Source organism: Gordionus sp. m RMFG-2023, chromosome 5, assembly GCF_954871325.1.
Source record: "Gordionus sp. m RMFG-2023 chromosome 5, tfGorSpeb1-WG-v2, whole genome shotgun sequence".
NCBI lineage: Eukaryota > Metazoa > Nematomorpha > Gordioida > Chordodea > Parachordodidae > Gordionus > Gordionus sp. m RMFG-2023.
In genome coordinates, this window is record NC_088779.1 from 3,080,985 (window position 1) to 3,139,907 (window position 58,923).

Consider the following 58,923-nt stretch of genomic DNA (forward strand, 5'->3'; position numbering starts at 1 on the left):
AAGAAAGAAAGAAAGAAAGGAAGAAAGAAAGAATGAATGAAAGAAAGAAAGAAAGAAAAATTAATTATTCCTTGCATAGCGGGTATTAATGACGAATAGTAGTAGTAGGGACTATGTTATTTTGTAGGAACAAAATTGAATTAATCAAACAAAAATATAATTATTCCTTTTTTTATATAACTAATATATGTATAAAAATGATATATGTATATATATTTTAATTAATATAATTACTAAATTTATATTATTTCTATTATAAATGATTTTAATATAAACCGAATATTTTTTGTAGTTTTTAACCGGTCAACATTGACCTTTAATTTATATATGTGATAAAGCAGATGAATTAATTATCGATGTTCATAGATTGCAAGCGCAAACGCAGGAATTTGGTCTGAAGGGGGGTGGGATAAATTTTTTTAAGAAATATTATTGTTTTTTAAAAATATCAAGCATAAATTTATTAGAACTAATAACTCTTTCTAATACACAATTTTAAATTATTTCAATTAAAAAATATTAAACGGATATAACTGGCGGTATAGAAAAACTATAAAATAAATGTGAATTATAAAATATAAAGTGAATATAACCACTATACGAATCACTTAAATGAGCCAAAATAGAAATTTGAATTTTTTGAGTCCTTTAAAATTTATATAAACATAAAAAATTTAAATGTTGAAAATATAAATTAATACACAAAAAGTTTCTTAGGAATAATTGTATTTTGTATGTTATATATTTACATATAAAATCCAATCTTCGTTGGGATTGAGCTAATTTTTCAATTATCTCATCCTTACTTGTCGTCAAATGCCTGTGAATATTCAAAAGATCCAAATCTTTCAACCTACTTTCAAGAAGTTGTCCTTCTTGGTATGTTTTTCAGATTCCTGCAAGCCCGGTCCCCGGGCCAGACCGTATTTTAATTTTTTAAATATGTCCGGGCCGGGTTGTATATTTTAAATCAGCCTATATTTGAAATCGTTATTATTAACTATCAAAATCAAAAAGAAATATAATATATTTTTAAAAAAAGCCGGGCTGGCCTGAAATTTTTTTTTAAAAAAAACCCAAACCGTGCCGTAAAAATTTTTTAAAATAAATCCGGGCCTATGCTCTGCAAAAGCTACCTCTGCAGGACTCTGTTATTCTTCTTAAAAAAGAGAATGCTCTCTCACTAGTTTACTAATGGAATGGGAAGAGTTGCATATATATATATAAACCCTTATAATATATTGGGAATATAATTTAAATGTGTTTATAATGCAAAACATCCATAGCACTTGGGACTATATCAACCATAGTTAATTTTATAAACATAGTTATTCAGTTAATAAGGCATCATAAGATACTTTAACATCTTCATGATAAAAATCTAACAAATATTTTTTTTTCTATCACCATCTGAAAAAAAAGCTTTTGTGGAAGTAATATCTGCAGATTGGTAAGTGATGCATGATGAATTAAAAACGATTCATTTATTTGGGTTTTAAATATATATATGAGAGGGCAATTTGTTTTATGATACTCTTCTACTGATCCTATATTAATGTTTTAACGATGAGCTTACTTTGCTGCAAGTCTAGGGAGACAAATAGTAAACACGTATAGCTCTCCTTTTGACTCAACAATAACAAATAAAATTGAATTATTTCATCAACATTAGCCCTAATTTCCTTGAGTTCTAATAAAATGCTCTCCGCTATTCTCATCTTCTTAATCAAGTCAATGCCATGTTTTTGAAAAGTATTACATAAAATAGTTGTATAAATAAATAATACATTAAAAATTTGAAATAAGCATGGAATCCACAAATTTTCTAAGAAATTTCTTTCAGGCCATTGTGATATTTCAATAATAGCAAATAGTCGGCTCTTCTAATTCCATAAAAGCTGTTACTGCTTGATGGCGGACTCTATCTTGTTGGACAAGCTTGCAATTTCTTTCTCCCTGTTGGACAAGGAGTTTGAGAAATAATTATTATTTGACTAGAAATTTGAAAATGGTAAATAAATATTACGCCACTAAAAAATTTATTGCTAGAGAAAGCCTAAGTATACTTATATTAGTGCGAAAGAATGAGAAAACTTAATAAGGGATTGTTTGCAGAGGTTTTTTATATTTGCTTATTTTATTTTATTTTAATTTATTGCTAGAGTAAGCCTAAGTAGGTGTTGCTACATATATTAGTGCGGAAGAATGGGAAAACTTAATAATGGATTTTGCTCGTAGTAAGTAACAAATGATAACATTTATTGTATAAATTATTTTATGATAAAATTAATTTAAAGACTAAAAAAACGATTGGTTTTTGTTATTTTTAACAAATTTTACTTTATTTTTCCACATAATTCCAAACCCGAAACCTCTAAACGCTTTCTAAGAGCGAAGGAATAATCACAATTTTTAGGAATGTAAAAAAAAAATATAATACCTTATATCCCAGCGTAAAAATAAAATAAAAATATTTTAAAAAAAATAGATTATAAAATTAACCCATGTTTTAAATTTATAAGTTAAGAAAAATTACGTTTTAATCACAAATTCCCTTTAAATACCAAATAATATGAGGATATAAAACTTTAATATTCAAGGAACAGTTACGTAGACTTGATGGTTGGTGTTATATTTATTATTTTTTGGATCCAATGAGCATACCGATATCGATATTCTATATTCGATCTTTAGTTTCACATTCTGAAAAATGTGAGATGTCTCTTCCTAAATATTATATTTAAAAAAAAAAAATTAATATGGTATAAGAAATTGTTTGTTCTTGCCAAAAAAAATAAATAGGTTTTATAGAAATTTTAGGAGTATAATTTTGACAACTTGAAGAGCAATGTAAAAGAAAATATTCCAAGATTTTGAGAGTATTATTACGAATATTATTCTGATTATTATACCTCTTGTATACTATTTAGTCTCAAAATTTTAATAAAAAAAATATAAATTTTGCTGTTTACTATCATAGCTTTTTTTGAAAAATTTCCTGGATAGGTGGATTCCATTGAAACGCAAAATAAAGTATTTCCCGTGCTATTTTCCCTGTCGACAGTTGAATTCCAAAATACTTGAATAGCTAATCCATCATCTAATCTAATCATCAGTACCTTATATATCGTTGCATCAAGGGAGAAATCACCTTCAAAATGATGCGTATGTTATTAATTATTTATAAACACAATTCCATCTAAAAAAGTACTGCAAAAGTATTATATATTAAAGGTCAGCGGGCTAAATTATCGGGGTAGGGTAAAATACCTAATTCTAAATTTTTCACGGGTACTTTTTCAACCCCTCTACCACGACCGTGTTATTTATATATGTTATAAAACATATGAATTGATTATCGATGCTTATAGATTGGATAATTACATGCTTTAGCAATTTGTAAAAAAATGTGATTTAGAGATAGGATAATTTTATTTTTTGGATTTAATTAATGCGTACCAATCTTGATATATCCGTATGATTTTAGATCTATAATTTAGAAAAAAAATTGTAATAAAATATAATATATATTAAAAAATATTTCTTTGAAGAAAGGAATAATAGTTTTTGAAAATTTTCAGGATCTTTATCAATAGGTTTCCTTAAAAGTTTTAAAATTTTATTAAAACATGTTTCATTTTATACTAAAAAATTTTATTTTATTTAATTCAATTCAATTTAATTTATTTTATTTTATTTTATTTTATCCATAATACAAAACCAAAACAATGAACATCTTCTAGGACTTGTTTACATGAATAAATGTCACATTAAAGGTAAATATTAATTATTCAGAGACTGCAGGCCCCGCCTTAAGCCCATCTACAAGAGCCCGGCCTAATTCTTTTGAATTATAACTTAGCCCGACCTAAAAAGAAAATTTTGGCTCATAATTCTTGGAAAAACAAAATCTCGCTCTATGATTGATTGCCTATTTTAGCGTGTCTCCTGCTATTTTTTTTAGAGTAATAGCGGTGCCTCTCGCCACAAAGTTTAGGATTGAACCATTGAAGTTCATGATATTCTATAATTAATTTCGATAACGATGTTCAATTTTGCTCTATTAGATATTTTGTCACAATTTTTTTAAATTCCTTGATTTCTTAGGTCTAGAAGACAATTCAACACCTATGATAATTTTTTGAAATAAAAAGTATAAAATTAAAATTCTATTAATTGCAGATCGCGAACAGGAAAATCATATGACAAATTTTTTTTAAAACATATTTTCCTCGAGCTATCATTATCATTCACAGATGCGTAATGACAAGTTCAATGTAGGCCCTTTTTGAGAAAATAGAAATACTGTTTCTAAATTTCGAAAATAAAAATTGATAGCTCGTCTATTAGGCCCGATGTATAGTTTGAAAGTTTGACATAATGCTTTTTCCAAATTTTTTCAAAACATCATCAATTAAATTTCTATTAGTTCTAGATTTGCTTTCGAGCATAATTAATAATATACTAAACTATCTGAATGTTTTCTTTTGAGTCACATTATTGTTATCATCATCTGTAGCGTACGGATCAGTGCTATCAATATATTATTGTTGATATATTTAGCCATTTTCTTTGACGAACAATTATAAAATTACAAGCAAATGTGGCCAATCAGAAGAATAATTATAAAATTATTTTTTTTAAAAAACTTAGGACGCCAGCTAAGCCGCCGTGATTTTCGTAAATGGAGACGTTTTCGGTGTGATCAAAATATCCCGACATACGGGTCTAGATAATACTTAGAGGAAAAATATTAGTTCCGTTACAATTAGTTTTAAATTTACTATTTTAGCAGAGACCTGTCAAGATTATTTAATACATAATTCCAGATTTGAAAAGATAATAATACATATCTTAAACCCGACTCTGACCTTACTCGATCCTACTTAGATTTATTTGAATAATGTAAACAAATTATTTTATTAATACTTACCAATTTCGATACGTGCTATTGATTCATCTTGATCTAATATAAAAAAATAAAATTATTTTAAAAAAATCATAATAAATTTTTTTTAAATGAATTTTATCGTGGAATTCATTAATATAATGTGAACATCAATAAAAAAGAAAAATAATGAAAATTTAACTCATCAAATAGTTTTCATTAAGCTGTGTATAAGACATCAAAAATATTTAATTCGAATACTTTTGACTATTTTATCGAAAAACACATAATAAATCCCCCTTTTTTTTACATAGAAAAATAAAAAATTTCTAAATTCTTCAAATATTTATAGTTAGTGTTTTTTAAGGTTTTAAAATTTCTAAAAATGTTTTGCAAGCAAAGTTATAACAACAAATTTAAATGATTCTAGTATTGATAAAGAATCAAAACAATTAGGCCATGTATACATAAATAAAGTTATTGATTGCATCTTTCAAAGGGCGTTTTATTTATCTTTATTTTTTTAGGTGTATATTTATTTTGTGCGAAAATACTATTTCAAAATTTCTAAAGAAAAAAATTCATAATTCCTCTATTAGGCTCGATATATAAATTGAAGGTTTGAGATAATGCTTTACAATATATATTCAAAACATAATTAATTAGATTTCTATTAGCTCTACATATTTGAGCACAATTAATATATAACACTATCTGGTTGGGACATTTAATTTTAACGTTTTCTTTCCAGTCACATTATAGTTATTATCATCTAATTGCCAATTTCAAAACGGTGTCAAAATTTAGCATACCCTATGTTCGGTATATTGTTGTGGTATTTTCTTTGACGACATTATACAATTAGAGTAATGTAACCAATTAGAAGAAAAATTATTTTTAGAAAATTTAGGCGCCGGATTACGCCACCGTTATGAGTATTGGCGGGGAGCTGGCGTGATTCTTAAAAGGCGACCTGTTGGCATCTGATGCACTGGTCTTAGATATACTAGAGGATATATTAGTCCGAAACGAATTAGTTTTAAAAATATTATTTTAGATGAGACCTACCAAGATTATTTAATACATAGACCAAGATTGGGAAAAAATATTATTCATATGCCCGATCTGAGACTTTTCTCGGTTCTGCCATGATTTATTTTGGGATGAAGTAAAAAAATAAAAAAGATTTCAATAATATTTACCATCTTAAACTGTAAATTTATATCAAAAAATAGTTGTTTGAAAAATTATAATCATAATAAAATATAATCCATAATAAAAATTTTTTAAATGAATTTTAAACATGAAATTCATTCAAATTTGTGAACATCAATAAAAAAAAATAAGGAAAATTTAACTCATCAAACAGTTTTCATTAATCTGTGTATAAGACATCAAAAATAAAAAACATATATCTGAATTCTTCAAACATTTAAAGTTTAGGTTATTTTTAAGGTTTTAAAATTTCTGAAAATGTTTTTTAAGCAACGTTATATCAACAAATTTAGCTTATTCTAATATTAATAAAGAATCAAAACAATTAGCCTTGTTTTTACATAAATACAGTTATTGGCTTCTTTTGAGAGACATTTTATTCTTTTTTATTTTTAATTAATGTTATGTTTTTTAGGTGTATTTTGTGAAAATAGGAATACTGTTTCTAAATTTCTAAAGAAAAAAATTGAAAATTTTATCTATTATTAGGCTCGATATATAAATTGAAGGTTTGAGATAATGCTTTACAAATTTATTCAAAACATTATTAATAAGATTTCTATTCGCTCTAGATATGTTTTCGAACATAATTAATATATTATTCTGGTTGAGACATTTAATTTATTGTTATTCTCATCCGATATCACTAATTTGAAAATGGGTATAGGGGTATTGGATCAGTGCTATCAAGATCTAGCACATCCGATATTCGATATATTTTTTGACACGACATTATACAATTACAAAAGTTATGTGACCAATTAGAAGAAAAATAATTTTTAAAAAGATTCAGGCGCAGGCTTATTCCGCCGTTATGAGTATCGGCGGATAACCGGCGTGATTAATAAACGGCGACGTGTTCGGTGTGATCAATCTGCAGCCGATGCATTGATCTTAGATATATTAGAGGATATATTAGAAACCAATTAATTTTAAAAATATTAATTTAGCAGAGACTTGCCAATATGAATTAGGTAAAATTAAAAAAATTATTAATACTTACCAGTTTTGGCATCAAAACTTGTTTCTTGAACTGTAATTTATATTTGATTTGTTTTGAAAAATCAGAATAAAATATAATTTTCATAATAAATAATTTTTTTAATAAATTTTATCATGAAATTCATTAAAATTAATAAGGAAAATTTAAATCATCAAATAGTTTTCATTTATTGCTGTGTGACAGACATCAAAAATATTTCACTATTTTATCGAAAAACTCAAAATAAATCCCTTTTGTTTTACATAGAAAAATAAAAAAAAATATGGCCAAAACATATTTCTGAATTCTTCAGAAATTTATAGTTAAATTCTTAAGATAATTTCTGAAAAAAAAGGTTCTGATGGCGACGCTATACCCAAAAAAAAGATTTATTTCATTTTTTAGTAATAATATAAAATCAAAATAGTAAATATCTTTTAGGTCTCTTTTATTTAGATTAACAAAGTTATTGCTTCTTTCGATGGGGAATATTATTTACTTTCATTGTTTTTTAAATATACTATTTTTCTTGGGATAAATTAAATTAAAAAGGGATTGGTTGTTTCTAAGATGCCCCGCGAAAAAAAATCAATGAGCAAAAAAAAAAAAATTCAGGTTAAGTTTCATGGATATGATAAACTTTAAACTCAATAAGGAGCATTTATTAAGACAATATCCCCCTCCCCTTTTCTATTTATTTTTTATCGTTCTCATAGTTTCATATTTTCTCACTGAAAATATCTTCCTTCCAAATTATATATAAGATATATCGTCGGTTTCTAGAATTAGAGTGCACCATTGAGTCAGAAGTGGATAATAACTTATTTATATAAATAAAAAGTAGATTTTAAAAAAGAAATATTAAATTTTGCCGAAGTTATTGTCAAAATTTATCCATAACTTTTTCCTTATACATTTTATTATAAACTTTAATGTTGATTTTCTCATTTTAAACAATTGCGCAAGTGGAGCATTCCAATTCTAGACGTACGATATTTGCTTATTATCTTATAAAAAATACATTTTTACATTTATCTCTGAAATATCCCCTTATATAAGATAAGGCTATATCTGGGGTAAAAGGCCCTGGGTACAATTAAGGGCTTAATTAAAATATTAGATATCAGTATTATTTATCACCATAATATAAAAAAAATATAAATAAGTTCGAAAGAGTTAATTACAATTATATTATAGGGGTTTAACTTGCGTTATTCTAAGAACTAGTGTTGTTAAACACGGCTGGATTTGAGCAGATTTTTAAAAACGGCTAACTCAATATTTTAGCCAGAAAAATATTTTATAAGCCTCGAGAATTCGTTAAATAGAAATGTTCAAAGGTTTTGTGTCACCTACGAGCAAATTCTTAAGGCATTCATAATAATTTTCCCTAATAAAATATTGAGTTTACCGTTTTCAAAAATGGGGCTCAAAATGAACACTACCAAGAATTAACAATATCTAAGCGAATTGAAAGCATAAGTAATATTTACATTTGAATGTGCGACTTGAGGAAATGTGATTTATTGTATCGTTTTTGTATTTGGTGTCTATATTTAGGTAATATATAGAATCGCTTTCCAAATTTTTAAATTCAAATTCGTATTTTTCTTGTTTCTATTTTTAAATGAATAAATAATATATATAGAATGTATTACTAATTATCGTTTGTGATTAACAATTATCGTTTGTATAAGAGATTCATATTGTGTATAATTTTTATATTTAATAAAAAAATTATTAAGAAATAACTGTTACGGAATTGTAGTTGGCAATTTGGGTTTGGGCAATATTTTCGCCAATTCTCTTAAAGATACACTTGAAAGATTCTATGGTATGCTGCGAATTAGGAGGTAAGAATCTTACCATAACATCATAAATCCCTTCGATGCCATCTTTACTTAATAATTTGATTGTTAAATGTCTTGGACCATGAATTGAATCCCTTTGGAATACTATACAATTTTATTTAAAAAAGTAAATCGTGCCTAAATATTTCTATAAAATCAAAAAATTTTGTTATATAGAGCGCATTTCTATTGTTAACTAGTCCGATCAAAGAAATCAATATATATAAAATGGTTAAAACAAAATACAATTTTAAATTCATATACAATATCATTTTAAGGTTGTTTTTTTTAGTGTAATGAGCCGTTTAATAACACTAAATTCATGAATTATTAATATAAGACTTCTTTTTTTTACTTATTATTTCACGTCCATTGTCCAGATCCTTGACATCGCCTATCAAAACAGAGGAGTATAGATTGTAGAATCAATTTGATAGCATAAAATCAAATCGTAAATAAATTGAAAAAAATAAATAAAATTTAAAAATTGAATGAATGATATATAATCTCAAAAAAAACATTTTTTTCTAGTGATTTACTTAGACGTAAATATCATCAGAATTATGTTAATTTTATTTTACAGATATGCGCTATAGAAATATTAACGAATTTTAAAATATACTTTCTTTTATATGGGCATGATAAAAAGTTGATTATGCACAGTAAAATTTAAGTCAGAAATAAATTTTCGAAAATATTTATTTGTTTGATTTATAACAGAGATCGGTAGATGTCATCTATTATATGACTAAGCCCGGTTTAAATTTTGATTTCATTTTTAAGTTCCGGCAATGAATTTTAAATTTTTTTTTATCATTTTTGAATCATTTTGGTTGTAATTATACAAATTGTTTTCAAAGTAAGAAATTAATATAAGTGCTCAATGATGGATATTAAATGTTTCATTATATTTCAATAATTTTTTCATAGGCCGTTTCGATCAAGTTTGTGTAGTATTTCGAATTTATATTTGTGGAAAAGAGAAAGAATAAATAATCGATAATCATAGATTGCTTAAAATCATATTAATAATGTGAAAAAAAAATGCGATTTCGATATAGAATATTGAAAAAAAATTTGATTTCGTTAATGCATACCTTTTTTGACACAATGTGGTGATTTCTGATCTGTAATTATAAAATATATAATTTGAATGAATATCATTATTTGAAATTCAATAAACTTCGCGAATAACAAATTATAGGGAAAAATTTAAATCATCATATAGTTTGCATTAGGATCTGTCCAAGACAACAAAAAATTTAATTCAAAAATACGAAAAGATTTTATAATCAAATAAAATATAAAAAAAATTCTATTTCCGAAATTTCCCACTTTAAAAGATAAAACTTGGGTAGGGCCTGGTAAGGTTAATATAATATTAGATATCGGAATTTATCATCAAAATATAAATATAAACAAATCAAAAGGTTGTTCTTAATATAGAGTATTTATTTATGTTTAGGGATAAAATAAGAAAAATGGCATAACCAATAATACAATCTGTTTTTCACAACTAAATAAATGAATATATAAGAACATATATTAATTACATTTGAATTTTTGCATAAGAGAAAACTTTGTAACATTTTCGTGTTGAAATAAAACTTTTATGAAATATGTTAAATTTTGTTGTAAATTTTCTATTGTAAATCGATGATGTTGTTCCTATTTTATTTTAAAGAAGAAAAAAATATATATAAATAGATATATAAATAATCATCACATTTTATAAGTTTCTTAGATAATTCTATATTTTTTTAAAAAAAAAGAAAAAAGAAATAACCTTTTTGGAGATGTATTTGATAGAAGATTTTCTAATGGCTGAGTTAATTTCACCCTTATTTTTATACAATATATATCTGATAGAATATTTAGGGATCAACGATTCACGAGGTAAGAATCTTCCACTTAAATTATACGTGCCGTTGTTATTACTTTCCACTAACTCGAGTGCAAAATTTTTTATAACACTAATTGAATGGTTTCCCATTTTACAGTAGATATCATTAGGCGGTAATACTATATTTTATTTAGATAGATTAGGCGTAAATAATTTAAAAAAATAAAAACATATAATATTGTCACTTTACAGTTTGTTAACTATTTCCAATCAAAGAAATCAATTACACGAAATCGTAATAAATTCATAAACAATCTCGATTACGTTATTTATCAAGCATATAATAAATTATTAAAATGTATTTAATTATAAATCAAAATAAACTCTTATATTATTTCGACTAAATTAATTATATTAAATTTTGAAATAATTTATTATAAATATAAGACTTCTTTTTTTTACTCATTAAACTTCCATTGTTCTGATCCATCGTAGCAGAGCATATCAAGCCTAGGAATAGAAGATTTGTAGAAGGTAATTTTTTTGATAAAATAGTCGAAAAATTTACATCGTATATAAATTGAAAAAAAATTAAAAGAAAAAAGATATAATATTATATAATATAAAAAAAAAAATCTTTTCTAGTAATTGCATAATTTTTATTTAGATAGAGAGTTAAAAAAATAATTATAGATATGCCCAGGGCCGTAGTCACATGACCTCCCCCCAAAAAAAAAATTTCTTGGTCCACGAACATAGTCGGCCTTTTTAAAAATAAACATGTCCTTTCCTTTATATTTGTCAATCACTAATTTTCATTATCTATTTAAGATTCTTTTCTTTCCATTTTAAAAATCCTTTAATGTTTTAAAGTTCAATTCCAATCCCAGGTGACCTTGGCTAGTATGAACCAAAAAAAATATCAAATTAACCAATTACGTGATAAAAGAAGATATTCATGGAAGGTTAAGATCATATCAAAAAATCATAGAGGTCAAGACTGGTTGGAGTACAATGTAGAAGGTGATGCTGCTCTTTGTCTTTGATGTATGAAATACAATTTTAGCCCAAGTGACGAATTTGAATGGAAGGGATTAAAAATTGGAAAAATGCGTTAGCTGCAAAGAAGGGACTGCTAGAAAACTAATTTAAATAATTCACGATATGGCATGATAAAAATCTTACTATAGTTAAGATACTGATAATAATTATATTAAGCCAGCAAATTAACCTTAATCGTTATTACATTAAATCACTATTTGATTTGATGCTATTTCTTAGCATACAGTACCTACCTTCTTGCTGAGCTAGTTCAATAAACAATGATGCTGCAAAAGAATGAAAATATAATTTATTCTTCTGGACTTTTTATAGAAATTTTTTCATACACCATCCAAAAAGAGAATTTAATAAAAATTAATAAATTAATTTCTAAAATTGCACAATATACTTCACCCTAAATTTAAAACGAAGTCATATCTTCAGATATGGTGCTGGAATATATCTCAAAAAAAATATAACAAAAGGAATGACTTAAAACTGATAAGATAAAAGATGCATCAGATTGTGAAAACTATCAGGGGTACGTAAAACGCTTACAAATCTTTAAGATTATTTAGTCTATACCAAATTGCAATTTTATTGTAAAACGGACTTCAATTGGAATTCTTTAAAAATAATTATCGATTAATTTGTAGATCGTTTTTTAGATAGTTTTGCACAAGATGATCATAATCTACTATCATATTTTAATACATTGCCCCCCCCCTCCCCCGATCCTGATTTTATATCAAATAAAGTAGCTACTTGGATATCATTATAAAATTTAAATATGGAAATGTAACACCATGAAATGAAAATAGCATAAGGATTACTAGCTGCAGAAGTTGATAATTTTGAAAAATTCATTTTGCATTTAAAGAATCGTATAAATGCTATCAGTAGCCATCGTCATTGGGTTCACCAGCTTCTTGTGAGGCCTCATTCTCTACACCAAAGAGAGTTTTGTCGAGCACTAGAGAATCGATTGTAAATAAGATTTTTAAAAAAATAGCAGAAACCTTTAAAGGTGGCTTATTGCACGACCCAAATAGGGTTGGAAAAAAAAATCCCACTCTCAAACCCGTCCTGTATTATTATCTCGGCTCTGCCGGGATTTATATTTGATTATTTTTCCGGCCAAAATCTTTGAAATCTTTTTATTTGGAATCATTATGATTGTTTTTTTTTTTTAATTATTTTTAAAGGAGAAAAATTAAAAAAAATATATGAGAAGTAAAAGAATTATTGAACGTTTAATCATATGATTGATTCAACTGATTCATTGATATTATAATTTTGATTTGCTTTTAATATGAGCCTGGTCTAATGTTGCTAAAAAGTTCTATTTGGGTCGAGTTTTGGGTCCAATTAAGATTCCGCCAAAATAATATTAGGTATGTCTTGATATTTGGAAAATAGAAATACAAACAATTCTGCTATCCATATGTAAAATCTCCAGGCTTACTGCATAATATTATTTTGGCTATTGCCTGATTGGGCCGTTTTTAAAAATCGATTCGGGCTTTGTCCCCGAATATTAGACACAACCCACACAAAACACTTTTATTCTTCAAGTTATCAGCTGACCAAAAGGATTATACTATAAACTCCCTACGAAGATAAATGATCATCGCGGCAGAAAATGTAGATCTTTTATTCCTAAGTTCAACATCATGAGCATGCTCAGACCCCCCTTACCATCATATATCAGAAGAGGAATTAATAAAAAATATTGATATTATAGATTTAGAGATCATAGATTAAGAAATCGAATTTCCATTTCCATCATAAATATTTTAAACTTCTAAAAGATGTTGATCCAAATGATCAAACAAATTTAAGGGCAAAATTTCTTTTGTGTTTAAATAAAACTATTTAATTTACAAAAGTGAGCCGCTTCAATCTAAAAAAGCATCTAGAAGTAAAAAAATCTTTCTTCTAAATACAAATTAATTTTGAAGATTTTTTTGGATTCCACGAAATTTATCATCAGGAGGATAATATATTGGACACTATTTTTGATAAATTCCCTGAAATAAAAAATATCTTTATGTAAAACAATTACCCTGCTTCCCTCTAGTGCTCCTGTGTGCCTATTTAGTTTGCAAAACAGGTCTTAGGGGGGAGGTGGATGTTCGTTAGATTCTAATTTAGAAAATTTATTACTTTTAAAAGCTAATAAAAGGTTATAAATATTTTGACAGATCATTTAATATAAATAAAACTTTTTGATAAAAAAAAAATATGATTTTGTTTCGTATAACCTTCTAAAAAAAATGAAAATCAAAAGAGCGGTTTTGGAGTGGCACTCCATTACTTGGAGCGGGAGCTAGCTCCTTTTAAAAATGTGGTAGCGGGAGTGGGATAGTAGCGGGAGCGGGAGCTAGCTATTTTTAAAAAGGAGCGTTAACAACTCTGCTTAATCGTATTAGCAATGTAAAAAATATATGATATTTTTCATTGATACATACCCTTTGCGATACAATTTGGTTCCATTTCATCTGTAATAGATTGTAAAAATAATTTATAATAAAATATAATTTTACACTTTTTTTTAAATTAATTTTATCATTCGAAAAAATTCATTAGAATTCGTGAATAACAAATTAATAAAAAAAAATATAGGAAAAATTTAAATTCATCAAATAGTTTTTGTTAGGCTCCGTCCTATCTCCAAAACAACAAAAAAATTTAATTCGAAAAACTTTCAAAATTATATTATTGAAAACACGATAAGATTTTATCATCAAAATTAAAAATAAATTTCTATTTCTCAAATTTTCCTCTTATAAAGCTATTTTCTTTGATAAGGTTTGGTAAAGTAATATTAGATATCAGTATTTATCATCAAAATACAAATATAAACAAGTCGAAATGTTGTTATAGTATAGAATATTTATTTATGTTTAGAATCAAAATATGAACTGGCATATCCAAAGAATACATTCTATTTTACACAGACAAACAAATGAATAGATAACTGTATATATATATATTTATTAATTACATTTGAATGTTTGCACAACAGAAAACTGATTAATTATAACATTTTCGTGTTGGAATGAAACTTCTATGGAATATGTTGCAAATTTCACCAAATTATCAATTAGAAAATGGTACTGCTTTTTTATTTAAAGGAAAATTAGGTACATATATATATATTGATAATCATCATTTTATAAATTTTACAGATTATAACCTTTTCGGATTTGATAGATATATTTCTAAGAACAGATGTACGTTCTAAATCCACATATTTATACAGTGTATAAAAATATTTGATTGAATCTTCATGGTTCATCGATTCATGAGGTAAGAATCTACCTCTTATCTTATACAAGTGGGTGTTATTACTTTTCACTAACTCGAGTGCAAAATTTTTTAGGCCATAAATTGAATCCTTTCCAATTTTACAATACATTTCATTAGGTGGTGATACTATATTTATTTAGAAATAGATTAAGCGTAAATAATAATTATAAAATAAAAATATATAATATTACCCCTCTCATATTTTTAACTAGTCCTATCATAGAAAATCAATTATATAAAACTGTTAAAAAAATAAATTAAATCCTGTTCAATCACATCAACTATATTTTTTCAGCATATAAATTAAATTGATAAAGTAAAATGTCACCGTTTATTTTTATAAAATCAAATAAAATTTTTATATTATTCTTTATAATAAATTGTTGTATCAAAATTTCTAATAACAATATATTAATATAAGACTATTTTTTTTCTTACTCATTAAACTTTCATTCTTCAGATCCATCATAGAAAAGCATATCGAGCTTAGGAATAGTAGATTGTAGAAGTAATTTTTTGATAACATGGTCGAAAATATTTAAAATCGTAATATGAATTGAAAAAATTTTTAATATATATAATCTTAAAAAAAATATATATATTTTATAAGTTATTATTTTGGCCCAATGTTTTTTAGAAATCGAGGTTAAAAATTTTTTTATATATATTATATGCTTTAATAACTAAGATGAAAAAATTACAAAATATTTACTTTTGGATGTACTTAATAAAATGTTGAGTACGCGATTGTTTGTTAAAAAAAAAAGTAATATTTGATTTTCTTCGATTTATAAGCAGAAACCTGTAGAAGTTGAGTATTATACAACACATAATTGCAGCATATACAAAATAAGGTTAAACTGCATACTCCTATCCTATTAACTAATACAAAAATGAAGGTTTTCGGTATTCTTTTTCTAGGTTTTTTTAATGGGATTTATTTTTGATCATTTTATTCGGCCCGGCCCGGAATTTATGAAAATCATTTTGAAAAATTATTTATTAAAAAGAAGAGAAAATTTTCTTAAAATTAATTGATGAAGCATAGTTTGGCTTCGGCATTAGCCACCATTTGTCTCCCAGTATATATAAATACATAAAAGTAAACTAATTTTAACCCACATCTTTGAGAAGGCAGGTTCTGATCATTTATTTTTGAATCTGCTGAAACCAACATTTTAAACATATTTTGCATATTTAAATAAGCTGAATGACTCGAATTCCTTGGATATGTTGAAAGTCATAAATTTAAAAATAAACGCGAGCTTATTTAAAAATGATATTTAAAATTAACTCAAGCTTATTTAAAAATGAAATTCTAATACAGAACACTGAACCATAAGATCAATCATGCAAAAACATTGTAATATATTTCTTAATAGATTATATAAAAATTTTTGGGGGGAGATTTTTGCGATCCCATATAAAAAAAAATATATCTTCGTAAAAAGACATTGGTCAATAAAATTGATATAATTTTTCAGAGTTGATCTAATTTTAAATCAATCAAGCCCTAAATAAGGGCTTATTTGTTTGTATATTTGTCAGAATATTATTTACATGATCCCCCTTTTACCTTTTTGACTTTGTTTTTCTTGTTTTATTCAGTTTACAATGAAATAAACTCGAGAAGGGATTTAGGAAAACTCCTCATAATATTTGATAAAAAATATTTTTCTATTTCATTTCATTAATATTATTGAAAAAATTATAAATATAAACAAAAGATTTTATAAAAATTTATAATTTTTTTTTATTGTATAATCGCTTGATGTTTTTGAGTACGTTTACCTTTAGTTAAAAATTAAGAATTTTTTTAACTAATAGGATGTTGTTACGACTTAAATTTGTTTATCATGCGTGTTTTAGTTTTAGTTTTTATTATTTTATTATTTTATTTTAAATTGTTTATTAAAAATTTCTGTCTAAATATTTAAAGCCTAACCCTAATTAAAACAATATAAAATTAAATCACTATAAAATGACCATCGAAAATAAATATATAATTTCATAATTGGTGTTCCCAATAAGGAACCATAATTCTATCAAAAAATTTCTATTCAAATTTTTTTTGACCATATATATATATATATATAAATATATAGGCTTCGTTTTATAAAATTTATGATGATTAGGAAAAGGATTTAAAATTGTCTTCATAATTGTTAACTAAAAAAAAAATCTTAATTTGTAGTTATTTAATTTTTTATTAACTAAATAATTCTCATTTTTTTAAATGTTTTTAAGATTATTAAACAAAAATTAATAATAATTATAGAACAACGCAGGTTAGCAAATATAAATTGCTATATTTCAAGTGTAGATACATTCAATATCAAAACCTATCCAAACAAAAAACCTATTACTAACTTCAAGAAATTCACTCAAAAGGGTCAGCCGTTGGGTCCATATTATATTTTTAAGGAAAACTAATGCATAATTATCTTTAAAAATATGTGAAACCCTAGACCCATCCGTTAAAAATAAAAATTTTGCGTAAGTTGCCTAACCAAAATACTTTTTGCCCTGTCTTTGGACATGTCGACTTCCATTCAAGTTAATTCTCGATAATTTATTCCAAGAATAAATTGTCATCAATCGTGATTTATTAATTTGTAAAATACAAAAATCTCATACTAAAAATAAGAAATAAATTTTTCTTTATAAAGCCTGTTTCAATAAATAATAAAAACTTAAGGAAACCCTAATTATAAATTCCTGAAGAATTCAGAAATATGTTAAGCCAAAGATTTATTTCGTTTTTATTTCGATAAAATAAGTGAAAAGTTGTCGAATTTAATTTTTTTTTTATGATGTCTTACACATAACTTAATGAAAACTATTTGATTGCGTTAAATTTTTCCCATTTGATGTTCACAAATCTTGACAAAAATTACATGATAAAATTTCATTTATAATACGAAATGATTATTAGTGAATAGGATATAAAATAAAATTTTCTACTAAAAAAAAATACTAAGAGGGAAAAAGGATATGTTTTTCAAAGAAAACACTTAAATTTATTATGGGAAATTATATTTTATTATATAATTTTTTATAAACAATTTTTTTTTCTAATATTAATTCAGCATCCGTAATCGCCCAGAGGCATCAAAATTGGTTTACATAAATGCTGGCAGAACCGAAAAATAGGATTTAAGAATAACATTTTTTTCAAATCTGGTCTATATACGTATTAAATAATCTTTGGCAGGTTCTCTGCTAAAAATAATGTTTTTAAAATGATTCGGAACTAATTATATCCTCAAAGTATATCTCTAGACCTGTGCTTTAACTTGCTACCGTTATTTTAGATCACACCGAAAACTTCGCCGTTTAAGGAAAACGTGCCGGCTTCCTTCCGATATTCATAACGGCTAAGCCGTCGCCTAAATTTAAAAAAAAAAAATTTTTAAATAATTTTTCTTCTGATTTGTCACATTACTGTTATAATTTGTAAAAATGTAGTTCAAAGGAAATAACTAATATATCGAGCATCGGATTTGCTAGATAACTTGATAGCACTGATCTAATACTCTGAACCCCAATTGGCAATTCTATCGAAAAATAATTTAGGCAAATTAGGAAAAGAGAAAGCTCTAACTCGAAAGAATTTCTAATTTTTGTCAATATTTAATTGTTTAAATAAATCTTGTCTCACAAAATGGTATAATTGTTTTGAAAAGGATTATTCGTAATTAGTAAATTTTACTCATGACCTTATCGGCAGTTACATGGAGGCAGTAGGAACAAGTTATTCATATAAAATCGATAAATTTGGGGAGGATTAGAAAAATTGAAAATAGACTCTAAGGTTAAAAAAACGAACAGCTTTTCCGATCTGAATCAAAAATTTCAAGATCGCCAAATCATCAGAAGAAGATGCTCAAAGATATTATTATAACATATTCTAATAAAAATATATTCAAAATTCTCAGAATTTGATAAGTTCTTTAGATTCTATAACCCTGTAATAATTACATCCCAAAATTGATATCTAAATAAAATAGTAGGAGAAAAAAATGTTTGAGCAAATTGCCGAAAAAAAATATCTTAAGGGGGGGGGGCACAAAAAATATTACTAAATATGGAAAAAATTAATACTCCACCATTATCCTAAAGAAACAGAAATATTCTCAAAATATATAATATGCGATGAATTACATCTAACTCACTTAAAGATATTTGTATTTTATTATATTCGGGTTTTTGAGCTGTATTTTTAGGTACAGCTTTAAGAAAAAATTATTCTAACTAAATTATCTCACTAATTCCATACTTATTAACTCCGGATATCAAGATATAATATATTGTCACCTCTCATGCCTTAGTTATAAATTTTTTTTTCTCCTCTATTATACCTATTTAGGTCGGTGAGTTTTGGTAATTGATTAATCCCATTAATATACTCTCGTCTCCTGACATAGCATTCTCTTGAATAAATAGTGCATCTTTTTGACTTCAATACTTCTACTAACAAGTGCTATAACAGAATCTGGTCGCGTAACTGTTTGGGTCCTTTACCTTCCCTCATATCGCTATTCATCGTACACCTTTCTCTTTCTACAAATTTAGCAATCTTAAGTCTACCATCAATTGATATATATAAGCACAGTTAAATATAGTCCTAATAAGCGATCAAATAATTTAATATTAGTGTTATATATATTTCGTAACGACCTTTTTGACTTTCTTTTTGTTAAATTCGTACTTTTCTTTTTGTATATGTATAAACGTTAAATTAACTTTAAATGTTATTTTCGTAAAGTAACCTTAAAACAAATCTTAAATTGTATATATGTAAATATTATGAAAGTAATAATATATATATATTATTAAAAATTGTAAAAAAAGTAGATTAATAAAATATTTGAAATCAATTTTATCCGTTGCCTTCCGTGAAAATAACCCTTAGATTTGTTTGGTTACCCCTTATTGGTTGTTATAAATTTTGATACTCATTAAATTTTGAATGATTTTGTTTTATATGGTGTAGGGATTTTAATATACTCAATGATTATATCAATATAAAGTTTTTTATATCCATTAAATATAACCATTTCTGCCGTCTAGTGCCCCGGAAAACTCTGGTGCCTTAATAATAATGAAAATTTTGACTATGTTCTATTATTAAAACTCAACAATTATTTATAGTAATTTGAATTATATATTTTATACATATGAGGTATTCAAAATCTAACAATCAACATTTTAATTGCATATTTGTATATATATATATAAATGTGATATCAGCTTATTAAAAATTTTTTTTATCTCACTTAGAAATTTTAAATATAACGATACAATTCTAATTTAATTATTATATAGTGTACACCCCTATATAATATATAATAAAAATTGTATCTAGTATCTAGACTAGATGCATACTTTAGACAATATATCTGCTATCGATATACATTTTTAGATGATATATCTATATCTAGCTCTATTTAAAATGTTTCTTTTAACAACTCTGTTATTTGCTAATAAGATCTTGTTACCATTCCTTTATATTGTTAAGAACAGGACTCTCTAACTTCCTCTAGCCCTTTGCCCAAACCCAATTATTTCATTTTTACGATTAATTTCTAACAAAATTTAGGTTATGTTCATTGATTTTTTTCGTTGTTCCTAATACATTTTAAGAGACATATGTTTAAACTTGATCCCCATAATCTTTATGCAAACTTACTTTTTCGAGGAAAACACTTTTAGACAAAAATAGCCAATGAATTTATTATCCCAAACTAAATAAGTTTGGCAAGAATAATAATTAAAATTTTAAATTTAAAAGTCGATTATCTCTTGTTCTGTACTATAACATACCTGGAGCGCTTCTATATTTAATTTAATTCTTATGTCACGACTATGGGTTTTAATATTATAAACTTATTCTATTTAATTAAAAGGGGGGGGTGCCATTATCCTGGCTTATTTGTGCAAAATATTTTACATCATATGGTTTTATATCTTTACAGATGTTTACTCCCGATCATTGACATATAATAAAACACCTAGACTGAGGATGCATTCATTAAAAGTGTACATCGAATGAAAAACAGCTGGGGACGCCATTTTGGTTACCCATTCTTTTTTAAAATAACTTATTTTCGAATAACATCAATCTGGATCATAAAATTGGGATAATTATATATTTGTTGTTTTTAATTTTTAAAAAAAATTTAGAAAATATATAGAAGTTTTTTAAGATGAGAATAATTACTATATGGGTTACCAAAATGGCGGTATCAGCTGATTTGCATTCAACGACGCTTTCGAATGTGCATTATTATGAACGCATCGTCAGTCTGTGTAATTATATGTCATTACTCATTACTTCCGATCCAAAACATGACCCATCATAAATGGTCAATTTATTCAAGTTTGATTTTGACATATATTATATTATATGTGTATATTATTTCTTTTAAATATAACCCAAAAATAATATTAATTTTTTAGAACATTCTAATGATATAAATTAAAAAAATTATATATAAAAAAATAAATATAAATTTTTAAATTATTTGATTTATTTTTTATTTAGAAAAAAAATAGGATTTAAATTTCCAAATAATAACTCCATGAATTTCATTTTTTTTCTCATACCGCTAAGAAATACTTGAAGAATGTATTTTGATCTCTCTTTATACCTGATATTGACCTCCGTAACTTTAGCATCCATCAAGCAAAAAGTCCGTAATTCCCTTATCAAGAAGCTAGAGAATCAAGAGAAGAACACAAGCTTAGATAGTAAAAAAAAAAATTAAATTCTTAATAATATATTATATATCCTTTGTATATATGATTTTACACCGGTAACGTCTGTTATTTTTGAATTCAAATATTTTTTCAAAAATTTTGCAAAAAAGATACAAAAATAATACATATTTTTTTCCGGCAATGTGTTATTTTTACAACTATAAATCACTTTTGTTGAGAGCGTTTTTTTTAAATAATTAAAAATCTGATTTTACCCTTAATATATTCCATTATGTTTAGAAAATGTGTCTTATGAATTGTAGACAATTTTGTTGTTAACCTTTGCGTCATTCATAATTAAAAAATATATGGAATATCTTAATATAAATTGTATTAAGATTGTCAGTTTCATAGAAAAATTGTCTGAAATTCGTAGGATAGGTATTCCAAACATGACGGCATACAATTCCGGTAAAATCAGATTTTTAAATTTTAAAAAAAAAACGCTAAAAAAAATGATTATAAAGTTGAAAAAATTATACATTGCCGGAAAAAAAACACATTGACGCCAACATATATATTATGTAGGGGATGACAGGGGAAATGGCCAGGGACAGATAAAAAGTTTAAAAAGGACTGCTTAATTTTTGATATGAATGTGTATCCCAAACCTTACTCTAAAAAAAAATGAAGATAAAATCAAAGCCCATATTTCTAAAAAAAAAAGATAAATTTGATAGCTAGATCATTTTTTTTGAATAGAAGTGGATTTTTAGGCAACCTATTCCTGGGTCTATCCCAGAAATCAGAACTTCGAGCCAAACTACAATGATGCCCAGAGAAGTGATTCTTCTTAATCTGGTTAATGAAACTCTATTAGATGGAAAATAGACGCACTAACTCATACTTAGGAATCGATTATCCACTGGGTAATCTTATTAATATTTTTTATTACAAATTAGACAAAGCCGTTGTACCAAAAAATCGTTGTCTAAATCTCATTAGTGTCATTTACGATAATAAAAGCTTCCAAAATTTAATAGTTCTGGAAGGTTCCGAGGTAAGTTTCGAATGCTTGGTCGAAGATGATTCGAATGAAATTGATTGGCGCGTGGACGGAAAATTAAAGTTAACTACCGCAGGGAAAATCTGGAATGAAACTATAGGAAAAAGGGCCCAATCGCATACATATTCCTGTCACGTCAAGGGCTGCGTTATCGATAAATCTCGATTTATTAAGATTGTTGCCCTAGGTTATATTGAAAATTTAAATAATATATAGAGAAAACTGACGTACCGTTTTTCGATAAATCGACTACAATCCCTCTGTTATTTTTAAAAAATATTTCTCGATACCTATTATGTATATAAAAATACTTTATTAAAAATTTTATGAATATAATCATATTTTTGAAATTTTATCTCTTAGTAAAAGTAAAAAAAAAATTTTGCACACCAAAACCCAGTAGCGAGGTTAGGTAAACCAACTTCAAAGGATTTCCTAAACTATTGATTTTTTTTATAATTAGTTACTATGAATTGGAATGTATTTATTTATTTATTAATAAATGATACGTATAGAATACATATACCGTTCAAAAATAGGTTTGAACTATGTTATATGTCCAGTTTTATCAATGTTGTATAGATTGTCATACACTCTAATTTATTTTCATCTAATATTCCTAAATATTAAATATGGGTATAACAATTATTTAACAATACATTTAATGAACCTTTATATATAAATTACAAAGATATCTATCTAACAGTATCTACATTAAATTCAGTAGCCCTAGTCATACTTGTTACCTCAGTAAGCCAGTTTCTTGATATCTATTAAAATACCTCATAAAATTTGATCTAGAAATACTTAAAATAAAAATCACAAATAAAATATTGATATTGTTAAAAGAGATACTTTCTTTAAAAAATTACTTTAAATTATTTTTGCTATATCTTTTAAATTTACCTGTTAGTTGGTTGGTGGTCCTTGTTAATTTTATACAAACAAAATATCAATTAAATGAATTGACGCCGTGTATTGGTATAACGATTCCCGCTAGCTCTAAATTTACCGAATCATGGACTGAAAATAATATACAAAATAAAAACTTATAAAACTTTCTCAAATTATTAAAGAGGTGTAAAACTTTGCTATAAAATTTAATTTTTATAGAAATTTAATATATATATATTGATACAAATTAAATGTCGTAAAAATCTTTTGAATATTTCTTAAATAAATGTTTTAATAAATTAATTATTTCAAAAAAAAATTTATTTTTGATCTGTAGATGCGTTCACTAATAAAAATTATACTCTATAACGAGATTAAATGATTTTCTAAACCTGGTTAACCTAACCACTCGTATTAAATTGCTTGAATGCGGAGGTGAAACTTTTGTTAAAAGTTCATAACACTTCAATTTGTCATATTCTTCTTAAGTAAGACTTGGAATTTAAATAAGTTTATAAAAAAAATTATAAATATTGAGACAAATAATAAAGATGGCAAATGTTTTATAAACGAAATTCAATCTTTTTTTTTGGTATATTTAAAAATTAGCAGGATTTGGTAAAGGAATTTGTAATTTCTGAATCTTCTAAAAAAATATATAATCTATATTTAAATTTTAAATAATTGAATCAACATTCTCTCGAGAAAGCGGAGTGCTAGAATAATATATATAATTAAGATTTGGATGGAACCCCAATGAAAGATAAAAAAGATTGCTAGATATTTAAAGGAATAAATCATTAAAAAAAATAAAATTATACTTAAAAATTTATGAATATTTATTTATTTTTGTATCGCAGAGAAACCGGAAATATGGATTCGAACCGATAATTCTAGGCCAATAGAAAACGGTAATTACGTGATTCAGTGTTTGCACACACCGTTCGTCACCAAAGTTTAAAAAATAATGTTATCTTTAAAATAGCACTTCTCGAAAAAATCTAACAAGATTTAAATTTAAATTATTAAAATTTTCGAATCAAATTATTGAAATATTAGTATTTTCGAACATGTTCCCTAAAATAATGAACAATTAGAGAAATTTTATGCCAGAAAGAATGGCCTATTTTTTATAAATTTATTTTAAAAATATTATTATTTTTATTAATTATGCAATAAAATTTTAACTTTATTTAATGATTATGCTAGCGTCAAATATCGGTCAATTTTCGCCATAAATTTTTTAACTTAATATAATTTATATTAGTTTTTTCCATTTGATTTTATAAATTATAAAAGACTCAAAGGTTAACGGAAAAATTATATACAATTCAGAAGATAGGTATTCTAAATATGCCAGAACACATTTCTAGTAAAACCTTTTTCTAGGGGCGGGAGCCCTCCTGTATCCATATAGTCGATGCCTGTAGGTTCACACACATTTTTAGTGGTTAGTTTCAGATTCGGTTCGGATATCGATTTTAAGTCGGTTCGGGTTCGATAGAAATACCGGTTAATATCGGTTTTAAGATTCGGTTCGGGTACGGTTTGGATCCCCGCCTTTCCACGTGATTGCATAATCTTATCATTTAAAAAAAATTGTTTTATAACTTGTTTTAGGAAATTTTAAAGACAAATAAACTCTAGGATAAATAAAATATTTGGATTTACAATATTTAAAAAAAAAAAATTATTCCCAATTATTTTTATTTCCGTGTTAAATTTTTTAATAAAATGCGAATAATTGTAAAAATAATTTTAAATTTATTATCCACGAATACCGAAAATAATTAGATGGAACATATTTTACTTAAATTTAACACGCTTATTTCATATCCAATGACATATAATAATGCCTAGAATGACAATGCATTCAAAATAACTCATTTGAAAGGGTCAACGCGAATCAGCTGGATCCGCCATTTTGGTGACCCATATAGCAATTATTCTCACGTTAAAAACTACCATTAAATTGATAATTTGCTTCCTCATTATCTTGACGAATCAGGCAATTCTTTAATAAAGTTTGCGTCAGGACATAGGAATAAATTGGCCCACTCGTTCAAAATTTTTTAATAATGATATGGGTAATCAAAATGGCGTCCCCAGCTGTTTACATTGATGTACACTTTTAATCAACGCATCGTCAGTTTAGGTATTATTATATGTCACTGATTGTATCATATCGATTTGTATACGCGATTATAAAACGCGCGAAAGATAAGCTGGAGGGTGCAAGTTGGAAACACGTGGCAACACTTAACCAATACATCCATATTAATATTTGACCCTTTGAAATGCTCGGATGCCAATACTTACAAATGTGAAGTAGAATTCGATATACCGGTGTCGAGCGGAAATACGCGTCACAATCTTTTTGCCTTGACGGAGCTAAAAGTGGAATGCGAAGAATGTTTTAATTTATATATATATATATATATATAAAATATTAATTTCAAACTAATAACTATTTTTTATGGTTGCCTTTAAAATTTCGTTAAAATAGGGAATATAAATTTATCGTTTAAAAGATTCGCGTTGTGGTGATTTTTCCCTCCACAAGGTGTTCAAGATTAGAACCTTTTTTAAGAAAGTAATAAAGAGAAGTTTGTTATTTAGAATATGTAAATATTAAGTTGTTTCTTAAATTAAATATAGTGTAAGAATATTTTTTGTCAGAGCCAATAACACCTAATATTTTGACATGGCAAGCCGGAAGAAGGTGAGGGGGGGGGCAGATTTATAACGACTACAATTTAAAATACTTAGAAGAAAAAAAAGGGTTTTTTATATCAAAAATAATTTTTATAAAAATATAATATGATCAAAGGACTATAATAATTAGGCCTAGAGAGACCTTCAGTAGAATTCTAGGGAAAACCCCAACCTCCCCTAACTTCGTCAGAGTGCATTTCTAGGTATCGTTGAATGGAAATTGACGGGTGACACCCCTCTATAATTTTATATATTCGAATTTTTATCCATAAATGAAAACTTGCACATGGGGGAAAAAAATGGCTGTTTCACCATCGGATTTACGTTGATAGACATTTCCATTAAAATAAATTAATTATTCAGTCCAGCTATTATAAAATGCCATTGTCGGAAAATTCGTTGGTCCTTCCAGAAAATTTTGCTGCTCTTTTTAAAATGACATTTTTTTAACTTGTCAAATGGCTAACCCGATAAGCCAGTTAACAACACATATTAAGAGGTTAACATCCGAATTTATCAGCTGTATTCGGGTTCGAATCCTGAATTTGGGTAAATTAAAATAACCTTAACCATTATGATTTTCAATTCCGTTCTCCATTTGATATCGATCAAGATTTAAAGTGGCATACCTTCCTTTTATTTATGTTTATTGTTCATTAATTTAAAAAAAAAAAAATTATTAATATATATTTTTTTTGTAAATATTGCAGGATTGAGGTGGTAGAGGCATGGGGTTAGTTTTAAATTTACATTCTAGAAATTTTTTAAAAGAATGGGAGAAGAGTGAAGCTAGAACCTGACCCCCATATGAATTTAACGGCGGTTTTGGATCGTATTCCCATTGTGATAGAGTTGCACGAAATCCTAGTCAAGTTAGCTAGTATATATTGTTGGGTATAAAAAACGTGATAAGTATCGCGTCTAATAAAAATTTCCCATTTTTCTCCATGTCACATAATTAAATTATAAACGAAGACAAGTAATTAATAATACCATAATCTTCTCGAAAAAAAAATATATTGACAAAAAGTCCATATCTGTCAATTACAAATCGACAAGATACAACAATAAGTATATTTATAATTTTTAATAATATAAATTTTATAACATTTACGTGTTATTATTTATAATCTGTTATAATAATAAATTGTATTTTATTTTCTTCTTCTTCTACTTTCTTCTCTAATGCCTTAAAAGTGTGTAATATTTGTAGTTTATTTTTTTTTAATAACACAAAAAGATTGCGAAATAATCTTTGGTAGTCCTTGGCTCCAACATTCGAGAGGGGATATGTACGATACGGTATGGCCTCCTATCTTCAAATGCCAAATTAATTCTTATCCGGCCAACAAATGCGAATACGAACGGATTTCCCCGAATATTAACAACATAACACTTTCGAAATGGTTATGCTACCCCAAGTTTCCCACCGAGAAATGCGTCAATAAAACTTTCATAGTACGTTATAGAAGTAAATTTATTTGTTTCACGCCACCCAATTTCGTTCCATATAAGAGCATGCGCAGATCGATAAGAATTCAATTCAGTGTCCGATGCAGAAAAGCTGGATAGGATTTCGAACAAAATTTATCTTAAATTATTTTGTCTTCCTTGATCTCTTTTTTAAAATATAATATTCTTCAATTTTCTTAAATGGTTTAAGGTATACACTTTTTCGCTCATTTATAAAGAAAATTATTTTACGCTTAAAATCGTTTCTACCATCCCCCCCCCCCCCACTCACCCTACCCTTTCCGTTATTATTCAAAATATAAAAATAGTAAAACTTTCAATAAATTACATTGTATATATATATATTACTATACTATGTATAAATTTTAATATTTTTCATTGAAAGTTCCCCTACAACTGAAGAAAATATCCGACATTTGGTGTATAGTGGGGGACTCAATTGTTTATCAAGTCGATGTGACGGGTGATCCTATTACAGAAGTTTAAATATTAAGAAAAAAGATTAGATTATTTTGGCGTCTACATGATTTCGTTACCCTAAATAAGTATAATCATAAAGCATAAAACGCTGCAAAGAATTTGACTTTGAAGACTTGAATAAAAAATTTATAAGGCTAAATTTTTTTTTTTTTACTTTTTATATTTATTATTAAAAACGTAATTTTAAAATTGTCATTTTGTAGGAAAAAAATTTTTTTTTTATATTAAATTTTTGTTATTTATACACCAAACTCAGTGAGTGTTGTTAGCCTAAGACGCGGTTGTCTGAAGTTAGAGTTTGTAACTTTAAAATGCATTCGAAACTCGCCATAGAAATTTGGTAAAGATTTATGGCAGTATTTAAAGAAATTATGCATAAAATGAAGAGGAGCTTTTAGGCACGCATTCTCAATAAAGTGCGATAAGGCTAACACTGCAATAAGCGATATTTACACTTAAAATGGTAATGGTTAGGTTATTTTCAACTGTTGCTACTCTAAAATTATTCTTATGTTACACGCAAAATCGAAGGAAATATTAGGTGACATAAATGTTAGGAAATCGGAGAAAGGAGAATAGTCCCGTCAGTGTTTTTTTAGTTTAGGTGGCACTCAATTTTCAAGACAGATGTTACCAACAGCAAATGAAATAACCCCATTAAACAATATAATTTTTTTTACAAATTATTATGGCAATATATTGACTCGCTTTCATTACTAGTCACTTAAGCTCTTGAAATATGAGTAACTATGAATGATAAAAGAAATATAACATCATATTGATAATTTTTATTTCCTCATACATTTGCACTTAGGAAATTTCTTCCTATATCTGATGTTAATATGTTTAAATTTAAGCATATTGTTTTCTCGGTTAAATTTTAGGGATTAAATAATATAACATAAAATTGCCAAGTAGGAAGATAATTAGCCATTTCCACTTTTAAGATGTTTTTAATTTTGAAGGTTATCTTATTCAGGGTTTTAGACCATTTACACTTGTACATGAAAAATATTTAAAATTAATATACATTTTTGTTACCCCATATCATTTTTAATGTAATTCTTTTGTGTTTTTATATTAGAACTTTATTGGATTAAATTTATAAGAGGCTTATAATTTTTTAATGACGTTTTAGAAAGATGATAATTTTTTAAAATTTTATAACATAAAATATATTGATATCCTGAAATTATTTTTTAATAGATTTATATTACAAAGATGAAAACTTTATAATTTTAGAATTTCATTCAATTGTAGTGTCTCTTTTTGTATCATCATTTCTGTTTTTAATTTCATAAATTTGACGGGATTATCTCGTTGCAATCACTATTGATTTTGTCAAATGGCTGTCATTCAACATCCTAAGTGACGACTTAAGAATTCTGATTAAGTTTCCTGAATAAGCCTTTTGACATAGCAAGATTTTTCAAATTATATAAATAAATAATATGCATCTAAGAAATTATTTAAATTATATATTTTTATAAACCAAATAAATTGTATTTAAATTCTGATAACAATTTTCAAGATATACTGCACAATTTAATGATGAAATATTATGGTCCATATTTAAAATAATATAAGGGCCTATTTTATAAAAATAGAAGAAAAATAAGCCTATACATAGGCAAATCAATTCTAGTTTTTCTATAATACATAAAATGTTATATGCCATATAAGGTAGCCCTCATTTTCGCCAACTAGGCAAATCAATTCTAGTTTTTGTATAATACATAAAATGTTATATGCCATATAAGGTAGCCCTCATTTTCGCCAACTAGGCAAATCAATTCTAGTTTTTCTATAATACATAAAATGTTATATGCCATATAAGGTAGCCCTCATTTTTGCCAACGGACAGGTTATGATAAACAATTCTGGAATATTCCATTTTACGGCCATGTTAGAATTTGAAGGAAAAATAGAGGCTATCGTCAAGCAATATTTTGTCAGGGATGATGGACGGGAAGAATTCGTGGAAGAAAAATCGAGCGCCATTTTTTCAGTTAATTGTTAGTTCTCAATTCAAAAAATAAATAATAAATCTTTTTTTTAAAAAAAATAAATATATGATATTATATTGCAGCATCGAAGCTACCTATTTCTAATAAGACTCTAAGCACCGTATAACAACGATTAAATAGAACAAATTATTCAAATTTAACCCGCCTTATATAAAATTTCTTTATATTCTTTTTATTTGAATAAGTTCGAGGTAATAAATTAACTTACTTTGAGTAAACTGATAGATCGAGAAGAAACTGGAACAGTGTGTTTCCACAAAGGAGCTCGAAAGAGTCCAGAATTAAATTTCTATTTTATCAATTGAACATTGAGAATTTATTAGATCATGTTTTTTTTAGAAGTGTAACTATGGATTTTTTGTAAATATAACTTTTTATGTATTGTTATATTCAATTAGTTAACTTAAAAATAAATTTATAAAACTTTGAATACGTTAAACACGTAAGATGATGTATGTATATATTAAAGGTCCGCGAAACGCGTCCCCTAGCTAGTTTTGTTAAAATGTCCTATTTGGGTCGATTTTTAAAACCCGGCCCGATTAAGATTTTAAGCTAATATTGTATAAGACTCAAGATTTGGCGTGCAGAAGACCAAACTCTGTTATCTATGAACAAAATCATCAGGTTTACACTAGTGTTGTTAAACGACTGAGTCAAGCCGGCTTAGCCGAAAACTTAGCCAGGTTTTGAGCCAAAAATTTGGCTCAGACTCAAGCAGGCTCATTGAGCCGGCTGGTTCAGCCGTTGGCTCAAGCCGTTATCTCAAGCCTTTGGCTCACTCAAGCCGACTATTGAGGCGAAATTTATTTATTTGAGATTGGTGTTAGTGTTGCTAAACGGCTGAGCCAAGCCGGCAAAATCCTAAACTCAGCCAGTTTTTGAGTCGAAAATTTACTCAAGTGACTCTTTTAGCCAAATTAATCCGCTGGTTCGAGTCGGCTCATGACTTGGCTCAAGCCGACTTTTGAGCCGAAATTTATTTATAAACGTCTGAGCCAAGCCAGCTTAGCCTTAAATTCAGCTTGTTTTTGAGTCAAAATATGACTATAAAAGTAGACGCTAAGGTAAAATAAAAGAATAGTTTGTCCAGTCTGAATCATAAGTCTCGGAATTATCATTATCATCAGAAGAAGAACCTAAATGATGTATTAATATAAATATTTTAATTAAATAAATTCACAATTCTCAGAATCTACTTTAGATTCTTTAACCTCTAGGTCACGAGTAATATTTACTCCCCTGTTTTAGCTATCTTATAAATATTTCGAAACTTCAACATTTCTTCAAAAATGACCTAAATTTAAATGATAAAATTCACATATATCCTCAATATCATCTTTAACAATTGACTTTTCCGCAATTCCCTTTGGTGTAAAAAATGATGTTTGATTTAAAAACTTCATTGATTCATCATTAAATCTTTCATTAAACTGCATAATAATCAAATCAAAAATCAAGTGCAGCATAAAACACTGGTTTTAAAGCTAAAATAAAAATGATGAAAATATATACCTCTCCTTTTTGGATTGGAATGTTTGAAGTCTAAAACTTTCAAAAAAAAGGTAGATTTCTCTCCTTCATAAAATCTTGTGTTTATGGAAAAACATACAAAAATTCAGTGTTATAGATTGTAAGCATATTAAATTAAAATTTCATGAAAATGTACCATGGAGAAGTGACAATCATAATCGTTATTTTAAGTTTTTTGAATTTTTCTGAATGGGCAAATATATAGATTGCGTACATGTTAAAATAAAACTTCAGTGAGGTGTAATAGATAAGTAGCAATGGTCATAATCATTATTTTTAAAGTTTTTTGAATTTTTGACTCAAATGGGTTAAAATATATTGTAAAAATGTCAAATTTAAATTTCATGAAGATGTAGGAAAATGACATTTGCCATAATCGTTATTTAACATTTTTTGAAATTTTTTGACGGGTAAAAATGTTATTTATATTGTAAAGATGTTGAATCATAAATTCAAAGAAGATATTCATTGGAAAAATGACAATCATCAGTTTACAATCTATATTTTAACACATTCGTCAAAAAAATTCACAAAAACTTTAAAAATAACATTTGTCACTTTTATATGCTACATCTTCATGAAATTTTAATTTAACATGTTTACAACCTATATTTATACCCAATTGCGTCAAAAAAATTAAATAAACTTCAAAAATAACGATTATGACAATTGTCACTTATCTAGGGTACAACTCCACTGAAGTTTTATTTAAACATGTTAGCAATACTTATTTTAGCCCATTTACATCAAAAAAATTTTAAAAACTTTAAAAATAACGATTATGACAATTGTCACTTATCTATAGTACATCTTCATGAAATATTAATTTAACATATTTACAATATATATTTTTACCCATTTGCGTTAATTTTCCCATTTGCGTTAAAATATTCAAAAATTTAAAAAAATAACGATTATGACAACTGTCACTTATCTATAGTACATCTTCACTGAAATTTTAATTAAACATGTTTACAACCTATATTATACACTTTGCGTCAAAAAAATTTAATAAACTTCAAAAATAACGATTATGACAATTGTCACTTATCTAAGGTATATCTTCACTGAAGTTTTATTTAAACATGTTAGCAATACTTATTTTATAGCCCATTAAAAAATTTAAAAAACTTTATAAATAACGATTATGATAATTGTCACTTATCTATAGTACATCTTCATGAAATTTTAATTTAACATGTTTACAATATATATTTTTACCCATATTCGTTAAAAAAATTCAAAAAACTTTAAAAATAACGATTATGACAATTGTCACTTATCTATATAGTACATCTTCACTGAAATTTTAATCTTAAATGTTTACAACCTATATTTATACCCATTTGCGATAAAAAAATTCAATAAACTTCAAGAATAACGATTATGACAATTGTCATTTATCTAGGGTGCATCTTCACTGAAGTTTTATTTAAACATGTTAGCAAATAAATAATTTTAAAAAAGTAATTTAGAAAAAACCAATTATTTTAATATACATAAAAATAGATAATTTTACAAAGATATAAAAAAAAACTATCAAAGATTTCAACTAAAAGATTGTTTATTTATAATAAAATTCTCAAAAAATTTCCTCAATTACAAAGAAAATTTAACATTCTTATCAAATGTTTAAAAATCTTTTTCCAAAGATTTTTTTTTGCTTAAAATTTTGGGCATGACATGAAAATTACTAATAAATTGTAGCAAAAATAATATTATAATATCCGCATAGCATTTTTTTTTATTACAAAAAAAAATTTCAAATAAATTATTTTCATAATATAATAATTAAAAAAAAAATATAAAAACAAAAAAAAATATTTATTATATTCTTTTAAAATATTTAAATTAATAAATTTTGGCTCAAAATTAGACTCTAGCCAACTCCTGAAGCCAAATCCTGAGCCGGCTTGAGCCAACTTTAGAGCCGGCTTGAGCCTAAGCCAATTTTTCGGCTCCGATCTCGACATCGGAACCGTATAAACTCGGCTTTTTAATAACAGTAGTTTACACAATATTATTTCGGTTATGATCCTAATGGAACCGGCACCAGTCCTGGCCCTCACTCGTCCTTAGAAATTCTTAAAAAGGGTCTTTGGTTGGCCCCTAATTTTTTTTTATTAAGAAAAGGAGAACGCAATTTAGACTAATTCTACACCTTTTTTTTTGAGAAAAATTGCTTAACTTTAAGTTCGTAATAACTACGATAAAGATTAAAAGAAAATTTTTTAATGAGGAGAAAGATTGAAGACATCGACATTTTATTATTTAATGTAATTAGAGCTAGTGGTTGTTATATTGCCTAGATTTGAGCCGGTTTTTTTAAAAACGGCTAAATCAATATTTTATCCATAAAAAAATATTCCCTAAAGATTTTGTTCATAGATGGAACAAAGGTTTGGAAATCTATTAGCCAAATCTCAAGACTTGGGCAATATACTTTTGGCTAAAACAATGAGTTAGCCGCCGTTTAACAACACTAATTTAGAACTAAATCATAGATTCGATTAAAGTATAATGGTTTAAATTTGAAGAGTCAAATAATTTATATTACATTTAAAAGATCAAACTTCTCGTCATTTACGATAATGAAATTTATCTAAAATTGAAATGCGATTTGACAGTAACATACTTCGAGAAACTATTTCGATATCGCAACCCTTATAAGAACAGGGCCAAGTTTTGTTAAGCGGCTCGACTTTTTGAACAAGACTAATCCTATAATTAAGCCAAAAATAATTACGCAAGTTTCTAGATTTCGTTAATTAGATGTCCAGAACATTTAGTTATCTATGTACGAAATCTCCAGGAGTGAGTAATATTTTTTGGCGAAAATGTCGGGTTAATTATTTTTTAAAAACCGAACCTTTGGTATATTTATAATTCAGGTGGCTTACATTCAAAGGTTAAATTTACAAAAATATGTAATTGGAATATAATTACAAATACACTTTATAAAAAACCTATAATTTTTTTAAAACCTTGAAAGAAGGAAAACAGTATATATTATTTTTAAAATAAATGTTGTATTTTAAAATAAATGAATTTGGATCAAATCAAATAATATTAAAATATAAATGTAAAAATTATTTTTTGAATTATATATTAAATAAATCTTTTTATTTTTAAAGATTTTCTAAATTAAATCAAGACCAAAATACCTCGAGAAATTAAAAAAAAAATAATTTTTATTGATAAAATTATTCCATTAGAAAAATAATATTTTGTAGATATATTACGTAGCCTTCCATTTTTTTAAATAATAAGCTTGCCAAATGTTCGCGTATTTACAGAACCACGAGTCGTATAAAACGAGTAAAACATTCGTAGCAGAGATGCATACAGAAGTAACCGTTGTTTGCTACGCTCCGCAATATACTAATTTCGTCTCAACGCATAGTTTGCAACTAACGGAACCCCGTCAAACGTTCGCTTGCAAAAAACCTCCCAATTGCTCGAATTCTTACGATTTCGAAGTCATAACTCAATGTATGATTTATTATTTAAATGGATAAAATAAGGACACAAGTTATTAGTTTAATAACATTGATACAAAATGACAATTCATTTATCAAAAAGTATACATGCCAATTGAAATCAGTTGTACTCAGTGTCATTTATTGGTTGTAGTCGTTGCGATGCTATTGAAAGGTATCTCATCCAAATGTCTTTTATATTTAGCCCTATATGTCTTTTAATGCGACCTTCTTACACCTTTTAAAGAAAGCATGTTAATGAACGAACGAATAGGACTTTTATATTTTTAAAACTAATGTCATATAACGAAATTTACAAAACATTACCTTTAACATTAAAAATGGCAGTTAGTATAAATATCTATCTCGAGATATCTTATATAGACTCATTCGAGAACAAATCAGGCAAGTAAAATAAAGGGCTCCAAGAAAAGCTATGATAATGAACTCTAGGGAATGTACTAAAAAAAATGATTTTTTAAAAAATTTCAAAAATAAAATTCGTTTTCGAATTTATTAATAAATATATCTCTTTTTATTTATAATTTACATTTGTTTTTTTGGTTTAATACATTTTTGGTCATCATGTTTTTGACTCTTACTGGGTTGGGTGCATTCATAAAATATTTTTATCTTGGCTCTAATAATTAATTTAAATCACCTCATTCCACTAATTCAAGTGACATAAAATGAATTTGTGGCCTGTTTTTTGATAAAAATGTCTTTTTATGTACATATCAGGGGGACCTAGAATTAGTTTTACCGATATAAGGATACAGAGTACAATGTATTGGGAAATTACCTGCCATATCGATAGTAACCCGCCTCCAACCGAAGTATATTAATTTAATAGACGCTTATTCTAACTTTCTTTTGAAAAACTCTATCTATATATTCTTTAATATTTAAATTGTCTCTGAAACTTGTCGGATAAACAAATAAATTAAATTATTAGAAGTTGGTTTTAAAAAAAAATAAAAATCCAAAATTTTTTTTTTTTTGAAATTTTGAGGAAATATTTTGCTATATTATTTTTAACAGATTATTAAAATAATTAAAATACGATATAGCCATAAAAACTCATTCAGATTTTAAATGCTTTTATTTTATCATATTTATAATAAAACCATCCTATTAAACTTTTGATGAACATTTCAATACAAGTTACCAGGGGGAGGGGGGGGGGCGCAGTGCCTCGTACCCCCTAAACAATTTGAATAAAGCTGAAGCAAAAAATTTTTTTAAATGACTCCTTAATATCCCCTTGAACTAAAAATAAATTATTTTAATTCCTCCCTGAACAATTTCTTTTATAATTCTATAATATATATATATTTATAAAAATTATTAAGACTATCTATGAATAATAGTTTAGATTAATATATATAAATTATATTTTGTGTTAAAAATATATCAATATCACTCACTAAATATTAATTTAGCATTGACAGTTGAATCTTAATTGACTTTTATTATTTATATTATATAACCCTAATTAAAATTAAATAATCATTTATTAATTGAAAATTAGCAAATTTAATTGTAATTAGCAGAGTTTATATAACTAATCAACTATATTATTGATTTTTAAATTTATGTCTCTTTCTTAAATTATTTTCAAGATCCTAATCCAAATAAGTATAAGAGATTTATTTATAAAAATAAGTAGACACATAGTTTATAATCCTCTATTATATATAATTATTTATAAAATATTAGGTTAAATGCCACTTTTGCACACGTATTTGACAGTTATATATTATATTACAGTAAATATTTTTAAAATTTTACTTATCAATGCTATTTATAATAAATACGATATTTTTTTCTTCTTTGAATAACAGTTTTGAGTTAAATATTTAATATGGATATATTTTTGATATTAGTACAAACTACTATTATTTATAGATATAATATACCAACTTGAGATGGTGCGACAATAATATATATAATTTTAATTTGCTTTCATATATCACTCTTCTTATATTATAGTTACAAAATGTTTCATTTCTTATATGTCATCCTTGCCATGTAAATAACTCAAGGCTTCAATATATTTGAATAATTTCTTTTAAAGATTTTTAGTGTTTTTGTTTCATCAATTTAAACATAATAAATTCTGATATGGGTTTCTATCGTGAGTGTCATGGCTATGACTGTAAATTAATCAGTATCTATTATTTGTGTGGCTATGTAATTAAGATTATTACTACTGCTGAAAGCATATGATTGTAAATTTTATATATTATCAATAATGGTCACTGTGTAGACGTTTATATATCATTAAAAATGGAAATCTTTTAGAAATTTGATATCTCACAATAATTTTCTCGATTACTTATTTAACTTCCATCATGTCATCTAAGAGGAAGCTCTAACTACCATATAGTTTTATGATTTGGATTGGTCGTTTATATTTTCTTCTTCAAGAATTGTTAAAAGGCCTATAAATTTTTTCTTATTAGTACATTATACAAAACATTGTCTAAAATGGTAACAGAGACTAGTTTCATGACATTTTGTCAATGTAAGTTGCTAAGAATTATATAGCCTTATGTGGTTTTTATTATCAATTGAGGCATATGTATGAATTAATTAACCATTTTTATCACTTGTAATTATTTAAACGCAAAATTTTTTTATATCAACCATCGAAAATATTTTATACTGTAATAAATAAATTTTGTATTAAAAAATATTATTTTTAGATATGTCTTGTATTGTTTAAATTATTTATTATATGTTAGTTTATTTTGTATGTGAAATATAAAAGTATAATATATTCATATAAAACCCGGCCGAAGGCCCACAAATTGGTGGTATGGGGGCCGAAGCCTCCCATAAAATTTTTTTAGTTGAGCCCCCTGCGATTGCAAAGGCTAGCGACGCCCCTGTCTTAAGAAAAAGGTAAAATGTATTATAATTACTAATAGTAGATTCATAAAATTACTAAATAATATAATATTTTAAGTGTGTAACTTTAATTTTATTTATCTTAATAAAAATAAAATATAATTATAAAATTATTGATATTATATTATAAATTAAATTTAAAAAAAATTAATGCACAATACAAACAGTGGAATATTATATGTCGTAGATTAATAGTACATCTAAATATATCAATCAACGTATGAATAATTTTTACCAATAGTGAATTATATAATTTATATAAGATTATAAAATATTGATAATGACATCACAAAATATCTTTTAAAGAATATAAATGAAAAAAATAATTCTATATTTTAGTAGCGTTAATATCTAATAAGGGTACATTCATTGTGGGGATGAATAATATGAAGATTAATTTTTAATATTATTGTTTTATAAAAATAAATAGATGGCTTTAAATAATTGAATGCAAATTATTGCTTATAATTATTATAGAAAATTGATTAGTAATTTTTATTAAAATATTAACTGTAATATATTCTATAAATGTCAAATATGTCTGTAAAAGTGGAATTTTACCTAATATTTTGTAACCAATTCTATATAATAGAGGAATATCAACTATAAATCTACTTACTTTTTATAAAGAAATTTCTTACACTTGTTTGGAATGAATTATTGACATGCTTTTGTATTAATGTAAATATAGGTAATTTATTATATTTTATATAAACTAATAAAAATATATTTTATATTTGTTATTTTTTTAAAAATTAATCTCCTATCTCGTAAAAATATTTTATGACTATGTATAGACTAAGAAAACCCGGTCGAAGGCTAGGCAAAAGTGGGCCGAAGGCCCGCCTAAAATGGGGTCTTGGGGGGGGGCTTACATAAATTTTTGATTCGCCCCCTTAGGAATATCCTGTCTACGCCTATGATCCTAATCATTCTACAATAACATAAATACTAAAACTATAAAAATATAAAATTAAACTAAAAAATTTAAAAGAAACCTTTTCTTTTTCTATTTCCCTCGCGTTTTACATTTTCGATCTATTTAGATTTTTAAATTATTACTAAAGGAATTAAAAAATTTAAATTTTGTTGGTCAGATCTTCCATTGACTCTATAAGCAAATGAAATACAACGTTGAAAATAAAAATATTAAAAAGCTTGTGTCTCAAATATTATGGGCGAAAATAAGTAATTATGCAAAGTGTCTGCCCGATTGTACTTCCCGGTGCCTGAGGGATTTTAGTTACACTCCACCTTGAAAATAGGAATCTTATAAGAATATTCGTCCTCTATAAAAATCCTGATCCTTCTTTAAATTTATTCAATATTTGATACCTATTAATATTTAATTAACGTTTAAGGATGAATGCGTGATAGGTATTAGGTTATTTGACACTAATCTAAGAAATACATAGTTATTTTGAAAAAAGTAGTCACTATAATTTATGTAAGAATGTTGGATCATCTTTTCAATTTTTTTTTAAAAATATTATATTAACAGTTGACGTGTCTTGCTCGATTTATGTTTAAGTATTATCGCATGAATAATTAGGAAATAGTTTGCAATACCCATAGTTTATCCTAATTTGAATCTCTCTATCTTGACCGAACGTACCGTGCTCAAGAAGAAGAGGTTGAGAAGAATCTCCACCCAGAATTTGCAAATTTACCAATACTGGTGTATTTTTTGGAGAGAAATAAAAATAAATAGTCGGATTGTTTGTATCTACACTCTTATGAATTTATTTATAGGCTGAAGTATTCGGTATGAAATAGCGTGTATGGTTAACATTATACATTTCAAATTTATATGTTTATTTATTTGACAGTAATTCTACCACTTTTACATTCTCGCGCGCGATATTACCAAACAGGAAATCAAAATTTTAAATAAAATAGGTCTTCAAATATTAAAATTAGCAAAAAAAAAGGCATTTCCTGCCACTCCCCTCTTATTCTAACTGAACATAGCGTCATTACAACTTCCCATACCCCTTAAGTTTTAATGAACCTTTTGCGTCACCCCCTTCATCCACCCCAGCGATGTAGAAGTATCAGAATTCAATTTTAATGTTATAAACGCAAAAATTATTAAGAATAACTTTTCAAATGAAATAAAAAAATGTTGCGATGCGATACTATTAAAGGCATACTGGATCGACATGAGAACGTTAGTAATTATAAGCAAGGATCTAACCCTTCCAGCTCTTTACCTGTGTTCCGATTGGCAATCATACGCATGCATGGCTAAAAACGTACTAAATTTGACTTCCGGTCAATTTCCAAGGGAATCCTATAAATATATTTATCAACCTAGTAAATTTTTTTTATATATATTATATAAAATCGATTGTTTTTTTTCACATAAATTTAAAAACAAAACCTTATCAAGCTAGAATAATAAATTAATGAATTATTATCGGATATGATTTGATTGCATAGTAGAATAATCGAAATTGATAGTTTGGAATAATTAGTTTAATAATTTTATAATAATTGATTTCACAATTTCAAATCAAATTATTTTTTTAGGCTTTTATAAGATTTTACCTAATGTAACCTGGTTTGACATAAAATGAGTATTTCTCCTCATCTAATATAAACTCTAACTCTTATCTTTGTTGCATAGTCCCTAAGCTAACTAAAGTGATCCACAATTTTGCTATCACAGAACTGAATAAAAATAACAGAAACTTGTTAGTTGCTTGGCACTACTTGGCTCTGCAAGATTAATAAACCTGTAAATTATTTTTATTTTTTTTAAAAAAATACTGTTAGAACATTCATTTTTAAAAAGCTGGGAAAATAATTTTAAAAACATATGAACTTAAATTTTAAACTGAAAATAATTTGAAAATTTAGTTCGACTAATGTAGGAGATTTCCTAAGATAGATCACTTGTAGAAGAAAAATGTCATGTTTTTAGCAAGTTTACTTATGATGGCTCATAATATAAATTTTTTACAGCGCGATTTATAAATAGAAATATAAATGGCAATTTTGAAATCAGATCAATAAAGTTGTTACGGTTGGATATGGAGTAAACATTTTAAAAGATTATAATTCAAGCTATCAAATCACTCATGTATTTTTTACATAAAACAGGAGAAATTTACACTTTAAAGAATTAATTATATAATAAATATTAGATAGAATATTATCAAAATAGATAGATAGTCGTTAATTTTATATTGAAATAAGACTGTTTTAACAAAAAGATATATTAATTTATTAAATATTATCATTTAATGGATGATGATAAATTTAGATGTTAATACTTATTAAATTAGTGTATAATTTAATTTTTATATACCTAAGAAATAAAGAAATATATTAGATAGGTCTCACATTTATAATAAAATTCTTAAATAATATATTATGGCCAGTTAACACTTAGTATATGGTCATGTTTGGACTGGTCGGAAAAACAACTTTCACATAACCTCACCTAGCTAATAAACTAATAAAGATTGAGCTTTGATTCAAATTTTATTTTATAGATTAATAATTAGGCTACATATTGATATAAAATTTGTTTGATGAAGTCAAATCTTAATATCTTTTTTTTCAAAAACACAAAAACTTGGCCATTCGTGGCACATTTTATATCTCGAGAGTGGCTACATAAGCTAGGGAGAAACAGATATTATCTTAATTTTGTAAAATCAACCAATGGGTGTTGTAGCTCTGAGTTATTAATTTTTCTAATAATTTGAGAACTTCAATTTTAAAATAAGTAGACGATATCTGAATATATATTAAAGACGTCTTTCCTCGATATTTATCGACATGCGCTAGCATATTCAAGATGATTTTATATTATTATTTTTTAAAACTTAGTATCCAATCAAATGTATGTATTTAAAATTTAAACAGATACATGTTTCGCCAAATTTATCCAATAATATTCATTGTACACACTTCAATCCTGAAAGTCGTAATATGGTTAAAATATTTTTTGTTACATTAGAAAATTTTTTTTTATTTTTTTAAATATTTTTTATATAGAAGAGGATTGCGACTTGAGGTTCGCCAAAGGACATCCTGTACATATCAGAACCTTATATGAATTTAATCATAGTTTTGTTGATTATTCCGAAGATCCCCGAAACGAAATTATAAAACCAAAAGATTATGATTATGTTAAATTCACTTTTTCTTGTTATAGCAATGTAACTCCAAAAATTTGGATGAACGATATTCCATTGGATCTTGAGGTATATACCATTTATTTTTATAAAATAAAAATATATAAGTTTTTCGTACAATATAATGTAATGTAATGAACCTCGCTATAATCTAGAAGGTTTTATTTTATTTAGAAAGAAAGTAATTTTTGAAATTACCTTTTTTTATACATATTAAAATGCTTTTTTTGTTTCCGAAAATTTTTTATATTTATCATTAAATTAATTTATTTCATTATATATGTTAGCGGCAATGTGTATTTTTTTCCGGCAATGTGTTTTGCAACTTTGAATTATTTTGTGAACGCGTTTTTTTGGATATTTAAGAATTTAATTTTCCCGGAAATGTATTCCATCATGTTTGGAATGCCTACCCTATGAATTTCAGATAATTTTGCCATAAAGCTTCAATTTAATTTAATTTGTCTTCTTTTTCTATAAATTTTAAATGACTCAAAAGATTAATGGAAAAATTGTCTACAATTCATAATATAAGTTGTTTTAGTCAGATAAACCTACTTGAATACTTTAAAATAAATAATTAATTATCAGGAAAAATAATTCCTATATAAAAAAAAAATCTAATTTTCAGAACTATTTAGACATCTTTTTAAATAAAAATGTGTAAGGGAAATTAATGCTATGTATACACCTTATACTTTTATTGTTTGCGATAAATATTCTAAAAAGTTGGCAGAATAGGTCACCGGCTTATATTGTGTACTTCTCTTGTGATAAGCTATAAGATTGATCTCTCTCCTCATACACACAATATGTAATTTCAAGTGTAAGAAAAGGAAGGGGGGGGGGGGGTTGGTTGAATCGTAACTGTTAAAATATTATTTTTTTTCAATATCCCAGGTTAAGACTGGTTTGAATATTAATGCAACCATTTTTATTTTTAATGACAAGACAAATTTGGCTTAACTAAAAGGAATAGGCTTGTTATCATTATCAAATAATCATTGTCTTCACTACATTTTATTATATCTAATTGTTTGCGAGCCTAGAAGAGAAAAATAGGCAAAGGCTTCTCTATAAGAGTCTTCGATTTATGAATTTTTTTCAAGATCGATAATTATTAGGCGCAAAATCAAGAATATAGCTCTTTATTTGGCCTTAACAAAGAGGGATTTTTAAAATACGCATGACCATGAGTTGTTTTGAAATGTCAAGGAATATTTTATTTATTGTAAAGGGCAAAATTAGCTTGTGTTAGAGGTATGTAGGCAATCATCTATTTTCATTTGCCTGTATATTATAAGTATAGAGCTTTGAATGTATACTCTGTATTTATTGTGACGATAATAAGCCTGTATTTATGCATTTGGCTTGAGTTAACATTAATAGATTTCACAGAACGAGCGTGAGGCAAATATACGTGATATAGTAGGCCCAAAAATATGAGATTAATTTCTGGTTATACAAGCTCTAGGGAAAATATAGGGTTTTGTAGTTAGCGTATTGGGTGAGAATATGGTCTTACATTATTCGCATTTCTTAATTGATATGTAATTTAGATATACTCTCTCAAGCTTACATAATTTACCAAATTTTGGGTCTTAAAATTAGTAAAACATTTACATTAGATATTTTATTCTTGAAACTAAAAAAAAATAAGTTATGGAATGACAATATTTAACCAATAAAATATTAGTACACAGCCAAATTAGTGCTATAAATTTAAATTTAAATAAATCTAATCACGCTCTGCTAGCACTCTCCAAATTCATTTTTTTGTGTCAACATACAATACTCGAGACTAAATTCAGCCTCATTTTATTTTTAAGGTTATAATTTACCTACTTTATTTGTATAGTTTATTAATTATGCAGATTTAATCAAAGAATTACAAATTATGTGTATTAAATGTTATAACTAAAATATTTACAAAGACTACTACTACCAATTTTACCGCATTGAAAAGAGATGAGCTCCATGAATTGAAGCCGATAATAGCTGGTTCAACGAAATTGGATTATTGGATTATAAGTTGTATTCCTAGTAGTCTTACTATAAATCAGATTCCTTCAGCAGACAAGTTTGCGAATTGTACAGATATCCCCCTTTGCAACAATATTTCTTTTGAACGCAGGAAAATCTTTTGGCTGTGTAAGTTTGGAAACATGAAATTTTATTTGTTATAATAAATGAAAATTTAAACGGTAAACCTAAATCAAATTAGGTTTTATTTTATCGGTTGGTTAACCAATATTACTTTAGCATGGGCTTTTAATAACTCTAACACCTAACTCCATTCTAAATAATTTCAATTTATAAATCATATAATGCCTTAATATCATTTCTATCTTCCTATATTTTATGTATTTTTTTTTAACAATCCATCATTTTTATCATTCTCCTAATACCATTAAGAGAGACCGGCGCACATTGAACAGGGTTTTATGTAAACAATCATCTTATTATCATAGCATTTAATCTGCTACTGAGACAGAGGCAATAATTTTATTACCCTAGAATTTACCAGAAAACTAGAAATAGGTAATCGAGACCTGCTCCAACAGTTTAATTAATAATAGTTTACTTAACTTAGATAAAAATCATCGTACCTACCCATTTATTATCATAATAATTATTATAAAACATAATCTTTTTAACCCAGAGGTGTAGTTAGTTCAAATAGCCTTTAAAAATAATATTTGTGATAGAGATTTAGTTAAATATGATTCTGAATCTGTTGTGGAAATTGTATATATGAATTTATATCAATTATTCAGTATATAAAGTTTCATTGATAATAATTTTCTAAATTAATTTTAATTAGATTTTTTTGATACATGTTCTAAAAAGGTATTTGATATTTCTTATCGAAGATATGGTTCTCTATAAGTAATATAAAATAAGATAGCGCCCACTAAATTCTGATGTTTATATTTTTTTTGTAAAAATACTATTAAATTAAAATCATAATGATATATTTGGTTTATATTTTGTTATATTTTTATCAGTAAAATCATTAATTAAAGGTAGATTTAAGATATGGCAATAATACACTTGTATTACAAAATTTTATTTAAATATTATGACGACCATAACAAAATGGTATAATTTTATATTTTATCATATTTATATTACCGGGAAATTCAAAACATAAGACTCAATTTTTATGGTTTTTATTTAATACTTTGTAATTTATTGTTTAAAAAAAATCCCTTAGGTAATTTTTTTGAGTTTATAAAAATTTGACACCTGTCAAACAACAACATATAGCCATGAGAGATGTAAATTAAATGTCATATATTTAGAGCAAACTTAATATATTCTCAGAATTTGCTAGCTTTAAGGTTAATGTCTTGTTAATAACATTAACATTTTACTGTTTTTGATGTCATATCTAACAATATTGATATCAAATCATTTATGCTTTAAATCCTATCATATAAAATAATTTATGTTTAGTTTCATATTTAACAGCAATTGTTATTATACACTTTTTAACTAGTAACACATAGTATCACGGCTTTATATTATTTGACAATCTATATTTAAATAAGAGGGTATAAATTTAAATTAGAGGGTTATAAATTATAATCTTAAAAATCAGGAACTAAGTCATGTATTATACTTTTGTGCAATTCAAATTCTTTCATCGTCAGGAAAGTTTATTGATTATTAATATTATTTACTACGCAAAGTAATTTAGCTATATTTTTATCATAAAATAATGCATAAGTAGCAAAGATTTTTGTATAATTTTTGTTTATCAATCAAAAGTTAGTCTATTTGTAATTATTGTTTTAATATTGAAATAACATGATTCATATCATTTTCAAAAATAAAAAAATAATAATGTCTTTTTGAAATATATCAAATACTTACTTTTATATCACATTCCATTAATATCCTAAATAACTTAGGTATTATGTTTTAATTAACAATGATTGTTCAAAGGAAATTTGTGATATTTTTCAATCTATAATCCGTAACTTCTCTAATTGAAATATTGGTTGGTTTAAATCGCGACTTAAATAAAATCATAAAAAATATCAAAATTTTGGTAACCCTAAGTGAGGAGAATTTGAACATGTATTAATAATTTTTAATACAGCGGAGTTCCCAAGATTAAAAAGCTTAGTACTCAGATCAGCAGATGGTAAAAGAGTAGATGGTAAAACCTATACCAATTAAAAGAAGAGAGCGAACTAGCTTGGGATTTTATATGTATTTATGTTTTTAAAGCCAGTAATTCCCTTCCACAATCATTAACCAAGTTGATACGAAATTCAATAAATACTCTATTAAGCATTGAAATAATAAATAAATTTTCTACCAGTAGAAGAATTATCTTAACCGGTAAATTAGAATATATTTCTAACCAAGGCCCGACATGCCCTAGCCACCTACTCTGACAAATATTATAAAAAAAATTACAAATGGTAGATCATATTATATAACTCATGCAAATGGGTCTAAATCTATTATTTAATATATTATGGAACTTAACTATAATATGTAAAATAGAGACGTATACCAGATAAAAATACATTATTTTTAATATCAAACTTAGTTGAGATGGGAGAAATATTTTACTTAGATTGATATACAGAATGATTATCTACATAAGGTTTAATTTCGAGACTTAATTATATGTTTAGAAAATTGAAACTGACCTGACATCTATGTTCCCCTATCCTTTCCATGAATATCTCATTTATGAGCAGATTTGATGCAGGAAATAGCTTTTCTGAGAATGGATAATGATCTTTAAATACCCTTAAAAATTTATGTTTATAATTTCCATACCTAACTTCGTTTTTTGTTTGTTTATACTTATTATTTATATCGATTTTTTCAACAAAATTTAGATAAACCAATCCCAGTGAGTTACAATTTGTCTATAAACGAAGGCGAAAACGTTGATCTAATGCTCAAATTCCAGGGAACTATGGGATCAACTATAATATATAGGGTCAATTTTATATATAATATTTCATATATCTCAATATTACTAAATAATTAACCTTTCTAAAGTTTTCTAAAATTATTTAAATGTTACGAGTTTATTTTATTTAATTTAGAACAAATCAACTTCTTTAATGATAAAAGTTATAAATTACCTCTTCCTTTTTTATTAAAAGTAATTACAAAAAAAATTTAATCATGTAAATTCACCGAACCAATCGATTAATTACACTAGTATCGTTAAACGGCTAGATTTATAGAAACAACTAACCCAATATTTTTACCAAAAAATATTGTGCAAGCCTCAAGATTTCGTAGGAAGGAAGGAAGGAAAGAAGGAAGGAAGGAAGGAAGGAAGGAAGGAAGGAAGGAAGGAAGGAAGGAAGGAAGGAAGGAAGGAAGGAAGGAAGGAAGGAAGGAAGGAAGGAAGGAAGGAAGGAAGGAAGGAAGGAAGGAAGGAAGGAAGGAAGGAAGGAAGGAAGGAAGGAAGGAAGGAAGGAAGGAAGGAAGGAAGGAAGAGAAGAGAAGAGAAGTGAAGAGAAGTGAAGAGAAGTGAAGAGAAGATGAAGAGAAGTGAAGAGAAGTGAAGAGAAGAGAAGAGAAGAGAAGAGAAGAGAAGAGAAGAGAAGAAGAAGAGAAGAGAAGAGAAGAAGAAGAGAAGAGAAGAGAAGAAGAAGAGAAGAGAAGAGAAAGAGAAGAGAAGAGAAGAGAAGAAGAAGAGAAGAGAAGAGAAGAGAGAGAGAAGAGAAGAGAAGAGAAGAGAGAGAGAAGAGAAGAGAAGAGAAGAGAAGAGAAGAGAAGAGAAGAAGATGTTCAAACCTTTCTGCTATCAATTGAGCTAAATTCTATCCAGGTTTGCGTAAACTAAATATATTAGGTTCACAGTTTTTAAAAAATTCTACCGTTTAACAAATACTAAACTACACAAATTCATGCTCCAAACTTTGATATTTTTTTTTAGGCTAAGTGGATCTTGGATGGAAATACGATCCGAGAATTTTCGGATAACTTTAATCTGCACGTTGAGAAAATTAAAAGACCTATTTGGGGAAACTTTCATCGTTTTAGGTGCACTTATTTAGCTCTATATATTCTAAACGTACCTCGAGTAGAAGAACTTTTTGAATTAGAATCTGTGGATATATTTGTCGAAGTTAAAGGTTATTTCACTTTTTATTTTAATTATCAAAAATATTGTAATACATTCTTGAGCGATTAGATAAATGCATAGCTCGTTTTTCTTATCTATATAGATTTTATTATTCTCCTCGTGAATCATTTGATTTTATAAGAACCTTTGTTTTATTGCGTGTAAAGTTCCCCCAACCTGTGAGGTGACAATCATGCAAATGATAGACGGTCATAAAGTGAAGATAAACAATTCTCATGCGTATATAGTGGAGGGTAGGAAAAATTTAGAATTCCATTGTTCCATAAAGTCGTTTTCAGGGAATGCGAACCCTAATGATCAAAATCACAGGTTTTAAAGTGTAGTAGTCTTTTGGGAATATTTTTTAAAAAAATATGAAGGGAGAGAGGGTAGTGGGTAATGGGAGGAAGGAATCGAATTTATGTTTTAACATTTAAAACATGTCTTAATCAGACTTTTTTTTAAAAAATTGTGGAAACTGTTCATATATATATAAATACATTCGTATTTCTTACATAGAATAAATCACATAGCACAGCTCAGTGGGGAGCTTCTCTCCAATACTAGGGGTTCAGATTCCAATATCAACAATTATTTAGTCATAGATGTGGTGCACAGAAAACACGCTGGTATGATATATTGTGTATCCACCGATTTTCCAATTCCATGTAGGATGCAATTCCATTTGTCTGTCATGCGTGAGTCTTACAAATATTTCATTATTTTCTGGAAATTATATTGGAACGATAAAATTCATGATCAAATTTATCCATTATGATATAAAGTGTATAAAAATCATATAAATCTATCAAATATTATAAAATATAATTAATTAATTACATTTAGTATTATAAATAATATGGGATATTAAATAATTTGAAATTTATCAATCTTTAAAGAAAATACAAAATAAAATATTTAATTTTTTATAAAAATTAATTTAATTAAATAAATGTTATTATATTATTTATAAATATTTTTTATTTATTAATTAATTTTTCTGGATTTTAAATTGTCTAGACTTAGAAATTAGTATATAAAAAAATTTTTAATATATCAAAATTTGCAATAAAACTCAAAAAAAAGACCTCAATTTAAGTATTATCTAAAGCAAAAATTTAAAAAACTTTGTTTAAAACAATTATTTTTATTACAATTGCAATTTAAATTGATATTTATCGATTTTATTTAAATAAAAAATTGTTACTCATTGAGTTGAATAATTTATTATTCGTGATGTGAATATTTATACAAGCAATTTCGAAAGAAAACATGATACGTGACTTGTTCTATAGTCCAAACGTGGAAGTCAACATTCTGACATTTTTATAAGAAAAATTCTAGAGTATCCTTGGTTTCGAAATACCTAAAATAAATTTGTATCAGAGACCCACTGACTTGTAACACTAGGAGGTGAGGGGTCAGCTCGAGCTTAATTGTCCTTAAAATGATATCCCTTGTTTAAATTAAGGTTGCCTCAATGACATATAACAATACCTAGACTAACGATGCATTCATTAAAAGTTTACATCGAATGAAAAACAGCTGGGGATGCCATTTTGGTTACCCATACCATTATTAAAAAAAATTTTTAACTAGAGGCCAATTTATTCCTATGTCTGACGCGAACTTTATTAATGAATTGCTTTCTCTCTCTCTTTCTTTCTTCTTCTCTTCTCTTCTCTTCTCTTCTCTTCTCTTCTCTTCTCTTCTCTTCTCTTCTCTTCTCTCTGATCATCGATATAATAAGGAAGCAAGTTATCAAGTTAATAAATTTTTAACATGAGAGTAATTAATATATAGATTTATCAAAATGGCGGCTCCGCTGATTTGCATTCAACTATCCTTTTCAAATATTATTATATTGTCATTGGGTTGCCTTTCTATTATTCTAACCATGTTAATAAATCATAATTGGTTTTTAATATAAATTATACATTATCGTCTGCATTTTTTTATTATTTCATTAATTTCTATTCCATCCTAAAGGAAAAGTAATTTTAGTTTTTTTTTTCAATTTATATAATATTATATTTAATTTACTTATCGTGGATTCTTAGTTCGTCTTATCCAGGTAATAAGGTTTTTACGATTTTCTTACTAAAAGAAACTATCGAATTTATCCCTAATTTTTTTAATATAATTCGTAACGCATAAATTTTTTTTATAAACGCATCGCAAGATAAAGAAAGAAAGAAAGAAAGAAAGAAAGAAAGAAAGAAAGAAAGGTTTTTCAAATTTTATAGTAGCGTTATCATTATAACGCTCCATATTTTCTAAAATTGTATACCTATTTATTGGTTTTATTTTGTTATACAAATTTTTTTCGTTTATTTATCGTCTGACAATTAAAAAAAATGAATAATATATACGCCATTAGATGCACCAGCTGTTCAACCCGTCAATCCCATCCTTACTCCAAAGATAGGAGATAGAGTCGTACTCGAATGTAATTACGAGTCTAATCCTGCACCATATGAAGTTAAATATTGTTTAATCATTTAAAGTCTTCTTGTTATTTAGTCGTTAATCAGAATCTCATCAAAGAGGTTATCATGGTGACTTTCTTTTGGACATTAGTTTTTATCAAAATGAGTTAATTTGAATAATTTTATTTATTTTATGTAAATTTATTTTACAACAGATACCACTTGAAATAATTTGAATTTTTAAAACTTTATAAAAGGTTATATATTATTATACAAAGAGATTTATTTGCCTTATACATCTTTGGTTTAGGTGATCTGGGTACACCATCAATTAGGTTTCTCTCTGACAACAAAACAACAGAAGTTAACGATAATGGAAATCAGCCCGCACCAATACGGTGAATACTCTTGTATGATCAGTAATGTGTTTTACGATCACGATCGAAATCGTCGTATTGAAACGCGAGGCGCGGTAATACGCGTAATCCATAATTTAGGTTTTTTAAATTTTTTATCATAAATGTAGGCCCAAGTATTAAGTGTCCTCGAATCTAAGGGGTTTTATTAATATTATACATATATCATCTTTCGAACATTGACAAATTGTTACCCAGTAGTAAAATATATTTTTTTTCCAATCTAAAAATTGTCTAAAATGTCTGCATACAAAAAATAATCTTAATTTCTTGGATAAATAAGCTTTTCTATATTTTTAGTTCGCAGCTTATATATTCTGTGTGCTCTTATATCCAAATATTTTGATTTTTAAAATAAAAAAAAGATTGATTATAAATAATCAATATATAATTAAAAAGTTTTTTGAAGTATGAAAGAGTAATTTAGTAAAGCAAATTAGAGAAGTAGTAGAAAAAAAAAACTTATATTGAAGAATTTCGATACGGGATAAATTTCTGCAACCTTCCATTCCAATGTGGAAACTAGCTATTTTTAAATCTATATATAATTCTTAAAACCTTATATTAATAGTAGTATATAATGTTAAATAACTTTTACAATTTACAATAATTATGAATTTGAAGGAATAAGCCATATTTTTAAATGAATTTACCAAGTCAATCATAGCGACGGTTTGTTTTTATTTCTTTCCGGCAAATGTGTTATTTATTCAAATTTAAATCATATGTTGAGGGAATTTTTTTTTTTTTTAAAAAAATTAAAAATCTACTTTTGCCAAAAATGTAATCCCTCATGTTTGGAATGACAATCCTATTAAATTTCAAATAATTATGCTATGAACCCTTTGAACTTAGCATAATTCATATTCGTTTTATATAAATTGATAGGTATTCTAAACACGCTATAATTCCTGTAAAATGAGATTTAAATTTTAAAAAATCGTTTAAAGTTGTAAAAAAAAACACACATTGCCGCTAACGTATACAATATCTCTTTTATAACAAATAACCCCCTGAGTGCCCGTTTATATGATTCTGACTGTAAAGGGATAAAAAATATATGTACCAATTTTTAAAATTTACCTATTATTGAAACCGTTTATTTTTATTATTGTTTAGATAAAGGGTGCGATCCTCCGACCCTTGAAAATGGCTATATAATATTGAAAGATCGTGGGAATCAAACGGAAGCGGTATTTTACTGCCATATATACTATAGGTTGGAAGGATGCAAAAGCGCCATGTGTAGGGATAACAATGTCTGGGGCGATTTGCCTAGATGCGTGTTAGGTATGGTTATGTTGTTACCGAATTATAATCTATTTGTAGGCCTTTTATTAAATTTAAAGGAGAGATAAGTAGAATTAAAGTATTTATATTTCGTATTGGGATATGGATGAGAGTATAAGGAATTTCTCCCTTTTTAAATCATTTACCGATGGAATTATAAAAATCCGATTTAACCAGAAATGTATTCCGGCATCTGTAGAGTAGGATATTTGCCAAAAACATTTGTTTTATTTAAATAAAATTTTCGAATAAAAATCAATATAAATTTTAATTAATTCAAAAATTCATCGTAAAATTGTCCGAAACTCACTGAGTGGGTACTCTGACTTTTGTTATTAACTGTCATATCATCCGTAATATATTTTATTAAAATTTATAAGGGATTTTATTTAAAATTTACATATCCCAAACTCAATACGAGTTATATATATATATATATATATATATATCTGGTAGATACCTTTTAAACGTCATTTAAGATATTTTTTAAAACACATTTTGAGATCCTGGGGTTTATATGAATTTCCCTTTAAAAAATAAAATATTAGGTTGATAGGAAATGATCGGAGATATTTGTTATATCAATATTGAGATTAGGTTTAGGAAAATTTATAAATAAAAATTAATATTTAATCAAGAATTTATAGTGGTACTTTTAGGCTTTCAGCCAAGACTATTGAACATAAAATTGAGGATTTGATAGTGAGCCAAAGATTTAGAAAGTAGATTTGAGTATATTGTATATCCAAATTTTTGACCAGTTTAGACAATTTGACTCCAGACCCTATAAAATATTTAAATACAATTCTTGGTATATGATACTCAAAAATTATTCCTACATTTGAGAGATTTTACGACAATTAGTTATTACGAGTTAATTAAAATAAATTTCCGATTAATTTTTATAACCGCATTAAAGATTTTTTTAACAGATGATTATGGAATTATACTAAATCGGGAATGAACAATTTATCAATTTTCGGACACTACTCTTAGTGGCTATTTTTTAAAAAAAATTTAATTTTAAAATTATGAGAAATTTTTTCATCTCGATCTCAAAAGACAGGGCTTCCCATTATAAAATATTAACTTAGAGCATTTTATACTTATCCTTATTGTGACTGGCATTTTTTATCGTACTAACACTTGTCTAGATCGACATTTCGCAGATTAAAATGCATTAAAAATGATGTATATAAATTAAAATGGCCTCCATTAAATGCGCCTGAAATTCTTAGGGATTGTTACAAACCATATGTATGCTGGGATACATTTCCGGTTCAAATCAGAGTACCCTAATTTAAAAAATTGCCTACAATAAATGATATAAAATTAAGAGGTTCCGAATACCCATGAATTTTATATCCCAATACGACATGTGTACACTAAATTGAAAGATCACGTGTGAGTGCAGGGTGCAAATAAATTTGAGACTATATAAATTATTTCCGGTTTTTAGTAAATAGTTTCTTGAATTGTTTTTTAATAACTTCATATAATTTAAATCTGTCATAATTTTTATATTTAATATTATTGTCCCAAATGGGAACAGTCACGCATATATTGTTTTGAGAAGTAAAAATTTATTTAGACAGGATCAATGACATAAAATAATACCTAGACTGACGATGCATTCATTAAAAGTGTACATCAATATAAACAGCTGGGGACGTCATTTTGATTACCCATATTATTGTTAAAAATTTTAAACGAGTGGCCAATTTGTTCCTAAGTCTGACGCAGACTTTATTAAAGATTTTCCTGATCATCGAGATAATAGGGTAAGTTATCAATTTAATAATAGTTTTTTTTAACATAAGTATAATTAAATATATGGGTTACCAAAATGGGGGGCCCAGTTGATTTGCATAAAACGAAAGCTTTCAAATGCATTATTACGAATGCATCATCACATATAATATATTAACCGAATTTTTAATTATTTTGTTTTAAAAAAATATTCAAATATTAGTTTATGGGATGGAAGAGCGAAACGTGAATACATTTTTCCTGGTCTTAGCCTTGAGCCTCTTCGTAATGTATTTATCCAACGCTTACGTTTGGTATAAAGTCGGGAAAGTCCGGGAGCTCGAAAGAACTAAATTTATAGGTTTAAAATTATATCTGCAGCTTAGTAAAAAAAACCACGTGAGAAGCACCCCCGAGGTTTCCATTTTATCAAAAAGTTTTACAAAGCAAGTAAAAATAAGTCTTTCTTTCTCTTCTTTCTTTTTATAAAAATAATTATTGACCTTATTGTAATACCACTTAGTAATTTTATTTTATTTTAAAATTTATACTAATTTATTTTCCGCATACAATATTTTTCAGCAGTATGCTCTTCCATTAGTGGTACACAATTATAATTAATGAAAAAACAATATATATTTTAAAATTTTTTTAAAAGATTTGAAAAAACTGAAGCTCTCGTCACACAAAAAAAGAATTCTAACGGAGTACCGTATGAGAAATGAATATGAATACCTAGGGAAAGAAAAATATAATTGATTATATTTTGTTCACATTTTTTTATTAAAATTCTGTGTATATAATATTATATATATCGAAACTAACACTTTAGTCAATAATATCAAATATACGTTAACGCGAAAAGAGAATGTAATATATTGTAGTATTATTTTTTTTAAGTTAGAAACTGCTAGATCTGGTTTTATTTAAGCATATAAACGATATAGCATGCATCTATTAGTTTTGAAATACCCTTTTTTTTGTCGGAATTGTATTCAAATATACAGAGTTGGTCAGTGCCACGAATACTTGTATCTAAGATACAAGATCCTTTGGCATCTTGTATTCAGTATCTTTTTTACATTTTTAAAAAGATACTAGTATCTGTATCTAAGATCCTTTATACTGAAAAGAACTTTTAATTCCCCTATCATTTGGAAATTTTTACACAAAATATTTGAATCTAAAAGTATAATATTTTGATTTAATAGTGTATGCGTGTAATTTGAAAATAAATATAAAAAAATTTTTTAATCAAAAATATTAGCTATTCCAGCAACCAGCATTTATTACTAACGAGGCGATGGTATTGCCGAAAAATTTCTGGTTTAAAGCCCAACTTGTTTGCATCCAGAAAACATGGAAGCAATTTTTTTAGCCAATCACATATGACTTAATTATTTATATCATGCTTACATTTCCAATCTTAATGAGTAGTAAATTTAAATTATAATTAGAGTTGGGCGATATTATCCTACACTCAACATGGACCAATCACTCCTATATATAAGTTGCTTTTTTCTTTGAAACCTGCTCTTACTATTTAATATACATCCTTATTTGGATTATAAAATTTCTCTTTTTGCTTAACATTTGTTCTGTTTTTTACCATTTGTTCTGTTTCTTTTCTATATTTGCTTTCCACATCTCCGCCTCATACTTCTATTTTATTTTTTTTTCCTCTTTTGCCTCGCATTTCCTTGACTTTGTTTTGCCTCGTTTTGATTAATTAAAGCTAAACAAAGCCTATCCTTGCAAATAAAACATTAGAAAATCCGAATTCCAAGAAATCGAAGCCTAGCTAAGCCAGGTCTAACAAGGCGAAGCCTAGGAAACGACGCCTCGCAAAATCTAGCCTAACCTATCGATAAATTCATGTCAAACCAAATAAGTGACTAGATCAAATTTTAGTTACCTTAATTCTCATAATAATTGTAGATTAAGATTAATATAACTGTTTTTCAAGATAATTATTCTATCTTATAACTACTTTAGAATAAAAAAATTTGAAAATAAACCAAAGAAAAAAAAGATTTATAAATTTTTGACAAAATTTTATAAGCATTCATAAATTAAATCAATAATGAAAACTCTTCAAAATATTGGCTAGATTTAAAAAAAATTTTTTTTTTAAATATAGCTTCATTCAAATGCTATTTGGTTTTATACAACATTATATATATTAAAAACAAATAAACTATATAAAGTATAATTTAAAATGATTGCGAAAAAAATAAATATAATTATGATTTAAATCTTTATGGAAAATAGAATTGTTTTATAAAAATTGGCTATATATAAAAAAACATTAAAATTAAAGAAAGTGGAAAGTTTAAAATAAAAATAAAAATGACAATATTTGACTAAATTTTAAAAATTTTGACTATGAAGGTTTAATGTAATGATTTTTGAAAAATTCGGACATCCTTTCAGCGGCAACAATGGCTTTATCTTTAGGAATTATCAACGATATTCTCAGGAAGTCATCTATGCCGAATATCTTATATTAAAAAAAATATATATATATAATGAAAGAATAAACAATAGAAATTTAAGTTTAAGAAATATTCTCCTATGCTGACTTATAAAATTAATTATATATTTTTTTAAAATCAATTGATTAATTTTACAAATTTTAATATTACTTAAGAACATTATTATTTACTAATTTACGAGAAAATTTATAAATTTAACTAAATTTTTGGGTTTACAAGCTTAGCTAAGCTTGATTGGAGACTATGACAATGTTGGTTAATTTAAAACGACATTCTCCATTGATAATCAAAAAAAAAAATTAGGTAGGAAATTTGAGGAAGAGAAGAAAAATATTTAAATATTATTTAACCGAAGAAGGAAATGGGAATACGGATTCTTCCTGTATGAGTCTTTCGACAATTTCGCATTCGCTTTTGAACTCGGGAAAACAATTCAAGGATATATGGACCTTTATAAATAGAAATAATTATATACAATACAATTAGTGTTGTTAAAAGGCTCTATTTGAGCCTATTTTCAAAAACGGCTAACTCAATATTTTAGCTAGAAAAATATTGCCTAAGCCTTGAGATTTTGCTAAGGGGTGTCCAAACCTTTGTTCCATCTACGAGAAAAATCTTCAGGTTTGCCTAATATTTTTTCTAGATAAAATATTGAATTAGCCGTGTTGGATGACAAAAAAAAAATCAGAAAAAGCGACATTTATTTTCATACTATAATTCTTAAGGAATAAAATCTACCAATATTTTTATCGCTAAAGTTTTGTATGTCAACAATCATCTCAAATATGATCTATAAATATTTTAATTAAAATTTTTCACCTTTTTCAAATTTAAAAATATGATATAATTTAATAATTTTTTTATTTTACTATTAATCATGTTTTAATATCTCCGACTTCCCTTTTCTTTTCTATTATTTTTATTCCTGTTCACTTTATTATTTATATAAATATAGGATGTAACTTTTAATCTAAATGATTGCTCGAATCTAGAGAGAATAAAAAATATAAGCCATTTTTAATGGAAAATTGAAAAGTTGGCCTAAATAATTTTTTCTATTTTATTAAAAAATTATCTAGGAATTAATAATAAAAAGTAAGTAGGCCGGCCTATTGCAGTAAGAAGAAAGTTTTTTTAAACAGCATATGCTAAATCAGGAATTAGGATCCCTTTATAATCTGCAAACATTAATTAAACTCATAGCTCCCTAGATATAAAAATATTTTATTTCGATCATATTGAGAGGAATGAAAGTTTAAATTTTTAAAAAATAAATATTATTAATAAATTAAATTAAAAATTGTAATAGTTTGAAGAAATTCCCCCCTCCATCGCAAATTTGACTATTTCATAAATATCATTTTAAGCTAATAAAAATTTTACCCCCCTCAGACCCCCTTTCACCAATCAAAATTTTACAAATATTTGAATATCAATTTTCCAACATATTATTCAAAAATATTAATAAAATGTAAAAATATTTAGTCAAAGAGATTGAAATCAAACGATAATTTATAAATAAGGCTGAGCATGAAAAAAAGTAATGTGTCGTTAGCAGCGATATCATTATTGAATTCAATTGATCAATCAGAGTTTATCATTGCTGCTAGTTGCATCTAGTGTTGTTAAAACGCCGCGAGTCGCGACCCCGACCCAAAGCTCGGGTCGTTTTATTCGACTCCGACTCAATGTTTGGGTCGTTTTTTTCGACTTCGACCCAAAATATGGGTCGTTTTTTTCGACTCCGACCCAAGTCCAAGCCAAAAAAAACGACCTCGACCCAAAATATGGGTCGTTTTTTACGACTCCGACTAAAAATTTGGGTCGTTTTTTTCGACTTCGACCCAAAATATGGGTCGTTTTTTACG

At 26.3% G+C, this 58,923-nt stretch overlaps 3 protein-coding genes and 3 long non-coding RNA genes across 7 annotated transcripts in view; 3 read left to right on the forward strand and 3 right to left on the reverse strand.

Moving 5' to 3' along the window:
* Positions 1–6,904: 6,904 nt before the first annotated feature.
* On the reverse strand, positions 6,905–10,537 carry LOC135929809 (uncharacterized). The gene is made up of 6 exons (XM_065466531.1): positions 10,489–10,537; positions 10,033–10,062; positions 9,291–9,329; positions 8,844–9,040; positions 8,579–8,702; positions 6,905–6,996 (listed from the first exon to the last, which is right to left on the reverse strand). Exons 1-6 carry the CDS (start codon positions 10,502–10,504, stop codon positions 6,905–6,907), a joined length of 498 nt encoding a protein of 165 aa, XP_065322603.1. The 5' UTR covers positions 10,505–10,537.
* Positions 10,538–10,818: 281 nt separating this feature from the next.
* Positions 10,819–14,411, reverse strand: LOC135930404 (uncharacterized). Its single transcript, XR_010572759.1, has 3 exons — positions 14,291–14,411; positions 11,241–11,288; positions 10,819–10,957 (listed from the first exon to the last, which is right to left on the reverse strand). It is a non-coding gene; the product is annotated as an uncharacterized LOC135930404 (long non-coding RNA).
* Positions 14,412–48,596: 34,185 nt separating this feature from the next.
* LOC135929447 (uncharacterized) lies at positions 48,597–49,271 on the forward strand. Its single transcript, XR_010572597.1, has 3 exons — positions 48,597–48,683; positions 48,841–49,003; positions 49,193–49,271. It is a non-coding gene; the product is annotated as an uncharacterized LOC135929447 (long non-coding RNA).
* Positions 49,272–49,313: 42 nt separating this feature from the next.
* On the forward strand, positions 49,314–51,487 carry LOC135929337 (uncharacterized). Its single transcript, XR_010572562.1, has 3 exons — positions 49,314–49,371; positions 51,054–51,154; positions 51,413–51,487. It is a non-coding gene; the product is annotated as an uncharacterized LOC135929337 (long non-coding RNA).
* Positions 51,488–51,514: 27 nt separating this feature from the next.
* On the forward strand, positions 51,515–55,316 carry LOC135929812 (uncharacterized). Its single transcript, XM_065466534.1, has 4 exons — positions 51,515–51,599; positions 52,638–52,808; positions 54,781–54,918; positions 55,216–55,316. The coding sequence occupies exons 1-4, from the start codon at positions 51,515–51,517 to the stop codon at positions 55,314–55,316; spliced, it is 495 nt and encodes a 164-aa protein (XP_065322606.1).
* A 1,537-nt stretch (positions 55,317–56,853) lies between these two features.
* The window catches only part of LOC135929640 (tyrosine aminotransferase-like), a 22,186-nt gene continuing 20,116 nt past the window's right edge, over positions 56,854–58,923 (reverse strand). For both annotated transcript variants that reach the window (XM_065466315.1, XM_065466316.1), the window contains 2 exons: positions 57,403–57,501; positions 56,854–57,057 (listed from right to left, as the gene is read on the reverse strand). In XM_065466315.1, the coding sequence (XP_065322387.1) occupies positions 56,941–57,057; positions 57,403–57,501 (216 nt within the window). In that variant the 3' untranslated portion in view covers positions 56,854–56,940. The remainder of the gene's footprint in view (positions 57,058–57,402; positions 57,502–58,923) is intronic.

Excerpts from the sequence above, each read along its gene's own strand:
- LOC135929809 (XM_065466531.1), bottom strand. Across the intron at positions 9,330-10,032 it reads ACCACATTGTGTCAAAAAAG|GCGATGTCAAGGATCTGGAC; the intron begins GTATGCATTAAC and ends CTGTTTTGATAG. Across the intron at positions 6,997-8,578 it reads CTCAAGTCGCACATTCAAAT|ATCAATGCATCGGCTGCAGA; the intron begins GTAAATATTACT and ends AATATATCTAAG.
- LOC135929812 (XM_065466534.1), top strand. The coding sequence starts at position 51,515 with ATGATCAGTAATGTGTTTTACGATCACGATCGAAATCGTCGTATTGAA. Across the intron at positions 51,600-52,637 it reads ACGCGTAATCCATAATTTAG|ATAAAGGGTGCGATCCTCCG; the intron begins GTTTTTTAAATT and ends ATTATTGTTTAG. Across the intron at positions 54,919-55,215 it reads CGAAAGAACTAAATTTATAG|ATTTGAAAAAACTGAAGCTC; the intron begins GTTTAAAATTAT and ends TTTTTTTAAAAG.